Source organism: Hippoglossus stenolepis, chromosome 12 (genome assembly GCF_022539355.2).
Source record: "Hippoglossus stenolepis isolate QCI-W04-F060 chromosome 12, HSTE1.2, whole genome shotgun sequence".
NCBI lineage: Eukaryota > Metazoa > Chordata > Actinopteri > Pleuronectiformes > Pleuronectidae > Hippoglossus > Hippoglossus stenolepis.
In genome coordinates this window covers 2,039,519-2,094,693 of record NC_061494.1, presented here as the reverse complement: position 1 = coordinate 2,094,693, position 55,175 = coordinate 2,039,519, and the positions used below count along the sequence as shown (strand labels likewise).

The 55,175-nt window shown below is 40.1% G+C and overlaps 2 protein-coding genes across 3 annotated transcripts; both read left to right on the top strand.

Moving 5' to 3' along the window:
* The first annotated feature begins 13,347 nt into the window (after window positions 1-13,347).
* kcnk18 (potassium channel, subfamily K, member 18) lies at window positions 13,348-28,523 on the top strand. The gene is made up of 3 exons (XM_035171823.2): window positions 13,348-13,731; window positions 13,963-14,109; window positions 23,969-28,523. The coding sequence occupies exons 1-3, from the start codon at window positions 13,503-13,505 to the stop codon at window positions 24,802-24,804; spliced, it is 1,212 nt and encodes a 403-aa protein (XP_035027714.1). The 5' UTR covers window positions 13,348-13,502; the 3' UTR covers window positions 24,805-28,523.
* Window positions 28,524-30,471: 1,948 nt separating this feature from the next.
* On the top strand, window positions 30,472-54,165 carry slc18a2 (solute carrier family 18 member 2). Of its 2 annotated transcripts, XM_035171689.2 has the most exons (16): window positions 30,472-30,584; window positions 30,710-30,886; window positions 36,842-37,178; window positions 39,508-39,566; window positions 39,671-39,754; window positions 40,889-40,981; window positions 41,497-41,586; window positions 41,725-41,768; window positions 43,115-43,175; window positions 43,711-43,806; window positions 45,136-45,214; window positions 47,582-47,633; window positions 48,112-48,175; window positions 48,251-48,370; window positions 49,413-49,546; window positions 50,471-54,165. In XM_035171689.2, the coding sequence occupies exons 2-16, from the start codon at window positions 30,754-30,756 to the stop codon at window positions 50,576-50,578; spliced, it is 1,554 nt and encodes a 517-aa protein (XP_035027580.1). In that variant the 5' UTR covers window positions 30,472-30,584; window positions 30,710-30,753; the 3' UTR covers window positions 50,579-54,165. The 2 variants fall into 2 exon arrangements, with proteins under 2 accessions (XP_035027580.1, XP_035027581.1); XM_035171690.2 differs by lacking the exon at window positions 30,472-30,584 and having other exon boundaries at window positions 30,667-30,886.
* Window positions 54,166-55,175: the final 1,010 nt, after the last annotated feature.

The following is a 55,175-nucleotide window of genomic DNA, read 5'->3' as shown; positions in this document are numbered from 1 at the left end:
CATTTACCCCGAACCCCGACATTCAACGGGTACAACAACAAGCGGAGAAAGCAGAATCGCGGGCTGACCTTATATATACAGTCTATGGGGCTGACCAGCGGAGAAATGCTCGTCCCGTGTGAACAGCCAGGCGGCTGCGCGGCAGAGCAGCGCTGCGCTGCCTCACAGCGCTTCGCGTCAGTGTACCCGCGTAACTACTGTACCCCGGCGTAACTACTGTACCCGGCGTAACTACTGTACCCAGCGTAACTACTGTAACCCGGCGTAACTACTGTAACCCGGCGTACAGTAGAGCTGAACACTGCGGAAGTCTTCCACACAGCTGGCAGTGTGGAAGACCGCTGCGAGGCAGCGCAGCGCGTTCTCAGCGCGCAGCCGCCTGGCTGTTCACACGGGACGAGCATTTCTCCGCTGGTCAGCCCCATAGACTGTATATATAAGGTCAGCCCGCGATTCTGCTTTCTCCGCTTGTTGTTGTACCCGTTGAATGTCGGGGTTCGGGGTTACAGTAGCGCTGAACACTGCGGAAGTCTTCCACACTGCTGGCTGTGTGGCGCTGACACAAATTCCAGCTCACGCATGGGAGGCGGCGGTCGAGCTCCCGAGCAGCTGCTGCAACCTCTCCCAGTCCCAGCGATCGAACCATTACCACATGTGAGTGAATCAGCCGGGCTGACCAGCGGAGAAATGCTGCCGTCCAATGTGAACAGCCAGGCGGACTGCGCCCAGGAACGGCGCTGCGCTGCCACTGCAGTCTCGCTGCCTCCGGTGTAAACCCAGCGTAGCGAGTGTGGGGGGACGGGGGACAGGGGACGGGGATGAGGTGGGGATTGGTCAAGACCATGTAGGAGACTTCCAGTTCCTTGTTACGACACAATACACAGGAAGCGCAATCGAGTCGCTCAAGCATGACGTTTCTGACTTAGAGGAACTATAACAAAACGCGCGAGTGTTTTTTCCCCAGAGTTTTTGGGTTGGTAGACATGCCAGATACCCACATTAACCTGTAGAAGCACTAACAAAGTGGAATTTGCATGCTATGTCCCCTTTAAGTAATGTGTCTCTGATGTATTTAGAGCCAAGCACAATAACTTCAGTGTTCGCTGACGATAATAGCAAAGAATAGCAGATTTGTATAATTGGGTATCATCTGCATAACAGTGAACGTTTATGGAGTGTTTCCTAATGATGTTACTAAAGGGAAGCATCTGTGAATAGATAGCCAGTACAGCATTTGGTGAGAGATGCACCTGTAGGCCTCCAGGAAAGTAGTGCAGTGCTCCATCAGATCAGCCATGAACTGTGTGGCAGAGCGGCTCCTGGCATTTCATTGCACCAGTGTGTAGCCTCCTCACTCTGCTATGTGCTGTATTTGATCTGTCTGCCGGTCAAAGTGATCGTTGAGAGGAAAGACTGAAGTGTCAGAGATTTGGATGCACTTATTCCAATATATGAATACAATGGGAACTGGAAATAATGTGCAAGGTTTTTTCAAGAAAGGTGAGTCCAGTTGGCAAGATGGTGGCACTGGGATAATGGGACAAAAATGTTTGAGTGGCCACACCCCTCATACCATAAGTCAGACTGATTTCAACTTTAACTCAATGTTCGCTTTAAAGCTGCTTAGAGTCCACCATGATGGATTTACATTTTTGATTTCTGCTTAAACAGTGCAACCAATTGCTACCAAATCTGTGGATCACTATCAGAAGAATGTTATCAAAAGTTGAATATTTTTTTCCATAACTTGTCTAATTTTAAAGATATTGACCAATAAACTTGACTTCGGTGGCATTTATCAGGAAAATGATCATAACACAATTTAATTCTCACTAGATTTAAACCTGTCTGTTTGGAATTGCCTGTTTTCTGGTGTTAATGATCCAGAGCTACTTCAGGATTATTCCTTGTCATCAATGAGTCCTCCTCAAACAGTTCTACAATATACTGTCACTTTTTACTATTCGTGTGCTGGATGTAATGTGCAGAGACTTTTTTTTAAACGTTCTATGGTGCAGAGTGAAGTTAGAAAACTTTGTTTTCACCCTCCTGGTTTATCTGCAATGAGGATCTTTCTCCATTTGCTTTGTGACTGTTCACGTGTGTCGGTTATATTAAGTTTGAATGATTGACTTAACTGCTGTTGTTTGTTTTTGTGCATTGCATGTCAGCTATATCAAAGGTCAGTTAAGCAAGCGACACAATCCCAAGTTCACAACTTTGTGATTGGTCTCATTGTGAAGTGAATTTGCAGGTCTTTGTAAATCCTGAAAACTACTCCTGTGGCCATAACTTTGGCCGATTGAACTGCTTCCTTCTGTCTCAGACTGATTCAGAACTCTGCGGCACGAGTGCTGACCTGGACCAGAGGCAGAGAACACATTACACCTGTCCCAGGTGGAGGATCCAAGAGCAGCGGAAAACGTAAACTTAAAATCTACCTCTTCAGTCTTGCTTTTGACTTAGAATTGTCTTTTAGACATTTTACCTTAATCATTAGTAACTACTTTTACTTATTGTTACTTTAATTAACTGTATAGTATAATTTGTATTCATCATTATTTTTATTCTTTTCTATTTTCGTAAATTTTTTGTTGATTCAGTTTTTATTCCACACTATTCTACCACTCTTACCATTACTTTAGCCATTTTATTATATTATACACATTTTTAATTTTACTGTGTGCATTAGTCTCAAATTGTTTATAAATCTTTTTATCATATTGTCAATCATACTGTATGTGAAGCACTTTGAACTGCACTAACCTGCATAAAAGCTGCCATATAAATAAAGTTTGGATGATTGATTGATTGATTCTGTTGAGGACAAAAAGAAAGATTTCATATGGTTTAAAATAAATGTCTAGTTAGGACGGTAACTTCAGTGTAAATATGTTTTGTTAAACAGCTCTGAGACCTGTGACCTGAGTACTGATACATCTTTCCAGTCTTGGTTCGGATTAGGAAAGATACTTTAACTTCAACCTCTCCTTGTGGATTTGAGGTGTGTCATGGGAATTTCTGTAAAGTCAAGCACAAATCATACAGTTGTCTCTTGGTAAGTTTAATTCGCACCTGCAGGTGGACTCAGAGTACAAATCACCAGAAGGACATTATACACTGAGCAAAGACTTAGAGGAGAATGAACATTTTTCACTACAAGCCCCTCCCTAAGAGAAGCAAAAGGTTATCAATCAGCTTCTTTGATCTATGATCAGGGTGTGCAGACATCCTGTCTCCATCTCTGTCCCAGCCCTCTGGAGTGACTTCTTTCATGTTCCATCTGTCCCAGAGATCCCTTATCTTCATTTACAAGACAAAAGACCTCCGTCCTGTATACACGTAAGAAATCCCTGCACCCATCTACTCAAACCCCTTGAGTAGACCATTTTGTCAGGTGTCACACAAAGGGAGGAAGCCATAAACATCTATTACCTTAAGCAACACTCGTAAAGTTTAAGTTAACCCACGAGAACCACATCTGTTCATTCATCTTTCTACATACATGTCTGTTTTGTCTATTACTCATTACACAAATGCAAAAACAGCCAATACAGGTGTTAAAGTGGTCTTCTCCCTGTTGAGGCTCAGTCAGGCCTCAACTGCATTTGGTCTGACTTTCAGCAAGTTAACACCTGTGGTCAACTGGATGGAGGTCAGGTGAATGACCTGCTGGGACATGAAAAGATCCCTGACTGCAGTGGCTGTTTATTTCAATTTCGGTTAAAGCAATTCAATATATAGTTTCTGAGTTTGTCACACCACAGAGAAATGTGTTATCAGCCACCCAAGCAAATTTGATTGCTTAGAAGAATCGGCAAGTATATAAGATAGGGTTGAAAAAATAAAAGAGCATTATCCTGTTCACACAGCAGACAACCGCATGCAGCAGAACTGCGGCAAGCGAGGAGAGAGACCAGGAACAGTTGTGTAACTATCATGTTTCAGCTCTGACAGACTAGTTGTTATAATAATGATGCTACTGTGCTTTAGATTTAATATAGTTTGGGGGGTGGGCTATGCTAATGACAGCTGCACTTAGTCATGCACGTTGACCAGTGTTGGGACCTGGTTTTTGTGAGACAACACTTCGGTATCACATGTTCAGTCAAAAGCCTGAAGCTGCATGTTCCTCCAGGACTCAGTCTCCCAGGGGGCATCAACTTCACCCAGGGACACAGGTTTCAACTCCCATTGGTCACTCTGGACCCCATGACCTGTGAGGTCACCGGGCCAATATAAGGCCTGTTCTCCCCCTCTTCTGTCTCTTCTGCTCTTTTTCTACACTCCCTCCACGGAGAGAAGGCTGTCAGCCTCTTTCCCTGCATCGCCGAGGGAAGAAGCCTGGCTTCTCCAGCTCACATCTTCTCTTTCCATCCAACTCTTCGAGAGGAGCACAAAGGTGCAGCTTCCAGCTCATCTCACCAAGGAAACCTCTTCGCACTCCAAGCTCTACCAACCCTTCAAGCAGCGACTCGATGTCCTGCTTGCAAACTTCAGCCAGCAACTGAGCTGCACAGCTCAACAGAATCACTAAGGCGGGAGCCACAACCAGCCAGAAGACTTCACAGAACTTCGAACTGCACAGCAACTTCCTTTTTCCCCTTTCCACGGACGGTTAACACAACTGGGCTTAATAATTATACTAGGCTAAGCAAGACTTTTTATTCGATTCTGTATGATGTTGAAGTTTGATTTGTGTTGTGATATTGTGGTTACAAGTTGTTGAGAAAGTTAATGCTAGTTATGCTCTTCAGTCCTTCCTTGCATACATCTAGCAACCTTCTCTAATTTGGCACACACACAGACACACGCATAACTCTTCACCTCATTATCTCTACAGGTCGTAAACATTCCAATAGGGGGGAGGGTGTTATATTCAATTGGCCAGCCGCCATTTTGAAAGCACGCTGACTCACACAGACACACACACATACCTATCTTTGTTTAGTAATTAGACCGTTAGTAATTTGTGTTTTTATACTTTATTATATTCATAATAAATGTTTTTCTTTCACAAATGTTTTTTCATTAATGTTGCATAAGTGAATTTTGCCAACCTCTACACTGTCAAGAACTCCATATCCTTCAACTTAGCTAACTATCTATATGGTAATTTTGGTTATAGTTATTAATTGAATTGTTAATCAGAGTTCCAAATTTGTAGTTAGTACTTTTATAAGACTTATTCAATAAATTGGCTATCTTTTCCCTTCCTTTGAAGGGTGGTGCCCCGAGGTAACTTTAATCAATTAAAGTTATTATTTAATATTAATAATAAAATATTAATATTTAATATTTTATTTTGATAACCAAATTTATTGAATGCCGAAAGGCACACCATTTTATGGTATCACGTTTAATGCATTATGGCACAACACCAGTAAAGTTAGGGACAGGAATCTACCTTCTAATGTCCATCCATCTGTCTCTATGTGGAACACATATCTCACATTCAACATATCAACTCCACACATGACAAGTGGAAGTGGAGGGATTTGGACATGCGATGCGTTCATTAATAAACAGGTGACCAGGGCTCTGTTGCAGTAAGTGGGGACGAGAGTGTGCCTTCAGTCTGTTGACCAACTCTGACACTTCCACATCCTGGGCAGCAGTCGGCAACTGGGTCAAACAGACTAACACAGACATTCTCGAGTCTCACGGGTGCCGATCATACATTCACAGAATCTCTTCCTGTTTGGTGGTTAAAGTAAAAGCAATTCTTTATACTGAGAGGTATTGCAGAGCTTTTATTTTGAAAAGTTGTGAATTTAGGTTTAAAGATTGTGTTGGTGGCTTAACAGACCTTTGAAATAGCAGACATGCAATGTATGAAATATTAACAACAGTTCCTTAAGTCATTCAAACTCATGGTGGGCAGTAACAGAACAAATTCAGATTCATTTAATGAAAAAACATTGACTATAAAATATCCACCCTAGATAAACCAGGTAGGATGAACATAAAGTTTTCTAACTTTCCTCTGCACCATAGACTGTTTATAAAAAGCTCTGCACACAAACAGTAAAAAGGTGACAGTATAATGAAGAACTGTTTGAGTATGACTCACTAATGATGGGAATATTTGTGAAGGAGGCCTCAAAGCATAAACACAGCCCAAACAGACCATTCCAAACAGGCAGGTTTAGAACTGCCACTGAGCTAGTAAATTATAACAAGACAATCTGAGCTTTAAAGAAATCACAGCAGGGTAAAACATTTCAAGGAAGCACTTCTTGAAATGTTTTCAAATATGACCATTTATTTTCTTTGCATGAAATAAGCTTCTCAAAAGACCACATGTGTTAATCTTTGGAAAAATAATAAAAACCTGCACTAACTGAGGTTTAATACCAACAGTTTAAGATTAGCTATTTGGTTCTGTTGAAACTCAGTGTCAACAGGAAACTTGGAAGTTCGATTTGAATGATGAAATTTCCTAAATGGATTCGAGGCTCCGATACAAACTAAAGCTGCTTTCAGACGTGCACTGAACTCCGGAGATCCTCTGGAGTTTTTCCGCAGGCGTGGCATGTGTGTCCACAAATGTCCAAGTCAGAGCCTCTGCAGTTTCTGTTGTCTTTCTCCGCCTCGCCCCCAGGTATAAAGTCCACAGAAACACTGGAGGAGCTGATGTGAGAACACAGCAGGAGATCCACTGCAGAATTGATAACGAGCAAGCGGGTGGTTTATGACATTTTTATCACGTGGCAGACGGAAAAAGAAAAAACAAAAAGAAAACAAATATTTCTGGGTGAAAAGGTGGAACCACGCCCGCAGAAGACAACGATGAAGATTTGAAGAGAGTTTGTGGGGATAGGAGCCCACACCGTTGAAGTGGAAGTCGCTTTGGATAAAAGCATCAGCTAAATGACATGTAATGTAATGTAATTTAAACAAACACATGTGACCTCTGCAGCGGGATTCTTACATAACACTTCTGCCTCTGCCTGCTGCCCGCAGAGGATTTGTTGCTGTTGTAAACACATCTGAGCAGATAACATCCTGCTGTGTTGTTCATGTGTGAAAGGAAAAGTCCAGACCCATTTCTCTGGAGTTCTTCACGAGGTCATGTCTGAAAATGGCTTAGGTTACGGCTGCTTCAGTACAACTCGATGATACGTGCTTACATTATACTGTATAACTCCATCATGTAAAGATTCTCAATTTTCATTATTACTTCATACCCACAGTACAAATGTATAAATATATGTGCATATTGAAAGCAGCAAAGCTCTGAACTGCAGGAAAAAGGTAATAAAAGTAGTCTGTACAGTTTGTCCACCTGCAATGTAGTATTGACACACTGCTGGTTTCATGCATTGTGTGATGGCTTAGCTCTTTACTGGATGTGCAGCAAACTTGTATTTTCCAAGATGCCAGACTGCAGCAAAGTGAGTTAGGAGAAGCATGAAGGTTTCAGGCTTTTAGGGGAATAAGAGAGGGAATATAATCACTAGAAATGATCTGACTGGAGGGAAGCGAAAGGCCTTAAGACTTGAAATAAGATCCAGTTAATGGCCTTAGGGTGTGACATACAGCTTTACATCCATCAACACCCTCTGTGTTCAAATGGGATTGAGTTACATCTTATCATAATTTTATAACTAGTCAGTCAGAGGATTACATGTGAATGTAAACCATGTGAGTGCTTTTTCTGAAGCTAATTTGAAATTAATGATCACCTTGCTTTTTGTTCAGATATGTGTATTCTAAATATTACAACGGTTAAGAATATCTTATATGATGATGAAGTAGTAATTGTGTTCGACCCCTTTCCCCCAATTTGTATCATATATCATATCAAGTCGTCAAACTTGACACACAAAGACAACTGTGTTTTGCTATACTATCAGAGCATCATATGCTTCCTCCCTGTCAGCGAATGCAGAGATGGAAATTGGATGGATGCACTTTACAATGGCATTTCTCCATAAGTGTACGGAAGCTCTGGCACATTTCCCTACGAAAGATACTTTTAAACTAGACTAAAACTCCATGACCTGCTAGAAACTCTTTCACATCACGAGTTGATCATGGATGTGTGTAACAAGCAGAGTGTATGCATGTTGTGCATCTGCCTATGTAGGTGACCAGGTTCTTGTTAGTCAAACGCATCGTAACTTTCTGCTGCCCCAAGATATCAATGCATCAAGTGTTGGTCTGACCACACCTCGTTTAAAAGGAGACATATTATGCTGTTATTCAGGTTCATCATTTTGATTAGGATCATTAAATGGTTAAAAAGGTTAACATGATTTAATGTTCAGAAAACCATGTGTGGTGTGGTCCATATGTGTGCTGAAACCCCAAAAGGATCCTGAAACAACACAGACTGATTCAGCAGCTGTGAGTAAGTCCTCCCTCAAGCTCATCTCATCGTAAATCACATTAACACAAACACAGACGACATGGTTTGCCTTTAAAAGCTCGGTCAGAGACCTGGTGTGCAGGGGCCGGGGATGACGTCGCAGTGTTGCTGCTCTGACTAGTTGCTCTGGTATGGTGTCGCTGCAGATGAATGTGATGATTAGAGACCAGAGCACCATGACTTTGTGTTGGGTGTTTACTTTAAGCAAGATTCTCTCCAAATGTTAGTTCCACTGACGCTGAGCAGACTTACAAGTGCTGTATTTTATAAAGTGGCCTGCAGTCATTGGACCGCCGCTGTGCTCTGTGTGTGTCTCTGTTTACACCAATTATGGTCATTATTGCACTAAACACAGATCTTTAAATATCCAAGCAAACCTTATGCTACTTTTAAAATGATATATAAAAAAGAATAAAGATTTATAAAGAACTTGTTAACCGTATTCTGGCCTGTTCACCGATTCTAAACATACCTGTTCTTTTGTCCTGTGTCAATGATCTGGAACATCTTCAGAATAATTCCTTTTCATTAGTGAGTCCTCCTCAAATTACTACAAAATACTATCACTTTTTATGTGTTTGTGTTCTGGACTTTGTGTGCAGAGCTCTTTATAAACAGTCTATGGTTCAGAGTGAAGTAAAACAAACTGTTCATCCTACCTGGTTTATCTGCAGAGATTGTAGACGATAGTTTTTATAAAATGAAATGGAATTTGCTTTTAACTGTTCATGTGTGTGGTTTAAATATAATTTCAAATTATTAACTTAACTGTTGTTATTTTTTTACATTACATGTCGGCTATTTCAGACATATGTCAAGCTATCAACACAACTTTTCAAAATAAAAGCTCAGTAATACGGATCAGTATAAAGAATTGCAGCAACAAATAAAGAGAAATGTGTAGTATAATAAAATGCAAACAGAATAAAATACAATGTAAAATAGCTCAGTCAAATATGGATGGGTCAGTCTTAAGACCATCAGGCAGTTGGTTCCAGCGCTGTGCTGCTTACTGACTAAAAGCTGCTTCTCCATGTTTAGATCTCACACTGGGTACCACCAGCAGACCACTCCCCATGATCTCAGAGGTATGGCAGGGGTATATTGGACTAACATGTCTTGTAGGGTTTTGAGCAGTCAAGTCAGTCCTGTAGCTTAGATTAAGAACTGGGTTGATGTCCTTTAACAGTCTTTTGAGATTCGGTTAAAACATTTGCAGCTGAATTTTGGATGAGTTGGAAGTGCCTGATTGTTGAATTAGTTTTTACAAATCTTGTTTTGTCATGAGGTCCATTTAGGGGGTTCAGTATCTTGCCCAAGCATGCAGATGGGGAAGACTGAGGATTTAACTGCCGACCTACATAGTGGACTCATTGTTTCCCACAATGCATTGTGAAAAGAAGTGTTCAACCGATGGGATACTAACCAAGCAATATTTACCATCATGCTTTGAGCTCGCAGCCGAGTGTTGAGATGAGAGAGGGCAACAGTAAGAGCCCAACCCGTCTTATAAATGTAAATCAAATACAGCATCACAGCCCATACTGCGGCAAATAAGTTTATTTCTACCTTTAGTTATGGTCATTTAACATGCTTTTTACCATAAAGTATTAACACTTAGTGTAAATTAAACTTTTGAATTTGTCAGGGACAATGAAAACAAACAAGGAGAGCCTGCCCTCAGTTTGGAGCGTCACAGTAAAGAGTCTGGATGGTTTTGTAAATTAGCTTTTTCAGTGATTAATCTTTAATACATTAAAAAAATTAAATTCATAAACATATTTTCACTTTGTTATTATGGGTAAAAGTTTTTACGATTTTGTGCAAGTTTGTAACAACAGTTACATTTATGGCCGGCTTCCTGCTTTTAGCATTTTGGTCTCCATCAGGGGTCATTTCCTGCTTTCCTCCAGTGTCTTCCCTAATACATTTCTGATTGAGCAAAGTGAGGACACAAGTGAATCAAAACCAATAGGTTTACAATCAACACCGGTTCTTTTTCGTTTTTTATTGTTCTTTATATTTATAATTTGACAATTAGAAGTTTTTAATGTTCTTTGTTTTATTTTTAAAAAATATGTACGTATGTAAGTGAAAAATGTGAAATAAAAAAAAAGGTTACACGTCCTGGCCTTAATTGGTGTAAGGTTTATAACATAATGTTGATGAACGCTGTTCGAGGGGCCAGCTGGGAATTTTTGCTTGGGTCCCCGATAGACTCCAGAATTGCCACTGCCTGTAGTTTTTGTTGAATTAGATCACTCCCTCTTGTGCTTTGAGCTAGTGTCTTTGCTATTTTCTCCCTCCATCACATCATTACTCTAATAATGCAGTGTCAGAACACAGACCAAATCTAAACGATAGAATACTGTCTGTGTAGACATTTGGATATTCATAGACACAGACACAGTAAACTGGATAATCAAACAGTTTAGTTGAAGGAGAAGCATCCCAAGCATGTTTTATAGTCTCAAGGTATTTACAGAAAAAGACCCCAGTTGTTCTCTGACTCTGACCCACAACCCATTCCTAACACATGGTTGGTTAAATATAGACATAGTGCAGCACCTGTTGCTGCTGCAGCTTTATAACCAGCGAGAGCATTTATTTTTAGAGATTAAAGCCACTTGATTGCTTTTTGGAATAAGTGGGGCTTCAAAAGATAAAGATAGCAAGCTGACCTTTTCCCGATGATTCTCTGAATGTGTCCAATATCGGTTGTAGACTAATCCAATGTATTTTTTTTTTTTTTTTTTTTTTTTTTTTTTTTTTTTTTGACAACGGTGAAGAACACAACTGTGTTGCTGAACTTCAAGTCCAGTGTTTGCAACACGACCTGACCTTTCTGACCAACCTCTTTCTAACTCTGACTCTGTATGTAGATGGGTCCTCTTCACGTGACCTTGTCTCTGGTACTAACTGTGTTGGTTTTTCTGTTTGTTCAGATAACGATGTTCTCCTCTCGAGTTCTCTTCCTCATCACCTCTCAGCCCAGGCAGCACGGATGTATGCAAATTGGCTACTGGTAAAACACTCAGTCTACACTGACTCCAGATATGCATTCGGTGTAACTCAGGATTTTGATGACCTTTGGTAAAATAGAAACTTCCTCTTTCAAACAAAGGGCTGTCACTCTCACATCTGACATGTCACTTCCTTATTTTTCATACACAGACAGTATGTATCACTTCTGATATGTCCTCCTCTCTCTCTGCAGTACAGTCCACTGTTACTCCTCCTGAGATCTCCCTATGGAAGACCTCTGGTGCTATGTTCCAAACTGGTGTGTGGTATGGCCCTGACAACAAACCCTGTTTGCCAAAACATTTCTTTCCTCATTATGCTAAGTTAGCTCATGGTAAAGATCACACATCTAAATTGGGGATGTTATCTATGATCATGGAACATTGGTTTACGAAAGGTTTCTCCACCTTTGCTCAAAAATACTGTCAGGCATGCGTAATCTGCGGCACACACAATGTTGGCAGGCCAGTGGCTGTAACCAGCCAGGCAGCACACCCACCGCCTGTACGACCTTTTGAACATCTGATGATGGACTTCATAGAGCTATCACCATCAGAAGGTAAATCTCACTGCTTAGTGATGGTCGACATGTGGTCGAAATGGGTTGAAGCCTTTCCTGCCTCAAAACAAACTGCAAGTGTGGTCACCAAGCCAGTGGTGGAGCTGTGGAACGAGAGAACGGCACACTCAAAACTAAGCTTGCAAAGTGCTGTGAAGACACAGGTCTCACACGGACAAAGGTCCTGCCTCTGGTGCTGATGTACATGAGGATGAGAAAACGAATCTTTCAACTCATGAGATTCTCTTTGCATTGTTGTCCTCTCCACTTCCGTCAACAGACTTGTGTGATAATGATGATTACAGGATTACTCAATTACAGGAAAGTACTTTTTTCTTTGCACAAAAACAGCAGCAGTTACCTATTGTGTCCTCATCGCCATGCATCGTCTGTTTTAGAACCTCTCCATGGTGGATGTTAACTCTCTACGTACACAAAGTGCATGGGTTGAAGACTCGTCAATATTCTTCTATGATTTGATGTTTGTTATTGATGTTTGTTATGATGTTTCTTGACTATTTTCTTGTTATCATATCTATATCATATTTTCCTGTCTGCTTTCTGTTTTGTTTCCTGTTTATCACATTGTTTAAAAACCTTCCTTTTTAACTTCTCGTGGTTGCACTCTGAGCCATGTTGCTGACTGTGAAACCCTCTGCAGAGCTAAAACTTAAACCTCTAAGACAACTCCGGTCTGAGAAACTCATTATTTCATATCTCATGATAAATTTCCACGACACTCACTGACTGCTAAGTTTGTAATGTATGGTTGTATTTTCACTGTGTAGGCTAGAGGTTCATTCTTCTGACCAGAGCCTTATTTCATTATCTTTGCAATGAGGTTGTGTTTTCATCCCTATCTGTTTGTTTGTTTGTTTGTTTGTTTGTCTGTTTGTTTGTAAGGAAGATAACTCAAAACAAGAAAAACAGATTTCCACAAAACTTGGAGGAAGGATGGATGAGGGAAGAACCCAAAATTTCGGGGCTGATCCACATCCGGGGGGCGAATCCAGGAAATCTTTTTTACTTTCTATAACATTGTGAGATTTTCCCAGCGTTTTCCTAGAGAATATTTCATGGATCTTAATAAATTAAAAACAGGCACATTAAGGGAATTCTGTGAGTTTGTAAAACTTGGTGCAGCTAGATTGAGATTAAGGGGACTGTTGGGCCTTGGCAGAGGTATACTGAGGTATACCCCATCCTAGTCTCAGTCTGTGTGGATAGCTGAGATACAGCTTGTCTCATCCGTCTTGGTCTGATGATTGACTTCCTCTGTACAGTCAGAGCCTCAGTCAGGACCCTCAGGAACCAAGGAAGACGGAGAGTGGAGTAACAGGCTACTGAGTCAATACGGATCTCCCCAGAGGCCTCATCCCAGTGTGTGTAATGTGTGTGAGGATGATGTGGTGCGTTCAATGCCTCAGGCACTTGCCCCTGCACTCTGCTGGAGCGTAACGCACGGCGCTGAGCTGAGGGGCGCATCCAGCCGCTCTGCACACACACTGTAGGGGCTGGGAGAAGAAGAAGAGGAAGAAGAAGAAGATGTCAGTGGCAGAGAAGAAAGCAATAAGCGCTACAGCCGAGTCTAGGAAATGCGCTGGACGTCTCTGGAGGCTCTTTCCTCACCTGCTGCTATGTCTGTCTCTGGTCGCCTACGCTGCGCTGGGTGCGCTCATCTTCCAGTACATAGAAGGAAAAAGCGAGCCCAGCAACCAGAAGAAGTACCATGAGTTCCTGGGTCAGATTATCACCACCGTGCAGAACCTCACCGGTAAATGACCACACATTTCTGCTCAGTCACCATCTCCCGTCGCCACTGCTCCTCTCTATCCACATGAGTGGACTTGTAATGGTTGCTGGTTAAATCGTTGGCGCATTGATTCATTTGGACCGTGGCGTGCGAACTGCCACAGCCAGTTTACCAAACAAAGCGCGAATACCAGTCATGGCTCATTACTCACTAAGCCCTATTTCATGTGCTCTACATCATTTTTATTTACAGGCAACTACTCTTACACTGATAAAGACATACTGTGGAAAGTAGAGCGTAAGATGAGAGATGATTTCCAGTCCATATGGCTCCAGAGACCTGACAGGTGGAACTTCTTCGGCTCCCTGTTCTTCTGCTGCACTGTATTCACCACGGTTGGTAAGTTATCATATATACAAATATATCAGAAACCAGCCTGTGCAGCATGCTCTCACAAATGAAAACATTCAATGTGTCTGTGAATGATTGCATTTTCAATTCCAACAATGTTGTGATGAGATGTGTGACATACATGTGATGAGCACTTTTCTTTCATTTTCAACAAAAACACAACAGTTTATAAGAATTTAAATCTGACAATAGTGCTAAATGAAATGGGATGGATCATGGGATATGTAATCCTCACCAAAAATGGTCATACATCATCTAGTAACCAAATCGTTTTGAGTAAACATTGAATTATTTAACTGTTTAATACAAGTGGAAGATGAAGTATTTGTTTATTCTTTCTGTGTGGCCTGTACAACATGTGCTGGTAATTAATTTAGTAGTTCTGAAGATATTCCACAACCCATCGACGGATGGGTCACTGATACTGATCCTCTGGGAATAATGATTTTTAAAAATAATAATAAACACCCACTTTGACTTAGAGCTTTGGGGAATATTCTTCGATGCATTATAAAAGCTGTGTGACATATTATGCAAAGAAACGTAGGCCGGTAACGAGATGGTTATATGCTCTTAATCTTGCAGTGAAGATAAACACATGTATCTCATGTGTATCTCACAAGAGGATTAAGTGCATTCCCATAACAGTTCAGGATTTATTATTGGCTTCATCAGTCATGTATGTTGTTGTTTGATTTGATTTTTTACAAGAAGTGAACACATTATAAACTTGGCTGATTTGCTCTTCTCCCTCTGTGAAACACATGTCAGAAATGCACTAAAATGGTCAGCACTTGCTCCGCCTTTATAAACTGCCCACTGCAGCGCTGTGCCATTATTCATTAGCCGGTCTCATCTCTTAAAAGTTTTCTCCACTGTGGTCTGTTTTATGTGGTTTGCCGCACTTTGGTACTAATGACTGTGCTCAGCTCCTTGTTACCACACATTTAAAATGCTAGCTGCGTATAACTGTGGCTGAGTCAATGCGTACTAAACGGTCCGCCTGGTGTATACATGTCAGGAGATCTGCTTTTTCCTCACAGTGATACTGTACTTCACACAGCAGCCACTGGAAGCCTTGCTTACTCTGCAATGAACACAGATCCAACCGTTAGAGTCGTTTGATTGGAGGGAGGTGAAGGGAGTTGAGGCAGCTTTCATTCTGGGCATCACTGGAAATCATTGGACGATATATCTAATTGCCTGATCGATCAATCACTGCTGCAGTCGAGGTGAAGAGGAGCCTGGACAGAGATTGTGCCAATGAATTTCACTGTTGCACTACTCAGTATTGTTATGTAGTGGACTATGACCAGTTATGCCGTTCTTATCAGCTCTGTGAAGACTTTTGGTTCACTCTCATCCCTCTGAACCTGCAGCAGCAGCAGCAGCAGCTGTTTCAGAGAGAGAACACTCTGATCAATCCACTGTGCTCTACCTGCTCCGCAAGAAATGACAATTTAGAGACAAGCATTTAGCAGCTGAGAGCAAGATGTTTTTCTCGGGAGCTGGTGGAACAACAGAGTTAAAAGAGAGGGGATATTCATCAGGTGGTCAGAAACCTGACTCCAGATGCAGAAGCTCTTGGCATCAATAAGCAGAGTCTCAAGGGGGTGCAGTTTTTAACCCTTTCAACAAATGAGTAATACAGTGCTGCTCAATTTGCACTTGTAGCTTAGAGAACAAACTCGTCAAACATCAACAACACTGCACCTAAATGTTTTACAGCCTTTGAGTTCCTTTGCAGTGTTCACACAGCTCAAGATGTCGCTCTGCTTACCTAGGAGCTGCTTTCATGTGTAGTGCTGCTGGCTCGCTGGACATACACGTTCTCTTAGTTAGAAAGGGCAAATAGATGCAGCAAACATTAGACAAAAACATTCTCATTCATTCACTTCATTGAAATGTTAAATGCATAGTTTGCTGGTCCCTCAATCAAAACAATAAGAAAAGTCAGGTTTTGGTGGGATCATGGGAGTTGTAGTCCTCACCATCATTGTGTCAAGGCGAAACAATGAATGTTTCTCATGATCCCAGGGACCGGACGTGTGTCACTTTGTGAAATACACCAGTCTCTGTTGATTATAAGCTCTAGTTATAATATGTTAAATGTTTTTTATTGCTGAATATCTGAGATTAACACTTGTTCTTAAAGTCTTTTCAACTGATCTAAAGTTACTGTTGATCTTTATGGATCTGAATCCAGCCCTTTGAATGAACATGAACATGCACTGTTCCCTCTGACAAAGTCTTCAGACAGATTTGCATGATATAGAATTCGTAGCAAGTTGAACAATTATTTTGCACCTGATGTTATTTTCCAGTTTATGTGCTTTTTTTTTTTCCTCAGCTATTCAGAAAGTTGTGTGTATTTGTCATATGTGTATATTCTGCTGACATGTATATGTTGTTGTCATTTATATATTTATGGCTTTAATTAACATAATTAATGTAATCCCTTTTTTTACATTTACACAATTTTTTGTCTGCCATAATCTTTTGCCACAATCATTATTTTCATGCCTCCGCGCCGGCGACAATCAGTGGCTGGAGCCATTATTCAATGTCCCATTCTCAGTAACGCTGTATCTTAAGAATGTCATTCACTTGGACTCAAGGATTCATTTATTAGATTTTGATGGCTGGAGGTCTAAGGTCAGTGTCACCATGACCTCACTTTCCTGAGGATGTGATATTTCAGGACTGCCCGTACTGAATTTCATTACATCTGGCTCAATTCACTTTGACTCACTGATGACTGGATTAGAAGTTACTAGTCAATGGTAAAGGTCACTGGGACCTGTTTTACCTTGTGAATTTAATATCTCAGAAACTCCACAAGGGAATTCTTTCAAACTTGGCTCACATGTTCACTTTGACTCATTTATTAACTGGTCTGATTTTTATAGTCAAAGGTCACAATCACAGTGGCCTCACAAAAAATGTTTTTGACCTCTTGAATGTGATATCTCAAGACTGCCTTGAGGGAATTTCTTTAGTTACAGGTAACAGTGACCGAATATGTGCACTGGTTGGCAGAGGCATAGATCCGCAATGCAGTAATTCTAGTTTTCTATTGCCACTTGTTTCTCTGAGCTGAACAAATCAGTGACTTCAATCCCTCACCCAGTGACTGAGTGTGTCCCTTCGCCTTTGCTCAAAAAATAATCACAAAAAGTGATCCAGTTAAATTCATTTACCTTAAAAGATTTGTTCATGTACACACAGTTTATTCAAACCCTTGGTCATTAATTGTGTCTGCAGCAGAAATTCATTCACCTATCTCTAAATTCAAAACAAGGAATTACAGCCCAAAACTCAAGGATGTGTAAATAATTTGATTTGTTTCATCCTCTGTTTCATCCTCTGTTTAATTGATCCTAGTAGTAAATAAATACTAGTAAATATAGATTTTGGGGTACCTCAGGTGCTTGTAGAGGAAAGATCCCATGTGTTCACAGATAATTCTCAGGTTAAACAGCCTTTAGATTGTACAATATCCTAAAGAGGACCAGTGTGTGGGCCAGGGGTATCTGATGGTGATCACCAGGTCAACAAAGTCCTTAGGAATAATCTGTAACAATTGAATGGCAATTGTTGTTGAGATACAGTCTTCTATAGACCTTGAACATAATGTTGTATACAGCGCTAACATACACTGCATTGCTGACCAAGCAGCAGACTGAGAAGCTGAGATCCTAAAAAAGTTTCAGGCTCTCTTTCTTCCTTATGAGGCTTGAGTGTGTCTCAGGGGCAGATGGCAGCTGTTTTTGGATGGTTGCAATAATTGAGGCCCGTGGACGCTGTGTGTTAGTCCCTGTGCCGCCAATGCTCCATTTACAGTTTATCAGAGGACACATCTTGCTGGTGTAAAAATAGATTGTAATGCTTTAAATCATGGCATATGATAAAGGCATTTTTATTGCTTTTAAAAAGGAAGTACCTTGGAGTTTTCTTGGAGTTTTGATATGTGTATTACAGATGTTCCTATTCTTGATAGTCTTTTTTGTATCTTCTTGGCCTCGTTTGAAAATGCTCACGTATTTAAGTGATTGGCATAACCTATAAAATAATCATAGATCCACTGCCATTCAGCTGCAATTAGTTTATGCACTCACTGAAGTCAGGCGTCATCTGAGTGCTACGGTTGTATACATGATGTGCTTGTGTCGACACAATGAGAAACAGCCCACAAATCTTCCAGCAGGGCGGATCTTAAGTGGCCTGTACTTACCTCCACAGCTATGACGCACATAAGCCAGTGAACCATGGTCTGAGCGAGCTGTGTCTGTTTGAAAGCATGTGAACATTTCTTTGAATGTGCATGTGCTGTCAGCAGACTGTGGCCCATCAGGGGGCTTCAGAGGATGATTGTGATTGTAGCAATTTCGCAGCTAAATTGTCTTTTTGCATTTTTATCAAGAAAATAACCAAACGACACAACTTTTTTGAAAATGTGTGTGACTGCAGAATTACATGTGAATCCGTTCAATTCAGACCCTAAGTAAGCACACTCACAAAACTGTGTCTGTAAGAAAGATTTAAAAGAGGATAAGTTGTTTGCCAGATGGATCTCCTCAGAGAGATTGTTCCAAAGAGTGGGAGCCCTGACAGAAAGGGCCCGGCCACCCTTAGACCTCGACTGGGACAGTGGAATGGCCACTAAGACCTTGGCCGAGTCAAAAGAGCTGATATGTACGAAGACGAAAGTCCAGAACTGGCCCTAAAAGTCAACAATAAAATCCTGTAATCAATTTTAAGATTTACCGAAAGCTAACTAAGTGAAGCTAAAATCAAAAATTTTCCATGAAGTGAATTTGAGTCCAAGGGCAAATATATGTTTAGCAGGTTTGCAGTTCGTTGAGACGTGATTCACTGCAGGGTGATGATCTACTGATTGATTCTTGAAATAGCCCAGACCAGACGAAACAACCGGCTCCACAGAGGAGAGAGATGTTCATGTTTTATGTTACATGAAGGTCATAATCCATTATCCTGTACACTTGGAAGGGAAGTGGGAAACAAAGGATTTTTGTTTATTGCAATCTACAACTTAACAACATGCTGCCACTGAGTCATGCATAGCCTACTGGTCCTATGTCAATTGGCTTTCTATGGCACTGTTGTCTGTCTCTTTGTTTAAGAAGTGGAAATCTCAGTTAGTACAGACTTGGTTGCCATAAAATATTTTCTCTCAAACGTTTTATCCTCACATATTTAAAATCAATCAATGACCTAGTGTGGTTTTTTGATTACGTTTCAATTTCCAGTGATTTTTCACGTATTAGTGGTCAGTTCGTAAATAATATGTCTCTATCTTCACATCATTTACATCTAGTATTTGCAGTTTGTTTTTTGTCTTGACATGATTCAATGTGTAAGAGCCTCGTGAAGATACATTAGTAAGTCTGTTACTTTCATATACATGATAAGTGGTTAAGGGAAGCCAGCTAATGGCTAATGGCTAATGGCTAATGGCTTTGCAGCAACAGGAAGTCCACGACTCAGTGAGGAAAAGGCACTTTCGGAGTAGGACAATGTTTTCTTCACCACAAAAAGCTTATTAGAGATTGTTAGAGGTTAGAGCCTCTGTTCTCTGTGCAGTTTGGAACTTCATTCATCTCTCCACAACCAGCATATTATGGTTTTAAAGCAAGGCTTAAGTGAACGGAGATCATAACACTAATCCCCTGTTGTTGGGAAGTGAAAGCGATTATTTGAAAAGGTCTCAATGGCAAATAGTTGTGTCAAATTATTGTTGTATTTATACAATTATTTAATCAAGTTTGCCATTGCAAATGCCCTCCAGGTCATTTTGATAATGTGATTATTTTTTATTTGGCCGGAAACAGACAGGGGTGCTGATCTCCATCATGGCAGCAACATTAATAGAATCACTTCCAACTTAGCAAGTTATGTTCAAAGTAAAATGATAATGTTTGTTTCATTGCTGCAGTGTTTTAAACCATTTATTTAAATCATTCAAGCTTAATATAACCAAAAGACGTGAACAGTAATATAGCCAATTCAATTCAATTTTATTTGTATAGCACCAAATAATAACAAACATTATCTCAAGGTACTTTACATGTTAAGGTCGAGCCCTTAAAAATGATAGAGAAACCGTTCTCTACAATGAGCAGCACTTTGGCGACTGTGGAGAGAAAAAAACTCCCTCATTAATTGAGAGAAACCTCTAGAACCAGACTCCATCTGCTTCGACCGGCTGGGGTGAGCAGTGAGAAATGGGGAAAAGAGGAGAGCTGGGTGAGACCGAGGGCAAGCCATTGGAAGAGTATTCGACAAAAAGGCTGGCTAGCAGTTGGATATTTCCCCATACACTTTCCACTTCCATTCTTGGAGGAAACCCTGATAATGGTGTCACCTTCAGCAGTATCAAAGAATCTTTCTTGTCCTACATATCCAAATCAGAGAGGGAAATCCCCGAGAACGTACCGCACACTATCTTGGATCTGTTGATCAGGCCACCCTCATTCAGGACATTTTGGGGGGCAGGGGCTCAAATGAGAAAAGGGAACTTCTCATTATAATTCATTAAAAAAAATGCACTTCTCTGACTTGCTTACCAATTTAATTTAATACCCTCACACTCACATAATTGTTAAATACTTAACAGTTCACACAGAGACAATGGTCTTTTTTAGTATTCACTTCAGGTGTATCACAAGGACAGGAAACAACTAAGCCACAATCTACATGTTTTCTATGCTACTAGTTTCTAGTATATATTTAGAATAAGTCACTACACCAGGGAGAGGAACATAGTGAAGTAAGAATTTTCAAAACTTCATTTTTGCCCATGACAATAAATCATTTGAATTCTTTTGTTAAATAAATGACACTTCAAAATCAACAAAAATCTTCAGACAAAACTGAAAAAGCTGCTCTCTACATAAATAAGCAAACCAACCTACCCTCCAAACTACAAAGTTGACCTATGTTTAGTTGCAACAATTAGGCTTAGTGAATCCTGCTCTCGTCTCCTACTCACACTGCAAAAATACTGAGAAAAACACTGCAAAAACATTTGAAAATGCAAAAATAGAGCAACTTCATTGAAATCATTACAAAAACGTTTGTGAACTTTTAATGAGTATTATGAAGTATTATTATAAATAATAAATCATTGGCATTGTGCTGCATGCATGATTCAAATTAATTGGTTACTTTTTGTTTCACAAGTAAGGTAGCCTTCAGCTTCTGTAGCCAAGCAACAAAACTGAATTGCCTGAATACATTAATAATCCAATACATTATCCTTATTATTACACTTACCACACACACACACACACACACACAATAACTGGTGACAGGGACTTGTTTTGCTTCCATGTCTTCTTTAACTCTAATGGAAAGAAAACTTACAAGAATACACATTTAGATGGTGTTTGCTCCTACCCTCCGTCTGCCTGCATCAGTAGATTTCTCCTAAATTCACCAACAAGCTAATCTGCATATTTAAACAACATTTCAGGGGAAAACACTGTCTTGATGTATAAGTCATTAACTGGGGAAGTTCTGTGGTGATGTGTTTTGGTAAATTTGTTCATGTTATTCACCAGCAGTGCCAATTGGCATTTTAGCTAACGTCTAATTTGCATATCAGGTTGGCGATTGTGATGACGTCATTAGATACAAATTTGACTGTATTCACCTGTAGTGTCTCCACTTCAGTACAGAACATTAGCCTGTAGGCCCTAACTCAGTGATTCTCAAAATGGGTGGCGGACCCGTTTTCAGTGGGTCGCGGGCCTTTGCAAAAAAATTATAAGAAAAAAATCCTTTGCTTTTAATTTGAAGGGGATTTTTTTATGCAGCGGAGTTCTGTCTATTCACACTCCTTAACTTGAAGTGAGTGCTGCTTAATTTTCTTCAAAGCACATTGTTTTTCAGTATTTACCTACTGATAAGGTAATCAGAAGAAAAGTTAATTTTGTTTACTTGAATCTTTTTGAATTGCACTTTTTGTTTAATTTAGTTTGTGGATAAATGCTACTCAAGACACTGAATTTTTTCCATAGTGCAGTAATGGTTGTCATAGATTCAGTGAGTGAGTATTCTTAGCTAAAGCTACATAATTTGAGTCTTTTTGAAACTACTTCTCAGTAGTATTTCAAGTTTGTGCATGAAAGCACTGTTGAGTCTGTTAAAAAAGGCTGAAGTTACTGAATTGTTATGTATGTTGTTTTACCTTGTGTCCTTAAGATGCACTTTTTGGTTTTTAATTCAAATGCAGCTAATTGAGTGTAAAAGGGAATATTTCCCTCTCTAGCATCGCCACCTGCTGGTCGTTTTGGTTTATCATTAAACTTGTTTCTTTGTGTTGGCATACAGTGATATTCTGTACTATCTCAGGTTCAAACTGCACCATCTTTTCATTAAATAAATTTGAGAAGTTGAACATTTTCCTCGATTTGGGTCGCGGCTTGTCATTAAGGGGTGATGGTGGGTCCTGGAGCCAAACCAGTTGAGAACCACTGCCCTAACTCATTACATTAGCTAGTAGCTCCTGCGTGTACATTAGCAAGATACATGTTAACTATATTTGTTTTTGTCTTTTGGCTAATTAGCTGTAAACTGGAGGCACTGGTAGTTGAGTCCTTTGTTCATCACCACTCAGCTCCACACAAGCGGAGAAAAACCAGCTGGGACAGGAGCTGGAGGTGGGAGGTGCCGACTGTGTGCTCACCACTGTGCAGGAGATGTGGAGGGAGGGCGGGTAGAGAGGCCATCGGACAAAGTCTCACCTCCCGACCTGATAATTAGATTTTTTATTCAATCTATATTTGATTGACAGGGAAGCTGTGTGCAAACAGGAATATAATATTCATTTTTATTTAATTTTTTAAATACCACCCCAGAAAAAGAGCACTTTCTGTGAGGAAGAAAAAGGGCAGGGGCTCAAGTCCCCTTTGATGTCTCTGTGTGCGCACGCCAGCCCTCAATGATGTTTTAGATTCCCATGATTGCCGTCAGATTCCAACTGAAGAAAACATCTCTGCACTTGTGACACAGCTGAGTCACAAAGCCCTCATACAAACTCCCATGTTTGTTATTGGGAGTTGGAGACATATGAGTTATGTTAGGGAACTAAATGAGAATGGCTTTCTCTTTCTTCGCTCCTGTACATGGGGCTGATCTTCTGTTTGGAAGTGACATCACTGTCAACTTTATTGAAACCAGCAAATTTCAGTGTCGTCCTCTAGCAAACACACGTGGATGCTATCTCCTGTAACCGCTTAAATATCAGCACTATCAGAATCTACTATCCAGACCTCCTCAGTGACTTCAACGCCATTCTAAACAGCTCAGTTTGGGTGATGGATGTGGTGTCAACCTCAAATGGTGTGTTAGGTAGTGATCATTTTCTGAGATGTTGACATTCATACTTTAATTTTTATTTCATAAAATTACACATTCGAGCACACAGTGTGTGTTCACTGAGAATGTAGGGGTATCAGGGTAAGAAGCCAAAGCTCTACAAAATATTCTGTGTATTTCACGCAATCAATCACCAATACAGGACTTGGGCTTCTCTAACAAGATTCAATGATATTGTTTAGGAATTTAATCACAGGTATGGTTCAAAGGCGTCGGTTTCATCATCATCTTTTATTCATGGGGAAAAAATGGGTCAATGACGAATGAATTTGTCACAATTTTTATTGATAACATTAAAAGTAGTAGTCAGGTTGACTTGAATGTGATTAATGTGGTTATGAGTAGAGTTTCTAATCCCTTACTTGATTTGATTAGGGTCAGAGATCTTTAAATTCTACTGTTACTTGACATTACTAATGTGTCCATTTTCTCTATATTGTTGCAGGGTATGGGGAGATCTATCCAGTTACCCTGTCTGGTAAGGTGGTATGCATTTTGTATGCCATGGTGGGCATCCCTCTTATGCTCCTGGTCATCCTCGATGTGGGAGACTTCCTTGCCATGCTTATGTCCAGAGCCTACGTACGCATTCACAGTCTCTGCAAAATGCTCTTCTCCCACACCTGGTCGCCGCTGAAGTCTCGTAAGAGGGCAGCGGAGTCCAAGCACTGGGCCCTGAATGATGGTACCTTCGTTTTTAGCCACGACGTTGTTATCCGTGAACCCCTTGACATCCGGGAGGTGCTGCGCAGCCAGGAAGACGTGCGGCATAAGTCAATCCAGCTCCAAAACAACAAAGAGATCTTCGAGAAGATTCTTGCCAGGGATAATTTACTCAGAAAGGGCCCACTGCTCAGGACCTTCTCCTGTCCAGAGCTGAACCGGCTGCCACCACCACCCAAAGGATATGTCATATGGGACTTCTCAGGGTTAGGGGATGGGATGGAAATGCTGGATGTTCCCTTTGTGCTGATTCTTTTAGTTGTGTTTGCCTACATTTCCTTTGTAGGTTGGATCCTGCCGTATTGGGAAACTCAATTCAAGGGCTTTGACCCCTACTACTTCTGCTTTATCACACTCACAACCATAGGTTTTGGCGACATTGTACCCCATCACCCCAAGTACTTTATGCTTACCTCACTCTTCATCATTGCCGGCATGGCCATCATGTCCATGGCTTTTAAGCTGGGCCAAACACGAATTGTAAGCTGCTACCGCCAGTGCATAAAGTTCATCAGCAGGGGAAATGTGGAGACTTTCAGAGATAAAGAGAATGACTAAGTCATCATGAGAATATCTGCCTCATGTCCATGAGTTGAACAGGCTCACAGTCCTGGCTTTGAAACTAAACGGGACTCCTTTGGGAAGGCGTGCAGTGAATGAATTTGTTGTGCTGGTTGTTTGGCTAGAAGCATGAGCAAAATCTAAAATGTGCATGTGCCAAACGCTTTTTCCCAGTGAAGGAGGGTGATATTCAAAATGATTCCAATAAGAGAAACTTCAAACTCTGCATATCTACATAGATACAGCATCGTGCCAAGGAATCACTTTAGTTGCACTGCGTTAATGCTGTTAAAACTGCTACAGAGGAAGGACACATTAGTGGGTTTGCTTAGTAGTCAGACTCGGAATCCTGGAACACTGTGTCAGGAAAATAGTTTTGTTTGTTCTGTTAAACTTCACTTTATAACATGATGTCAAATTAACTTGGCTCCCCACACAGTCGGCTAATGGTACATTTTCTAAATCATATTTCTTCCTTGCATTTGAGTTCATTCTCTGCAATGATGCATTTACTGCAATGACTATAAAACAGAAAGATAAAAGATTAAAAAGCTTTTTAACTAAGTGGTAAATAGTAGGAGCTTCTCATACAAGAGACATCACATCTGATTCTGGAAAGAAGTATGTGGAGTTGGAAGGCCGGCCTTTGTTGATGTATTATGTTGGAGCCTGCTTTTCAGGTGTATTTGACACTTTTTTTTTACACTGCATTTTTGGTGTAAAAAAAACCAATCAATTCTAGGTGCATTGGCATTGGCTGGAAGGTTTTCCATATTCTAAATCTGTGTGTAGGAACTGTCCATACGTTACAGAATGAGTTATTATTCCTTCTTACCCTTATGCTTCTCATCATTTACACACAGGCCTGAGCCATTTATGGTCGTGTGCCTCCCACTGAAAGTTCCCAAAGTTTGAATGTAATTACTTACATGTGGTATCACACAAGAAAGATAAAGAAAAAACATATCACAGACCGGGAGGTTCAGATACGATGTCTGAAATGAAACGAAATGATGCTGTGTAAAAACATAAACATTTAATTCAGTACTATTAAAAGAGTACAATTGGTTTTCATTTGCTACTTTATAATAATATGATCAAATTAATTTGTACAGCACTTTTCAAAGTACAGTTAAAAATGCTTTACATGTTGAAACAGGGCTCAAATATTTTAGAACTAAGGCAAATACAATTAGGCAATAAGAAATGTAGTAAAAGATTTTTAATACAGCATTAAAACGATAATAAAATAATAAATCAGACATGTAGGTAATAAAAGGGAGTACTAGGATTTATAAAAGGCATTTTTAAAAGATGTGTTTTATGAAATGATTTAAAAAGTGTCACACTAAAAGCCTCAGATCCTCGGGCAGGGAGTACCAGAGCTGAGTCTTGACTGCAAAAGCCTGTTCACCTTTAGTCTTGAGCCAAGACGTTAGAGCAGCCAGCAGAGCCCTGCCAGAGGATCTGAGGCTCTGCTCCACTAATAGCAGAGCAGCCATTCAGCCATGCATCTGGAGGCTGAGCCATGAATTGCTGGATACGAGATTAGTAAAACGTTAAAATCCGTTGTAAAACTGACAGTTAAGCGGTGAGAGAGGCTTGAACTCGGGTGATGTGGTCTTGTTTTGTAGCTGAGCAGCTGAAGATGTGATACTTTTACGGCTAAGCCCTGAAAACAATGAATTGCAGTAATCTAGTTTGGATGAAATGAAAGCATGGCAGATGTTCCTCGATCAACTTTAGAAAAAATTACTGAACTGTGAATTGTTTGTGATTTGATTTCCAAGAGAGAGGTGTGTCATATATCAGACTCAGGCCTCTGGTGGCAGGTTCATTATTTGCAGACAAGGGATGGGATGTTTCTGCCAAGACAATGATTTCAGATTTGTGCTAACAGTATTTATACTTATTTTAAGTGGGTTGATAACATAAGCGATACAAAACAATAACAATGCGGACTCGTCATCGTCAGTAACACATCGTCTAGAGCAGTGGTTCTCAAATGGGGGTACGTGTACCCCTGGGGGTATGTGAAGGTACTCCAGGGGGTACGTGAGATTTTTTTTAAATATATTTAAAACTAGCATCCATTCAAAAATCCTTTCAAAATTGTTATTTAATAAATATTCAATAAAATATAAGTGTTTAATAAATCAGATACTGATGGCACAGCGCTGTGTGTTACATCTTTTTTTCAACCAAAAATACTTTGCGCTGGTTAGGGGGTACTTGGCTGAAAAAATATTTCACAGGGGGAACATCACTGAAAAAAGGTTGAGAACCACTGATCTAGAGCACAGCACATGCTCAGTGATCAGGGATGAGAGAAACCAGACACATTTTGATGCAGTTTCCATCCTGAAGACATGATTATTAAAACAATAAAAATGTATATCCATATCTTCAGTAAAGAAAGTTACTTACTTTACAGCTATTCGGGTTAGCTGTTAGTTGTTCGGGTTGCCCACTGTTACACATCCACAAAGTCAGCAGGGGTCCTAAATATATGAACATCCTCAAACAATATGAAATGAATGTTTACAAAGGTTTGAATATAAAACTGTGCACACGTATGGTTAATGAATGAGCTTACACTTGTGTTTACAGTAGAGGAGGCTGCAGCAGATTTTATCAGTATTGTGTTGAGCAGCTGATACTTTAATTAGATTTCTTCCAACAAAATAGTATATAGCTTTTAGGTGTATGTAAAGTATATGATAATATAATATTTATATTGCAGACCGCTGAGCACTATTCACAGTTTTGTGGAGTGGACCTGAGAGGGCAACAAACACATAAAACACATGCAAATATACAAAAGCGCATTCACAGCATTTAGAGGAAAAAGCTGCAAAGTTAGGAAAACAAACAAACAAACAAACAAAAAAGAGCTGCACCAGAATAATGCGAACAAAAATAGAAGTAATTCAAATATTGAACCCAACTGAAGGTAACGTGGTTTTTGGTCACTTGGGGGCAGTGGAAGCAAATCTGACAGTGATGACATTATCAGTCTATGAGATCGATATGCTGTAATAGCTGCTGATAGCACAACTCAATGAAAAGTGACACTGTGAGAACAATGAGGGTGAAACCAAACACTTGAGTTGTTCATACAGATTTACATAATGGTCCTGACAAAGCTAAAGAGGCTGTGGTGCCCTCAGAGTAGTTTCTCAATATTTCATGGTTATGTTAATAACTCATAAGCAAATAATTCGACAAATATTAAAATTATAGCATGTATAAAGTGGAGACAAAAAGCAGGGGCATCCTTATCAGGCCTGCAAAGCTTACATTGAGGAGAATGGAGGATATGGGCCCTGAGAGCAGGGCCAAACTTTGCTTTGTGCTGAATCACCTTTCTTGAGTTGCCACAGTCACTAGGCCACACGAAGCTGAAGTATGAGGACATGCACACAGTTTTATTTGTCAAAGTTCACATGGTCATATACATGTTGTACTCTTTCTCTAAAATCTGATTTTATTTTGTTTTTGCAACTGTATGCTGTCTATGAGCTGTTACTGAGCATGTCTCAAAATCTTTCTTTGAATCATATGAAAAGATCTATTTTGTCATTTGCATTTCTTAGTAACTTTGATGTGCACACACATTTATAAATCATAATTGATATTGATTATTGGTGAATATCGATATGCTGTATTATTATAGTGTGGTCTGATTTTAATAAAAGTCATTTAAATTGCTTGCATCTCAGTAAAGTTTGGAGTTTTTGTATAACAACAGTGTGACATCAGAATTTGAATATACTGTGCTTGAATAAAACACCAGTACCTTACAATTGTACCTACTACCTGAGTACTTCGTTCCTCTCTAGCTCAGTAATACCAAGGACCCGTAGTTTCTATTGTTAAAGCAGTTCCCAGTCCTTTGAAAGAAATGTTTGTTAATACAGTTGAACTGAGTAAATAGGTATTTTCATTTAATGTGTCACCCACTTATTTAGAGGCACACTTTACTACATTCAACCGGTTGTGTTATTCAGCTGCTAACTCACAAGTGTGACATGATGTTGTGTGATAATGTATGACCCATATTATAATAATAATAAATTTATTTATAGAGCACTTTTCAAAATCTAAGTTACAAAGTGCTTTATGAGGGCAGCAAAATAAAACAGACAGGTCATAAAATCATGAGCACACCAAAAATTAAGGAATCACAAATATAAATATTTAAAAACAATAGTAATTTAAATGAACTCTAAAAATGTTTATTAAAATTAAACTGGAGCCGTTCAGTGAAAGACCTGTTGCAGTAGTGTTTACAGAGCACAAGATGGCGCTGTTGTAAAACATGATGTCACTGTCAGTCTGGATTTCTCGTGGTTCCAACCCTGACAGGTTTTTCATGTTTGTTCAAGAAAAAAGTATCTCACTGTCTCCCTTTCTCCCCTTCAGTTTCACTGGGGGGAAAATAAGTAAAAAGGAAAACCTTGAAATCAAACACAAAAGTGATGAAACTGAAATTCTCTCTGCTCTTAAATATATTTTCTTCCAATCTGCTACTTACTGCCGGTACATGTATTGCTCTGCGGAGGAGATGCCAGCTGAATGGGTGCTTCACTGATCCAGGTATGAAAACACCGGTGCAGGTCTTTGGATCCAAGGGGATATCATGATTCTGTAAGAATGAGAGAGGGTCAAAATTTTGCTTTGTTTAACTTTGTGATCAGTTTGTCATCATCAAAAAACACCAGGTCTCGCCCACTGCTTAAAAAGTCTGCAATACAAGGGACTGATGTGTTTCAGGTCACAGTCCTCATCAGGTAAAAAACCACAGCTCACAGGTGAAGATGGTGTCACAGGCCAGGACACTGGGTGTGCACATCATGATATCAAATATTTCAACAAGGCAACATTATCTGGAAGTTTATCAAGTAGAAAAACAATTACAAACAGGAGAGGAGTGCTCAGAATAGGCACCAGAAGAGAGGTGAGCAGAGACGGTAAATGAATGCTTCTCTGTTTGCCACCGCCCCCTATACACACACAAACACAAACACACACACACACACACACACACACACACACACACACACACACACACACACACACACACACACACAGCCGTGTCTCCTTGACTTCAGAGACCATTACATTAAATTACATTCATCTGCAGGAGACTTATTCTAACCTTAACCATAGTCACTACTTGCTAAACCCTTACCTTAACCTAATCTTAACCTAAACTCAATACCTGGACCAAACACACACACACACACACACACACACACACACACACACACACACACACACACACACACACACACACACACACACACACACAGCCGTGACTCATTGACTTTAGAGACCATTACATTGAATTTCATCTGCAGGAGACTTATTCTAACCTAATCCCATTATTGACCATGAGATAATAATGGGATTTTTCTTGAATTGTATGAACTCGACAGAAATAAACGTTTTTCTTGTTATATATTTATGAAATATTGTGAATAACTGATATTAAAGTGTTGAGGTCAGTGTGGATCCCCACAGCATCACAGTGTTGTGTTTCCAGTGAGTTGTCTGTGTAATATCTCAGCTGTAGTTGTGTATGTTTGAAGTCAGCTCTGACAGGGAGCTACACATGAAGGCTGCATGACGTCAGCAGCGGCTCCAGTCAGTAGAAAGAGAGCATCCTCTCCTCCTCCTCCTCCTCCTCCTCCTCCTCCTCCTCCTGCTGCTCCTGCTCCTGCTCCTCCTCTGATGCTGCTGCTGCTGCTGCTTGTGACACTTGATCGTCTCAGGTAAGACCTCCACACCGCAGCGCTCACTGTTGCTTCTTATTTCTGACGAATCCACTGTTTCCTGTAGACTGGTACAGATATATGTTAAAGTGTGTGACGGGTCGGCGCCACTTGTCGCTCCACAGGTGGACTGGTCTCCTCTTGTCCGGCTCCTTTCGGGACTAACATCATGGGGGGATTGGATGCGCTCCGGCAGTTTAACTTGCTCACATGGCTCAGAGAGGAGAGGCAGTCGAGGAAACTGATTCTCTTCATTGTCTTCGTCGCCCTGCTGCTGGACAACATGCTGCTCACTGTGGTCGGTAAGTGCACACACCTCTCACTTTATTTATTTCCTGTATGTTTGTTTTGTTGTCTTTAAAACAACAACCCCCCCATGCGCAACAGGTAGTCATTTTCACCAAGTCCGTCTGGACTGCAGGATGCGCTCCGAGTCCGAGAATGGTGAAGACTAAAATCTGGACTTTCCCCGCATTCAGTTCCAAACCACATCAAGTAAAGTGATCAGATATAATGATGTGCTGCGTCCTGCGGCTATAGATACCACGTAGTGAAAGCATAGGTTACCAAACAATGAGGATGACTTAAATGTCATAATCCAATTATACCCACTTGACATCTGCTCTCCTTTAGAATGGATGCACATTACCAGATCAGATTTAACCCTCCCCAACCAACACTGGCAGATAAGTAACATGTAATATGATATAGATACTCTCTCTCTCTCTCTCTAGTACATGTAAGACAACCCAGTTCATAGTAGCCTAGACCAGCTGACTCCTATGGCTTTAAATGAACTTTTCTTACTATCTAATAATAAATAGCAAAAATATCATTCATCATCCCGCCATATCATTTCTGAATCCACAAAACAAACCCTGTTAATGTTTTTGATGCGGTGTTTATTTACCTGTGATAACACGCCAGCACCACATAAATTAAGGTTTTGTAAGGTTGACCCCTTGATTTATGAAACCATTAAATGACTATTTGACATGTTGTTGGGGTTGAGACTTTCACAATATTTTACGGTAGGAATTAGAACTCAGAGTATTCAGATTTGGGACAAGTTAATGGAAAATGAATGGGTTGTAATACACTTCTCTAGCACTTTAATGGGAACTGCTTATTCAATCGTGTGGCAGCAGAGTAACGTATAAAATCCTGCAGATGCACTTCAGGAGCTCACATCAAATATCAGAATGGAGAAAAAGTGTGATCCCAGTGTGACGTGATTGTTGGTTTGAGTGTTTCTGAAACTGGTGATCTCTCTTGATATTTTCACACACAACAGTCTGTCGGGTTTTTACTCAGAAACCAAAAACAATGGGTGAGCAGCAGTTCTGCGTTGATGAGAGAGGTCAGAGGAGAATGGTCAGACTGGTTGGCGCTGACCGAAAGAAACTCAGATAACCTTAAGACCTGTGGTGAACAGAGAAGCATCCGAATGAACAGCAACCTTGAGGTGGATGATCTCCAACATCAGAGACCACGTCAGGTTCCACTCCTGTCAGCCAGGAACAGAAATGTGAGGCTGCAGTGACACAGACTCACCAACACTGGACAGTAGAAGATACTGGACAGCTGTAAAGTAGCCTGGTCTGATGACTGTGGATTGTCGCAGAGGCTGCAGGGGTAGAGTCCCAATCTGAAGTTTTTCTTGATATGTTTTGGGACCTCAGTACCAAGCAGCCCTGGTTTGAATGTCACAGTCTATCTGAGTGTTGATCATGTTCTTCCCTTTATGGCCACAGTTTCGTGAACATGACAGTGAGTTCATTTAACTTCACTGACCTCCTCTGTGATGTGGCGGAACAGGAGATTGGCAGGATGAATGTGCAGAGGCTAAATCAGCAAGTATGATGTGATGCAGTCACCTCAACATGGAGCAGAATCTCAGAGGAACGTTTCCAACATCTTGAGGAATCAATGACATGAAAAAACTGAGGCTGTTTGAGATCAGAGGGAGGAACTGTGGTGTTCCTAATAAAGTGCTCAGTGCATTTAAAGGATTTTCAGACTAGCGATGAAAAACTACCACACAGGTCGCCTGCGTAAGCAGCTTGTTATATTAACCACGGTTCTGTTTTATTGTTAAATGGCCTGTAGCAGCTTTAGTGAATATGATGGAGGAGGAAGTCAGGTGACGTAGCAGACAGAGCGACAAAGTCTATACTCGGATGAGTCATGTTCGATTCCTGCGTAACACAGATTACAAAAGTTATTTCTTTTGTCCATGACAACGAACCTCTAGCCCCTTTAATGTAATTCAATAATGATCTTTTCCTCAAACTAGCCAAGTAGTTTTTGTGGCTAAACTTCAATTAACTGTGACGGTTCCACAACTTTAACCATGTGTTTATTACTGTTTCCATGGTTAGCTCTGATGCTGGTATGCTGCTAAAGTTCCTATTGTTACCATAACGATGATCGAACGAAGATCCAGTGCCCCTGCTGCTGGTACGCTCCTGTGCGTTGGAACAAATAACTGATCACTTAAATTGGAGGATTTTTGATTATCTGCAAGTTGTAACAGATTTTTTGGGGCTTTACTGTTAGTTTGACCATTTTCACAGGTTTTCCCCTTAAAATATTTTGAATCCATTGAAATACCTTAACATAAATGAATAAACATCCTCTTTATGTCACGATAGCATCAACAAATAAAGTCGTCTGTAAAATATGAAATAAAAGCCAGTGTTTGTGGCCCTCGCAGGACTGAAATATTCACAACCGATAATTTCATTTGGACTGAAATGATTCGCTGTCATTAACCGACCTGCCTGCTTCTAGCCTGCCAGTGCTCTCACTGCACATGACCAGGGTCTCTCGCTGAAGCAGAGGCGATAATCACAAGTTAGCGAGTATGTCACGGAAAAGTCGTCTTCTAGCAGACTGTCAGTGTGTGTTCATGTGTTCTGGTGGCGTCACTTTGACAAGAGGTGTTGATGGGAGTGGGGGGTGTCTGGGTCCTTGATAGCTTTTGCTGAATGGCTGAACATCCTTAGCCAGCGCACCCAACATGTGTACATGTTCCAGTGTGAATCTGATCCTGAATATGAGAGTGAACAGGATCACAGAAACAAAGATTACCACAGGATGTCTCAGTTCCGTGAATAACATGTTTTACTTGCTTATTGTGGAACACAACAGTGAATATAGTCTTTCAATCACTATTCGTACTGGACAGAAACATTTGTCTGCATATGACTCTGTTAATAGAGAACGTCTGCTGTCAGGAAATATTAAAGCTAATTTTTCTACTAAAATGTTATTCTGCTCTGTGGTAAAGCTGCACTGGCAGTTATTTTTCTGCTTGAATGCATTAAATGTCTGTAATACAATTCCAGTAGACTGTTATGGGAGAACGAGCTGTGCTTGGAGCAGATGATCGTACAAAGAAATCTGTGACGAGCTGACATGAACTCGTACTGGAAGTAGAAAAAACCCCTGGAGCCTTAAGAGCTGACATCTGAGTTTCTGTCGCACAGAATTAGGTTGTACATATATTTGCAGCATTATTGGAAACTTTGGCCATGTTTAATATGGACGTCCACACTGTAACATCACATATATGACAGGAAATAAGGACAATCATGATAGGTCCTCTTTAATGTCTGAGACCAACATCAACAGGCAATTCTATCTCCTTCAAGACATTAGTTATTTAGTGTCATCAATATAACACCATAATTGAAATGTCCAGTTCATTCTGTCACACACAAACATAACTGTAACAATAATGTATAGTTTAGTTCACCATGTGTTTCATATCATCTTCTACTTCTACTATCTTTACGTCCACTGTCAATACCGACAGTGTGGTTGTTACTTTATCATATTTTAAGAAGGCGATCACCACAGCATGATTGGCAACAGATGACACAGTGTAATACAAGGTGTTGATTGATTGTGTTGATTGACTGAAACATCAAATATTGGTTTATGAGAGGTTGAATCTCGTCAAAGTCTAGTTTTGTAAAAGAGCACAATGCTGACACAATGCAAACACTATCAAAAGGTCATCAACGCACATGTTTTGGAACCTGTTTCTAGAACAAAACGTTATCATTTTTGGACATGAATATGGTTTCATAAAATATGTAATACCCAGTTTCTTTGTGAAAGAAAGTGAAACAGGTTTTAGGTATCAGGTCATCTTTCTCTACTTATTATGTCAGAATAAATCACTCTGCAATATCTTGCTATACAAACCTCTGGAGGCATCCCCCTCTTTATTTTCTGTTTTTGTCACTTTGTCATGAGTGTAGACCTGAAGGAGGGTAATGGGCGAGTGGAGATGGGGAGGGACTGTGAGCCTGAAATCTGTATGAAGTGTGAAATGTAGAATGTAGGTTATCTGAAAGGTTTTACAAAAAGTTAGTAACCCAAACACATATATTCATATTGGCTAAAAGGTGTGTAGCCGCACACAGTTTTCTTCTCAGCTGTCTCCTGCTTCTTTAAATACAAACCTACAGACAGGGACTGCTGAGCTTTCTAAAAGCACTTACGCATTTAAGTCCCGCAGCTACTTCATTATAACTGTTGGTTCCAATAATGTAATTTTTAATTAGAAGTTGTAATTCACTCTGTTTGTACATGTTACCATCACTAGCCTTGAGATGAGCACGATGATGGAGAAAGGTGCCTGTCTGTCTGTATGAGTCCCGCCCCCACATGCGCTACATGAATGTGTGTGTGCCCAGCTGTGTTTGTGTGCTGTCGACAAGAGACACAGTCGTGTCCGGTGCTTGACTGATTTTTGAAAAATTCAGAGTTACATTGACGACACAGACATCGTCATTCGATTGACTGCTGCAGAAAACACACACATGTATGAGTTTTATCAATAAACAAATGAACGACTGATCTTTATTTACACTGATCTTTACAGCAGAGCCAAGACTGAGACACATTGCAAACACACACTAAAACAGTGTTGTCACAGAAGCACACGTAGCTGTGCTGCAGCCTCACACAGACATTTTACACTGTAAAATGTCCTAGAACACTTGTTTTTGCCATTTACCAGAGAAATAAACTCATGCCAGATGCCCCAAATTCCAATATATCGTGCGATGGCAAAAGTTTCAAAGGCTCATATCTGAAACCATTTGCACGACCACTATATTAAAGGCCCCATATTTTCCCCCTTTCTGGGATTTAATTTGAGGTATTGGTATCCCTAAGATGATATATCAGTGGTTTAAACTCGAAAAAACTGCTGCAATGTGTATTTCCATGTCCTCTCTTCTGCCTCTTTGGGTAACACGCGACCAGGCCTATCACTGGTCTCATTCTGGCGCATTCACTCTAGTAAACAGAGCTGAATGACTTTGTAGCTATAGAAGAACAGCCACATATTTACAGTCTGTTACAACAGGATGTTTCTGAATGATAAGTTACACCGTCCTCATTTTTGTTCAAGTTTTAGCAGGACAGTCGGCCAATGTAGGAGAAACGTCCCGAGTTACAGTACAGAGTTTCACAATGGAGTTTCAATACGGAGTAACGTAGACTTTACTCCGTACTGAGCACAGCGATACGGCACGTCAGAAGAAATAAAGCGTAACCGCTGGTCTCGAACAGTAACGTTCTTAGGAGGAATGTGCACGGACACATTCTCTTCCTTGCATCCCTCCACACTGCAGTGTTTCTTCAGTGTTGTTTGTTGTTGTTAGCCTGTGGTAGCTAACAAGCTGCTAGCTCAGCAACATGTCTGCTTGGTGTCGCGTTCGGTGTAGAGGGGTGGTGGTGGTGTAGGTGACAGGGAGCGGGGGGTGGTGGGTTCAGAGGCTGGACTGGTAGCGGCTGGGTGGGGCTGAGAGACGAGTGCGATCCTGTATGACTCATACAGGGGAGGAAGTACGAAACAAGACGTTTCGATAACATATTTCTTAGAATGGACTTAGTGAAAAAGTCAGCGGAGTGACTGTTTTCATACTTTGAGGGTCCCTACTGACCCCCTTCAAGTCACTACGGATAGTAAAAGCCCAGAAAATGTATTTACACAATATGGACCCTTTAAAGAAAAAACTGTGAGAATAATTTCATTTATTTATTCACTAGTGATGTGATCAACCAGCATTAAATGGTTAAATCTTTTTTTTCTTTCCCCCTCGAGGAACCCTCCTTGTTCTTTTCTGACATATGTTGCAGTGACATCTGGATTAGTGTCACGCCAGTGAGCATCAGTCAGTGGTCGAGTCATATTTCATTGCATCAGTCTTCTCTCCCCTCTTTATGCCTGCCAGTTCCCATCATTCCCAGCTACCTCTACAACCTGGATGAGATGACAGACGTGGTGTCGAAGAACAACACCACGTTACAGCAGGATCCTCAGGGAGCCTTCCACAGTATTGTGTCCTTATATGACAACACCGTGAGGTTGCCTGGCTCCAACACCACAGCCAGGTCCGCTGGTCTGATCCCTACGACCCCCGCGGCTCCAGCGCTGCCACAGAACTCCTCCGACTGCCCCCAGGCCAACAGCAGGCTGCTCAATGAGAATGTCAAAGTGGGAATGCTGTTCGCCTCCAAGGCCACCGTACAGCTCATCACCAACCCCTTCATAGGGCCTCTCACTAACAGGTAGGTGTTCGTCATCTCTTTGTGTCCCTGTGAGGACATTAGAATGTAGCATTTGCAACCTCTTTAGCTGGTTTCTTCAAAGGCATTATTCATATTTCCTGTGGGATAGCAGTCAGGGAATTTGTGTCACCACCATGCATTCTTATCATAAAACACAAGTTGCCATTAATTCAAGCACATTAATCAGTCACCTACTATACAGAGGTCAGTATTGTTAGGGCTGCAATGGACCATGATTTTAATTATCAATTAATTTTCTGATTATGTGCTTATTAGTCTGCAAAATGTATGAAACATTTTTTTGTTTTCTTTGACTCCGCTGCTACTGTGTGGCTCAATGTACATCCACTCAAAGTTCACTGGACAAATAACAACACAACATATCTTTACAGGGATGTCATCATTTATGGAGGGAGAGAGCCAAGCTACTCACTCAATAGACGGAATATCCGAGGAGAAGATTGTCGTGAAAATCAAAACTGCATAAAAATGGCATCGCATTCAAATATACTTAAAAGATACAGGAACTAGTCAATATGCTTTTAACTGGCAATGGATTAAAGCATAATGATTAAAGGTGGTGTTCCAACGCTTTCAGAGAGGATCACTTCTACCTCCTCCATTCAGCTCCACAGTATTTTATTCTCCTTTATGTCATTGCTCTGGTTGTCCAGAACTAAACGTCATAGTTGTAGCATCATGCTAAAATTCTAACAAGGACACACTGTTGTCAGCTAACCTTGGTGAAGGGATGATGCTACCTTGATGGGTCAGGAATACAGCTTTTATAGCTCAGAAGAAAGAAACATATATTCCACACAGGAAATTATCAGCAGATATCATTTCTGCTATTCAGAAAATGCAAACCAGGTTAGAATTAAGAATATTTCAAATACATTGAAGAGAAAGAGCAACAAAAAACTGCATTTTCAAGTCCAATGGAGAGACCTGCATACAACGTGTTAAACATGTGAGCTTCATGTGGTTCTGAGGTCATCTCAGCCACCAGGTCTAATCTAACTGTCTCAAATGGAGCAGAATTCCTGATTGTGTCTGTTTTCATGCATGGATAGTAAATGATGAGCAACTCAAATTTCAACCGACACATTCGAGTGTGATTGTCAACAAACTAAACATCTTCCAGAACAACATGCTTGTCCTACAGTGGTTTTACACGTCATTTAGGGAAAAGCAATTCTCAAGGCAAGCTGAAATGGAATTAGGTGTTCAGATGGTAATAACATGAGGGACACACTTTTGTCATTTTAGCCTGTTGGAGCCAGCAGATGTGCAACTTGTTAGTCATAATAACTTGATAACAATATGTCAGATTTTGTGTTTACAGCTTGTTCCTAGATAATGAGAAATATTAAGTGGCCAAAATAATAATGTAAATAATTCTAACAATTAGCCTCAATACAGAAAATATATGATTACCTGTACTGGGCATTGCAACAGAGTCTAGCTATTCTTATTGGTATATGGACATTCCACTGCCCAGCAGTTGGCAGAGGCTTTATACCTACATGTGAGCATCACTACACCTTTGTTCTTGAAAGACCATAAAACAGTGTTTTTACCATAATGACCCACCTGCACCTAAAGTCCAGCTACTTCGGTCAATCTATTTTATTTGTAATGGATTGGTTCAGCAGCAGAAGGCAGATGAAGGCAGGTTTTATTCAATCTGTTACTGACTGATTAAAATCGTATACACACTGCACAGCAATGATTTCTTGATCTGATACTAAAGGTCATTATAATAAAAGCACAGTAACCAGGAAGCTTTAACATGTATATTGAATGGAGCACAAAAGAGCCAACCTAAACAAATCCAACAGCTGGCGTTCACCTCAAAGCCAGTATGGAGTGTCTCAGATGGGCACTCAGATATGCTGTAATTGAGACAAAGAACACAGTCCCATTACTGGTTCTTAGTCACCTTCCCCCCTGACAGAGGACAATGCAAGGCAAGTGAAGCATGTCAGGTATCTACGTGGGATTACTACAGCTCTGATGTGGCTGGCAGCTTTTAGCCTTTTATTGAAAACAAAGATGTTATCATCCTCCCCAATTGTTTTGTGTCGGGCCAACAATTGTGTCTGGAAAGAATGTCATGCAGATGCAGAATTTCTCCAAATGCTTTGTGTCGGTGTTGTCACAAGACCCTTATTTTTGTGTTGAGTTTCTTGATTCCTCAAGCACATCAGCAGTTCTCTACATTTTAAATATATTTTTTTATACATTATATGTATATTTGTGAAGAAATTAAACAAATGATGTTGTGCAAATTTGATTTCATGCCCTTTTTTATCCTCTGTCCCTTTAGAATAGGATACCAACTTCCAATATTCATTGGTTTCTGTATCATGTTCCTCTCCACTATCAGTAAGTTTCCAGCCAACATGTTCACTATTATCAGAAAATCTGAGTGATTGCAACATATCTGATGATTCTTTGTCTATATTTCTGTTGTTCTCACTGTTGTGAAGTGTTTGCCTTCTCATCGAGCTACGCTCTGCTGTTTCTGGCCAGATCGCTTCAAGGTGTGGGCTCCTCCTGCTCCTCTGTAGCAGGTAAGACCTGCTCCTACTCATATTCACCATATCTGAATGCATTAACATCAATTCAGCTGAACGTATGCAATTTAAATTAGTGCTGTATTATGGGTTGTTTGTTGTCTAAATGGGGCTTTGCTAAGCGAGACACAGGGTTTCCAGGAAAGAAGCGAGTTGTCTTCTTTGATGCCACAAAAATATAAAAAACTTAAATCTGATGTTTGGACTATTTGTCATACTGGGTATAGATTATAAGTTGTAAAGTAGTGTTGAAGAAATACTGAATTGGCTCATGCTAATTATGTTCTAGCTAAAGTAGGGCAGTCAACTTGCATTCAATTTTTTGTCTAAATCTGGGTATACACTTTAATTTTTAGAAACGAGTAAATTGTTAAATTCCAACTCACTGTACATGAGTAATTTGTCTTTGATGTAAAGCCAAGGCTGAGGATTTATATGTCCATGCCCTTATCTTATGGTCGAGCTGCGACCTGACTGCTCCCACTGTACGTGTAAAATAGGCCCTGAGGAAATCCTCTGAGCTGCAGGTAGAGGTTTGTGTTGGCTACCAAAGAAGATGGCTTTGCAATGCTAACAAGACATGGGGGCAGTTATAGCATTAGTTAAACAATTCTATATCAATACGTGTAAGACTAAATAATGGGTTTATGAAGAAATAATAGGCTAAATTGACTCGATTGTGAATTACCTCTATGGGAGATCAATAAAGGTACCTTATCTTATCTTATCTTATCTTACCTTTTGTTATCTTAAATCCAAATGTAATTTCATCAAGTGTGAGTGTCTACACTTACATTTTCAAATATGACAGTCATTATCATCATGAACTTAGCTACCACAGCAGTCAGTATCAATAAAGCCAATGTTGCTGCCCAGCCTCCATTCCCCCTAGCGGGAGTCGGAAGATCATTTCTGGGGGCAACAGGTAGTTGAGGAGAAAAAAAACGTTGTTTTATATTCAAAATAAAATGAAATATTTATACTTGGAATTGTTTTTACGTGAAATGGTCTATGTCAGTGTGGAGATCTGTTTCAGAACGGATGTTCCCAAGTGACGACTCGAAACGGTTTGGAGCCACTGTGTGACATTAAACATCTGAAGAAGTGTTGCTTGTGTCCGTGTGTTTTCAGGGATGGGAATGCTTGCTAGTGTTTATACAAATGATGAGGAGCGAGGTCATGCCATTGGCGTCGCTTTGGGAGGGCTGGCACTGGGAGTGTTAGGTATGTATATGTACATAGTCCAACCACCACATGCGTCTGTAAAGGTTACCTGGCAGATTTGGAATATAATGATTAAACAGCAACTTCCCTTATTTGAACCATTATACATTTATTAACAATCGTCAGTGACAGTTTCTATAATTTCTGTTGTAAATTAGGCCACAGAAATCACATCTGCTCAGAACAGAGAGAAACTGTCCAGTCTTGTGTGTTTTAACTTCTGTAGTTTGATCCATTTGCATAAACACTGTATCTAATCCAAACTTAAATTAACTGTGAAGTTGTGATCCAAGACTTTCAAGCTCTCCACTCTACGACCAGCAAGTGTAAACTATAAGAAAAAATGATTTGGTACACATATTCCAAAGTGTAGAATATATTGTATGCAAATATTTCATTTTGAAACAGGTTGTACTTGCAACATTTTCAGCGCTAACCTGTCGAACTTGTTGCTCCCTGAGCTTTTATTGTGTGGGTAAAAATCAATGCAGTGACCATCCAGTCTGCCTCCACAGTGGGACCCCCATTCGGCAGTGTGATGTACGAGTTTGTTGGGAAGACTGCTCCTTTCCTTATTCTGGCTTTCCTGGCTTTGTTTGATGGAGGTACGGTTACAATGTTTCTTACACCCAAATCAAGACTTAGTCTTTATGGAAGCAATGAAATGTTCAGCATGATTCCATCATGAAAGAAGATGCATTCATGTTATATCAGAGAATGAAACTAACACTGTGTCTTTACAGCTCTGCAGCTCTTTGTTCTTCAGCCCACCAAGGTGGAACCAGAGGTGAGTGTGTTTGACTTGAACATTCATTTCCTGAAGGCTCACTTCATTAAGATGACCTTTATAGCTACACACTGTTTTATATACTTGCTCTGTGGCATTGTTTCTTTATTTGATAGTAAATGCAGGAAGTGTGGATAGAAATAGAGAAGGTGGATGGCACACAACACAACATCCACAGCTTTGGGTAGATGGTAAACAGCACTTACTGTATACAAGCACTTTAACAGGGCACTAGTACACAATACTTTACAGGACCTGACATTGTCCCAGGATAGAAAAACATTCAGTGAGAATTTAACATTCAGGATCCAAACTAGCTCGGCAATTTATTTACCATTGTCATGTTGGAGGTCATCCGCCTTCTCTCTTCCTCAGAAACAAGTCACTGGTCAGACAAATCATTACCTCCAATGAATTGCAATGCAGCCTCTGTTGCTATCATTCTGATTGAGAGGGCTCATGTCGGCAATGCAGAGCTGAGGGTTGAATGTCGTGTTACATTCAATCCACCTTCTCTATTCCTTCGTCTGACGGGTGACTTGTTCTTTTCTCCTCTGTTGGTGGAGTTGATAGGTATCGTTATCTCTGGCTATCAAGAGGCAGCAGACACAAGTCAATTTGAAGGTTATTTCAAATAAGACTCAGGAAATGAGTATTACTCTGTGGAAATGCTCTGATAACAAAGTGCATGAGTTGGGAAGCACACTGCACCTCTACCCGCTTCTCTTTCCTTGCTTGGAGGTGAAATGGAGTAAAACAGTGTACTATTGAGGGCAGCTTAAGTAACTTTGTGTTAGTTGTCACTGCATTCATTCAACAAATCAACATATGAGCAAATACCCCTTCTCTTTGAATGAATGAGGAACACTGCTGATGACTGTGATCAGTGACTGATGGACATGTTTGTTGTTGTTGGTGACATCTTACCCATTTGACCTGCTGTGATTTTTTTTATCAGAATCATTTAATTTAGTGTATTTGAAAAAGAAACCTCAACTCTAACATGTGTTAAGGGTCTGTCTACAGAAAAAAGTTGTATTAATTCATAGCAATTGTTTTTTGATATCTTCTGTAAATAAAGGGAGTTTAACGGGTGTGGTTGGTAACCATGCCTTACCTGGCTTAGTCTACTGCTACATGTAAAGAGTCTGTATTTACATGTAGCAGTAGACTAAGTCACTTGAGGAGTTCAGTGGAAAGGTGTGGTTATCTTCATGCTTATGTTGGCACTGAAAACAAACATACATGAAGAAAGTACTGAATGTAACCTGGGTCCTTACAAGTAGGGGGTTTTGGCTTTCAGCATTTGACAGACAATTTTATCACTGTGCCTTTTTCCTTCACAGAGTCAGAAGGGGACCCCGCTGCTGACACTGATGAAGGATCCATACATTGTAATCGCAGCTGGTAAGAAACTAACAGCAGCCCGATAAATATGAACAAACCTCATGTCCTAATGGAGCAGAACTTGACTATCCAGCAGAGAACAGAGGTTCAAGAAATATCAGCAGTCTTGAAGTCAGAGGCATGTGCCGTTATCAAATCATATATATCGTTCTTCAGTATCATGCTTCCATTAGTTGAGTCTTTTCACAGCTAAACATGCTTTCAACTCTCCCTGCAGAGGACATGCAACAAATGCTGTGTTAAAGTCTGAGATAGCCAGTGGGAGAGAACTCCGACATTTAAACATAGTATTTTCAGGATATGGCTATGGATAATGGAATTACTGTGGTTATTAGTCCTCAGAAGTGTGAAACAAATGTGCACGGCAGATAAAAGGCATCTGAGAGGGAGAGAGCATTTCTTCTAAACAGTAGGATGTATTTGTTTGCATGTCTATGTGTAGGGAGCTGGAAGAATAGCACATAAGGACCAAAGAGAAAAAAAAGGTAGACGATAACTGACACTGCATCAACTTGTCATCTATTTTCATCCCTAGGTGCCATTTGTTTTGGAAATATGGCCATAGCCATGATGGAGCCAACACTGCCAATCTGGATGATGGAGACCATGTGTGCCAGGAAATGGCAGCTAGGTATTTACAAAATTACACATTATGCATACACATACAATGTTGTTACAGCACATACATGTTCAAAAAACCTTTAATGCTTATGAAATATTAAAATAATGTCTCATTTGTGTCAAGATCTAGTGTTTAAACTTTTCAACATGTGGTGTTTTCTTATATGAGACATACCATGCCAGTGTATTTCCACCTTGCAACTGCAGTGAACCCTTGACAGATTCAGACAGCCAGGGTGTAATACATAGCCTACTTTAGGCATGAACTCCAGAGGAGCATTGGGTCCAGACATTCTCCAGAGGTTTCCTTTTAAACGAAAGCAACACATAGTAAACCTCTGGTAGCCCTCACTTGGCTGTAGCATTACGAGTGGTATCAGAAGAAGCAGGGTGTTGCTCATTTCAGCTGCAGTCCTACACCTTTCCCACCCCTACCATCCATCCTATAGAACTCTATACAAACCTACAATAGTGCAGGCTTGAGTTTAATGAGTTGTTGCTCTGACACCAGTTCTGGATACATTTTAAATCACTTTCAAGGAAGTGAAAAATCCAGGCTTCACCAAAAATCGAATCAAGCAAACTCAGTTATACTTGGAAACAGAGCATGGGATGCAATCTGAATTACTCCTCCTGAATCTGAGGTTCAACAGTCTGGCACCAGTCTTTCCATCCCCCTGTCCACTGACAGAACATAGTCCTCATGGTATCAAACATTCTCTACACACAAAGGCCTTACTGTCAGATTCCAGGAGCTTCTCACACTCTTCTGGAGCCCGGCCATAGAAACTGAGGTCAATCAAACTAAATAACTCATATTTTTTGACAAGATGCTTAGAATTCACTAGAAATACTAACACTACATACACATTGACTTTATAATGTGGACAGAAATCCCTAAGTGAAAAAGAAAATATGGTTCTCTGGTCACAAATTCATTGTGTTTTTTTTAAATTGTGTTATTAGTTATGATCTTTAGTTAATGACATTTTCTCTGATCTTATTTACATATTACACTTACATGTCTTACTTAGTGCTGCAGTGTCACTCATCCATCCTGCCAGATCTCCTCTATACAGACGCTGCCTCCAGGCTGTGGGGTTATTAGTTTGTTCCTCCAGTCTGTTGTATATGAAGTCTAGGTCAGATAGAAAAGGGTGCGTGGGGAACAGGATATTAGGGTGTCATATACTGGCAGGTGGAAAGCATAAGTCTTCATTACAGACAATGGGAGATGTACAGCAGCTCAGCGATGAGGCACCGATAGAGCTCTGCTTATCTTTGAAATCCCACCCACACCTTCATTCTCTCTCTGTGTGTGTGTCTCTCCACGGCCCAGGCGTCGCTTTCTTACCAGCGTCCATCTCCTATCTTATTGGAACCAACATCTTCGGCACGTTGGCGCACAAGATGGGGAGGTAAGGAGGGAAATTATCCTTATCTTCCCCCTGTCTCTCTCTCTCCTCTTCTTCTTCTTCTCTCGAGCTCTGTCTCCCTCTGTGGATGTGACATCTGTTTCCGCTCCTCTAAATGAGTTTTCAGTGTTTGTGAGGCTGGCTTTATTGAAGCCTTGATGATACAGAGCATCCATAATTTCTCTGTGTGCACATCTCCTCTTTGAATGGTAATTTTGATATTTGGGTTTGTTGATTCAGAATGTTCCTCTATTGTTAAGTATTACCATTGAGCAAAACTGTTAAATCATTGTAAATGTTATATCATGACTAATGCTGCTTCTGCTGTGTCTGTTCCTACTGTTAGAGCCACGGTTACATCTTATTACTGTTAATGTCAACAGTTCTATTGATGCTGTTTGCAGTATATATGTGGATTTAATGGAACAGGATGTTAGAGACAGTATGGAGCGTTTCACAGATCACAACACAGGTTTTTACAGATTAGATTTTTTTTACAGGTAGATTTACAGGGCTGCAACTCATAACATGTTTGTGTTTTGGAGCCTTAATGAATATGTGATTTGCTCCATCTTCAAATGTCCCTATATTTTTCCCAACCAAATGTTGTATGTTGCAGGATCAGGTTTCAACCACCTTATGGTGATAAATGGCAGCCACTAATGTAACAAGTAGAGTTTAGTCCTTTGTTCAAAGTCTTTTGGAATTACAGCAAGTAATTCTACTTTCTGCTAAAGGACTTAGTGTTACTTTATATATATATAAATATAAAGGAAAGTGTGGCGGCTGTGGCTGAGGGGGGAGAGCGGGTCGTCCACTAACCAGAAGGTTGGCGGTTTGATGTATGAATGATGTGTGATAGAGAAAGCTACACATAGATGCACTGTATGAATATGTGTGTGAATGTGTGAAAGGCAAAACTGTACTGTAAAGCACTTTGAGAAAAATTGGTCTGTATTTATATAGAGCTTTATAAGTGCTTTACAGTGCAGTTTAGTGCCATTCATACAGGGCATCTATGGGCAGCACTTTTTCTATTATGGGCAATTCAGTAACATAAAAACAGCATTCAGAAAATGTATGAAATTGTGAGACAAACATGGGACTTAAATATTCTAATTCGTGGTTATCACACAAAAATAACCGCGCATTTCCCTGTAACATCTAAAATCAAATTCTGGCTGATTACCTGAAAGAAAAGAGAGAATGTTTGGAATGGTGAGGGGAGAATTATTTATTATTATGATTTTTTATTTTGGTGATTTTCAAAATTACATGATATTGACCCCATTTTTTATTTGAAAAAATACCCAGGTATAGATTTTATTTTATATGGATAAAATAGCCACTTTTGCCTTATCAACATACGACATATATTCAATAAAACATCATGACAATAATCTTCATTTCTGCTGATTTATCAACAATCAAAAACTATTGGTTAGTATTCAGACTCTTTCCTGTGGCACTCCACATTGTGGTTAGGTTTGCTTAAATTAGCTTTTTATGTGTTATAGTTCAGAAAGGCACACAACTGTGTACAACTGCACAGTTCACACCACATGTCTGGCAAAGCCCAAGTCATAAAGTCCACAGAACTCTCTGGGTGAGGATGTAAAACAATTTCCCAGGAACACAGTGACACCAGTATCTGTGATACAGAAGAAATTGAGAAAAACCTTCTCTAGATTCAAAGTAACTGGGGAAGAAGGATCTTGGTCAGGGAAGTGAATGAGACCCCAACGCTCAGTTAGAGCCTCAGACGTTCTGCAGAGATGAGGGAACGTGATTCTAAGCAGCAGGGACTGGGATACTGGTCAGAACTGAGGAAAGGAGCCATATTGAGAAGAAAAGACAGTTCATCTTCCAATATGGCAATAACCAGAAGCAAGCAGCCAAGACAACACCGGAGTGTCTTCTGGACAAGTCTCTGACTGTCCTCAAGTGTCCAGAGAATATGTGTAGAGACCTGAAGATGTCAGGTCAGATACTTCTCATCCAATGTGATCTGAGAGGATAAAGTGAAGAAATCCAGGTGTGCAGAGACTTACACAGTAAAACCTGAGGCTGCCAAAGGGAATGTGAAAAACACAGTTAGGTCTGAATACTAAAAATGAGTTTTTGATTCTTAATAAATAATATTTCTTTACTTTCACTTTGTCATGATGGTTGCCCATTAGCCATTAGAATTGAATCTACAACAATGAAGGGTGCATAAATGAAGAGGGATGACAACTTTCTGGAGCCATTCTGTATATATTATATGTTTTACACATTTTAAACCAACTTACATCTTCTAACTTAATAACGTGGTTGATTGAGTGTGAAGTGTTTTACATGAGATGACGTCACATTCTCACTCCCTTGCAGATGGCTGTGTGCTCTCATTGGAATGGTGGTGGTTGGAATCAGTGTAATATGTGTAAGTATGAAGGAGACAACTACAGCATCAGTGTGGAGTCAGATAGGACCTCTTCAGTACTGGATTAGTGCTGATAGGCCACTCAAGAGCTTTGTTTTGCCGCGTGCCATTTTGAGCCAATCACAGCTGACACTGGGTGAAGATAAAGGGATAGACATTTATATTCACATTAACATTAACATTATGCAAAATAATTAAAAATATAATAGAAAATATATAGAAAAGGAATTATTTCAATGCAAAGGAATAAATAGAGAGATAAATGTTAAAAGGAATTTCATTTCATTTAATTATTTAGGAATTTAATATCTGATTTGTCATTAAATGTCCACATTTTGTAATATTTATTCCTTTCTATACTTTCCACCTTTATTCTTTTACAGGTGTATTCTTTTTTGATGGGCCCATATATGCATACTGTATTCATATGGAAAACTTTCAATTCAATAAACCGCTGGAATGTGTCTGTCTGCTGTAGGTTCCATTTGCCAATGACATCTACGGTCTGATTCTTCCTAACTTTGGTGTTGGCTTTGCTATTGGTAAGTCAGCTAATTTAATAGTGTACCAATCAAACAGAACCAGTGCATTCACCTTTATTGTCTGTGCTGTTCCAGGCATGGTGGACTCCTCTATGATGCCTATAATGGGTTACCTGGTGGACCTGCGCCATGTGTCGGTGTATGGAAGTGTGTATGCCATTGCTGATGTTGCGTTCTGCATGGGATTTGCTTTAGGTGAGCACAAAGTATTTACAGACTATTTACACCACAGGTTGTGACAGACCTCGTGGATCTGAGCTGTAACAGAGGGTCCATTCCCTAAATATTTGACTCATGTTTGTACAAATGAAATGATGTTATTGTGGCACCAGAATTCATGGTTATTACACAGAAGGTTGTTTCTTTTCTTGTTTAGTTGAAATAGCCTCCCTACATACTGTCAATACTGATGCCAGTGAGGTAACAGAAACACACAGGACTGAGACAGCAGGGGCAGACTTCACAAAGTTCATTGATGCAAAAGGTCAAAGAGAGAAGTCCAAATGAATCCAGTGTCCAGACACAGGTCGAACACACGGGAGCAGGGAACAAGCCGACACACACTCAGGAAGAGAACATCGTGTTTTAGCAGCGGAGAGGAGGAAAGACACGTCTAAATACATACGGACAGTTGTGACTAACAAGACACACACGGACGCAGAAAAGTGATGGGGAAAAAGACATTGGCAGGAAGTAAAAACAACAGCACCATATGAGATTAAGAAATATTGAAAGATATTAGAAAGCAGGAAATAACAGAATTTAAATCAACACCTCTGTTTCAAGATATTGGTTCCTCATCGCTGATGTTAATTTTAACACAACCATTAAAATGCGTAATAGACACAAATATCTCTGTCCTTTGTGTTTATGTTATGTCCTGATTTTATACTTTAACATGCCACATGTGTGCTATTATTTCGTCCTCATGTTCCTTATGAGGTATCAAGGGTACATAATATGACTAACCAGCAACATGTGGATATGCATCTTCCAGCTCTGACTGGTCACACAGCGTGTTTCATACATTTTTTCATTACAGCAATTTCCTTGTAGTGAAATATCTTATCATGACCCTACTGTTATTCTCTTTTAGAAAAATATAACCTCCCTCCAAGTTACGCCAAATCCTGCTATCCAATTGCAAATGAATGAAAATGACATTTTGATAATCGTATTACCCTCAGCCAAACATTGCAAACTAAACCAGTCTGTGATGTGTCCTCTAATGATGCAGGTCCATCTATTGGAGGATCCATTGCTGAGAGCATCGGCTTCCCCTGGCTGATGACCATAATTGGAGTAGTGGATATATTCTTTGCTCCATTTTGCATCTTTCTCAGGAATCCACCAGGACAAGAAGAGAAAATTGTAAGATTCAAAACACACAAATACACACACATACGGAATCCCTGGAGAGAACAATGCTCAACAAACATCATTTTAAGAATTATCTAGTGTTAGCTAGTGTTTGGATAGTTAGATATATAACTCCGATCTCTGGGATTTCTTGTTTTGCCTTCAAGTCTGAATGATAATGCTCCGACATTTGGTTCCTTCAATTCTACAACAGATGCACGAGAAATCCTACATTCAGTCATACAGTGTGGAGCAAATACCACATCCATGACAACAGAGACCTTTACGCTGTGTAGTCATTTACACCTCTATACTGCACAAAGGGCACCAACATGTCCTGAATTAAGACGAGAGACTCTGGCTTGACCAAAATGTACAAATAAAATTAGCATCTTGGTTACATGGGTGCATACACCTTTAGGAGCAGGTCCACAGGACTCCCAGACGACCAGAACATTTACTTCCCTCTCTCCCTCTACCTCCTTCACTCATTCTCCTTCACTGTACCAAAGTACCAAAAGTAAAGCAAAATGCCAAAAAACGCCTGCGCTGTTGGAACTCCTGATACTGGAATCTGAAAGGCAATGCAAGAAAACAGCTTCCTTAAGCTTTATATGTAACATTTGTAACATCAACTCTTACAAGCTGTCTGCACCATATTACACCTTTAGTTTACTTACTCTCAGTGTTCCCCATCTGAATTCTTGGTTTAATGAAACCAAACATGACTTGATCAAATGTTTCAACTTGACCTATACAGTAAGATCATAGGAGTATTTGAATAACTGAACCAAAAACTCAGACGCTCCTCAAATCGAGAACATTAACTGTAGTTAAAAATAAAAAATGTCAGGTCTGGGTTTAACTGAGTAACAACAACTGTACAAAAGGAACTTGGACTCATGTTGTGACACATTCCAATAACTTTCTTTTCAGGCAATTTTGTCGGACACCAACTGTTCCATGAAGACGATGTCCTACTCCACACAAGGGACACACGTTCAGGGTGAAAACATGGATCCAGAATATGACGATTATGATTAACAGCGACACCAGCGATGCAGGTTAATCCTTCAGAGGATCTATTTTGTTGTACAAAAAAAAGGGAACACAGAAGAAAAAAAAAAAATAGCAATGAAACAACAGCCAAGATATTTCCATGTGAATGTCCTGCGTTCAGTCTTCACTGTTTAGTGTCTTCTTAGCAGTCGTACTGGAGCAAACCAAAGTTGTTCTTGATCTGTGGTTGCAAGTGCATTGTGTGAGAGATATTTTTTTAGCCAACAGCCTTATTCAATAGAGACATGTGTCATAAAGCACTTTTTAGACAGTAGGAGGGTGCTGAGCAACAAGAGTGTGGTGTGCAGTTTGGTGGTATTTTGGGTAATTGTGTGGTATGTCAACAAACTGTTTGTGTAACCTCCATAGAGATGTGTTGGCCCGGTCTATGGTCCTTGTTTGCATTGTGATGCTTAAGACTCCTCGGAGCCAGCTGTGTTGGGAAGTCAACACATTTCAGCTGCTTAAGAAAAAGATGAGAAATACATCCTGAAAAAAAAGAATACAAGCAGAGAGAGATGATATCATTTTAATAAAAGAGAAGCTCTGACAGAAAGATCATTTTAAGCCACTGTTCATAATGTGCACCGACACATTCATGTTATCATGACAATGTCCACAGCGTTCATCAATTCATCAGTGCAACACCCGTCATGTCATGCTCGCTTGTCTCAGTGTCTCTCTGTGTTCTGAAAAAATAAAAAATACTGTTTATATCCACCCACTGATTCCATTCATTTCCACTTCAGTGTTTTCTCAGTCGACGTTAAGCTTCAGAGAATTGTTCCCGTTTCTTTTATTCACCTTATCGTAACATGGACAATGTGAAAAACAAAATGTAGGCATTAGTGCGGAAGAAGTGGGAAGACTAGAATTAATAGATGATTATGAAAAGAAATAGAGACAAAGAAAAAATGAGAGCAGCATAGTGGTGAGTATGACATGACTGCTGTACAAATGGATTTATAATGTGTGTTGTAGAAGGCTGATGAGTGTCTCTCTTCTTTTTACCTTCTAAAGCCTTTACTATTGACCAGCCTGTGTGTGGTGTCCCAGTCACAGCCACAGTATTAACTGCTGGGATGAGGGGATTGTTTGAACACCAGCTTTGAGAATTTGCATGTATGTTCGGCTGGAGTATCATTCACAGCACATCTGTCACATTTCCATTGGACACAGCTGTGAAAACTCTACACCCTGTTTCCTAAAAGTTTCCAATTGTACCCGGACACGTTTCCCACCGCTCTCCTACTTTAACATTTTAGCATTGCAGGCCTGTTGTCAGTATTAAGTTCGTACGTGGCTGATTCAAAGAAACTGATAGTTTCCCCCACAGCTCCATCTTTGCTGCAGGCCTCTCATTGATATCAAAATACAATATCATTATGTGTATTTTGGTTCACAGCTGTCTGCAAACCATGTCTCTGTATACTACTGCTCTCCATTGCTGTGCTAATTGTCAATTAAGTGAGTCTGTGTGCCAAAGTTCTCCCATCGGGATTTACAAGTAATTGATTTGGTTGATTAATGAATGAATTGGTTGATTACATACAGTGGAATAAAACCTCTGTCCTCACCTTACGTCGCTGCAGGAAAATGTGTCTCTGAAAAGTATGTAGCTTGCTCTGTCATGGATGACAGCATCTGTAGTCAGCTTGAATTCAGCGTGGTTGTGAATGGATTTAAATACCGAGAGTCATGACACAAAAAAGGTCTATAAACATTCATAGAAACTTCTCCTGCAGTGTAATCCACTTTAACTCTGTCCGTGCATCCCTGAGCTACATTTGATTGACAGCTCGATGGATATACCCACCAATGACTGAGTGGGGGAGGCGTTTCCTGGGGTTTCCACCCCGAGTCATCATTAATGCTATTATACAAGTATTCTACTGTATATGCATACTGATGGCTATATATAGAGTCCATTCAGCAATTATACGCGACCTCTATGGTAAAATATCTAGCTGGATGTAGCAGCTGCTCAGCTGAGCCTAGCTTAACATAAAGACTGGAAGCCGGGGGAACAACTGATAGACACAATTGACCTCCATGCACATTCAAAGCTCCCTAATTAACACATTATATCTCTCTCATTTCATCTGTTGAAAAACCAAGGAGTGAAAACCTGAGGACAGAGGGTCCACCGCTGGACAGAGCTCGCTCCTTCCCTGCAGTCTTTATGCTAAGCTACATGCTGTAAACCAGAGACGTATCAATCTTAACGTCAAATAAATAATGAAAATAATGAATAAGAAAATGATTCATGGTTTCCACCACAGTTGTGTTCTTGTTGGTGGTGAGGCACAGCCTCTCACACAACACCAGTATTCTAATCCTCATTATCTTCCTAATTGTTGGTCTTTTGAAAATGTCACACTGGAATCAATAATGATTTAAGCACATTGTATTCTATGTTTTCTATCATATTAGATGTGACTGATTTCTGACCGGATGTTTACTGAAAGACTAATATCCACCTTATAGATCAGTTGAGCACAGTTGATGCCATTGGTTGCCTCCTGTTCTGTCAAGGCCACAGGTGTTGATCGTGTCCTTCAGTCGAACTACTCCTGTCTGTCATGGATTTGGGAAAATAACACTATTTGCAAATCATTTTCTCTCTTGTGACAAATGAGTCGACATAAGGAAGTATATCAAAATATATGTTAATCAACAGCTTTTTCTGAAGCACTAAATATATATATATATATATATATATTCATCATGCCTTAAATATTTATGTTGTTGCAGTTCTTGTACAATGAGGAAAGTCTCCTGAATAACTGGACAGTTAACTGCTTTTTTCATTCTCAAATGGACAGTAAAAGGAAACAGGGTGACTGGTGTTCCTGTATTTTGAAGTCAAGTCAAATTGTATTAGTTTTATACCTGCCTATACATTCTAGTTGGGCAACAACACAAGAGAGAGGTGAGAAAATGAAATGTAAACCAAAATTTATCTTTCAGATAACTACTCAGTTTAAGTTAAACCACAACTTGTAAGCAAATGGCTGAAAGTCCAGTTGTAAGGCACGTTGCTGTACCAACGCCCGATCTAATGTCAGCCGATGAGATTTCTCCCTGACAACCTTTGATGGATAGATGGAATATAATTTCAGCCTCTGGTGCAGCTCTGCTTCTCAGACATGCTTTTAACAAATGTCTACTCACCAAACTGATTTATTGTACTTTAAAGGACAATTTTCAAAGACTCTTGATGTCCCTTGTGTTTATAATATACTTCAATGTTCAGATTGTTGTGTCCTCATAAACCTGCTGATGGGCTGTGAAACACTGTACTTGACTGTAATGGATCTGAAGTGGTGAAATAATAATCATGATCATACTGTAATGGCTCCTGCATTGATTTGAACCTTTGAACAGGTACTCACACATCCAAATCCTCTTTTTTGGATTTATATATGGAGAATTCTTTTTTGTGTTGCTGGGTAATGGACGTATGTGTGTCCATGTAACTACATGTTTGTCATTAATTGGATGTTACTGTTTATTTTCTCCTTACTTGTGAGAATGCCATATCATCTATTAAATGTGGTACGCTCTGAAAATGTTTTTTTCTTCTTCTCAGAAATGACTACATCGAAACTGATTATAGAGACAGATGGATTTTCAGCACCATTACCCTATGGTGCATTTAGACGCCTGTGTTATTCTAAATGCTGTTTCCCATTATTGGCGTGCAGTGAGCAGAGCAGTAACATGTACTGTATACGTAGGTAAGCGTGAAAACGTCAAACAGCGAGGAGCGAGCATTCTTCTCAGTTTGGTAACAGAAATACTCACATTGATTGTCTGTATACTGGGTGGTGGAAGACAGCAGAATGAGTTACCATGAAGGGGAAATGTGGGAGCAGACACACTGTAATCAGCCTGTCCATCTCAACACTGGGCTTCAATTACTTTTGCGGATGATCACACAATACCTTCCATCCTTTCCCTCTTCAGTAAAAACCCAGACAACACTGCTTCTTACAGCAATGTTGGTACAGACACATCTTCTATTGTCATGTTGCTCTTCTGGGTTCTTCAAATCCAATGTGCTCAGATATTAGAAAGAGTTTGGTCATTTTCCTATTTTTCTTAGCTGTGTGAGTGATAGTAGCCCATTTTGACACGAGTAATTAAAATAATAATGTTCAATATTCATACCAAATTAAACCTAATTGTTCATAAAATCTCTGGTATATCTTTTTATATTTTTCTCACTGTAAGGTCCTCCACAGATTTACTATTGCTCTCCTATAATATTGGTCAGCTCTTGTGAATTTTTCAGTTTTTTTTTCACGTGCAGCAGAATGATCGTAGGTGCAGTGCGATCATCCTCCAGCACTGACCGTGCTGTGGAGGTGAGACTACATGTTGTGTTCATAGGGTCTCACATCTCTGACTGTGCAACACTTGGAAACACATGTCCACTTCAGCAGAGTTTACCTCTAAAGATTCACATCCTCAGTAGAAACCAATGGACTCAGCCTAACACATAGTATTCCCATAGAATTGAATGGACTTCCGCACACACCCACAGAAATGCGCAAATGAGGCATAAGTTGTCAGCTGC

What these genes read in the sequence shown, in the direction of transcription:
- kcnk18 (XM_035171823.2), top strand. Translation starts at nt 13,503, where the DNA reads ATGTCAGTGGCAGAGAAGAAAGCAATAAGCGCTACAGCCGAGTCTAGG. An exon ending in CACCGTGCAGAACCTCACCG is followed by an intron (nt 13,732 to 13,962) that starts GTAAATGACCAC and finishes TTTTATTTACAG; the next exon opens with GCAACTACTCTTACACTGAT. An exon ending in CACTGTATTCACCACGGTTG is followed by an intron (nt 14,110 to 23,968) that starts GTAAGTTATCAT and finishes ATATTGTTGCAG; the next exon opens with GGTATGGGGAGATCTATCCA.
- slc18a2 (XM_035171689.2), top strand. Translation starts at nt 30,754, where the DNA reads ATGGGGGGATTGGATGCGCTCCGGCAGTTTAACTTGCTCACATGGCTC. An exon ending in GCTGGCACTGGGAGTGTTAG is followed by an intron (nt 40,982 to 41,496) that starts GTATGTATATGT and finishes CTGCCTCCACAG; the next exon opens with TGGGACCCCCATTCGGCAGT. An exon ending in TTGGCGCACAAGATGGGGAG is followed by an intron (nt 45,215 to 47,581) that starts GTAAGGAGGGAA and finishes ACTCCCTTGCAG; the next exon opens with ATGGCTGTGTGCTCTCATTG.